Source organism: Schistocerca serialis, unplaced genomic scaffold (assembly GCF_023864345.2).
Source record: "Schistocerca serialis cubense isolate TAMUIC-IGC-003099 unplaced genomic scaffold, iqSchSeri2.2 HiC_scaffold_1417, whole genome shotgun sequence".
Classification (NCBI taxonomy): Eukaryota; Metazoa; Arthropoda; class Insecta; order Orthoptera; family Acrididae; genus Schistocerca; species Schistocerca serialis.
In genome coordinates, this window is record NW_026047644.1 from 17104774 (window position 1) to 17176862 (window position 72089).

Here is a 72089-nt window from a genome sequence, read left to right on the forward strand (position 1 = left end):
AGTAAGAAGAGTCAGTTTTCTTCTACTTAAGTCGGCATTGTGCCTTTTGTTTTTCATTCCGATGCAATTTCTGTGTTTCATCGTCAATAAGAAGGTCAGAGGGATACAGTGAACCTGTAGTGAAGCTTTGGAATCTATAACTAGTGTAACAGGAATGGTTCAAAGCATAGAAAGTAAGAATAGTCAGTTTTCTTGTACTTAAGTCGGCATTGTGAAACTTGTATTTAATTCCGATGCAATTTCTGTGCTTCATCGTCAATAAGAAGGTCAGAGGGATACAGTAAACATAAAGTGAGGCATCGGAATCTAAAACTGGTCTCACAGGAAATGTTGAAATCATAGTCAGCAGGAAGAGTGTCTTCTTGTACTTAAGTCAGCATCGTGCCTTTTGTATTTAATTCTGATGCAGTTTCTGTGTTTCATCGTCAGTAAGAAGGTTCAAGGGATACAGTAAACATATAGTGAAGCATCGGAATCGAACCTGGTCTCACAGGAAATTTTCAAACATAGTCAGTAAGAAGAGCCAGTCTTCTTGTACTTGAGTCGGCAATGTGCCTTTTGTATTTAATTCCGATGCAATTTCTGTGTTTCATCGTCAATAGCAAGGTCGGAGGGATACAGTCAACCTGAAGTGAAGCATCGGAATCTATAACTAGTGTCACAGAAATGGTTCAAAGCATAGAAAGTAAGAATCGTCAGTTTTCTTGTACTTAAGTCGGCATTGTAAAACTTGTATTTAATTCCGATGCAATTTCTGTGTTTCATCGCCAATAAGAAGGTCAGAGGGATAGAGTAAACCTGAAGTAAAGCATCGGAATCTATAACTAGTGTCACATGAATGGTTCAAAACATAGGCAGTAAGAAGAGTCTGTTTTCTTGTACTTAAGTCGGCATTGTGCCTTTTGTATTTAATTCTGATGCAATTTCAGTCTTTCATCATCAATAAGAAGGTCAAAGGGATACAGTAAACCTGAAGTGAAGCATCGGAATCTATAACTAGTGACACAGGAATAGTTCAAAGCATAGACTGTAAGAAGAGTCAGTTTTCTTGTACTTAAGTCGGCATTGTGCCTTTTTTATTTAATTTCGATGCAATTTCAGTGTTTCTTCGTCAATAAGAAGGTCCGAGGGATACAGTAAACTGGAAGTGAAGCATCGGAACCTATAACTAGTGTCACAGGAATGGTTCAAAACATAGACAGTAAGAAGAGTCAGTTTTCTTGTACTTAAGTCGGCAATGTGCCCTTTGTATATAATACCGTTACAATTTCTGTGTTTCATCGGCAATAAGAAGGTCAGAGGGACACAGTAAACCTGAAGTGAAGCATCGGAACCCATAACTAGTGTCACAGGAATGGTTCAAAACATAGACAGTAAGAAGAGTCAGTTTTCTTGTACTTAAGTCGTCGTTGTGCCTTTTGTATTTAATTCCGATGCAATTTCTGTGTTTCATCGTCAATAAGAAGATCAGAGGGATACAGTAAAACTGAAGGGAAACATTGGAATCTATAACTAGTGTCACAGGAATGGTTCAAAACATAGACAGTAAGAAGAGTCAGTTTTCTACTTAAGTCGGCATTGTGCCTTTTGTTTTTCATTCCGATGCAATTTCTGTGTTTCATCGTCAATAAGAAGGTCAGAGGGATACAGTGAACCAGAAGTGAAGCATCGGAATCTATAACTAGTGTCACAGGAATGGTTCAAAGAATAGAAAGTAAGAATAGTCAGTTTTCTTGTACTTAAGTCGGCATTGTGAAACTTGTATTAAATCCGATGCAATTTCTGTGTTTCATCGTCAATAAGAAGGTCAGAGGGATACAGTAAACCTGAAGTAAAGCATCGGAATCTATATCTAGTGTCAGAGAAATGGTTCAAAGCATTGACAGTAAGAAGAGTTAGTTTTCTTGTACTGAAGTCCTCATTGTGCAGTTTGTAATTAATTCCAATGCAATTTCTGTGTTTCATTGTCAATAAGAAGGTCAGAGGGATACAGTAAACCTGAAGTGAAGCATCGGAATCTAAAACCGGTCTCACAGGAAAGTTTCAAATCATAGACAGTAAGAAGATCCAGTCTTCTTGTACTTGAGTCGGCATTGTGCCTTTTGTATTTAATTCCGATGCCATTTCTGTGTTTCATCGTCAATAAGAAGGTCAGAGGGATACAGAAAAACTGAAGTGAAGCATCGGAATCTATAACTAGTGTCACATGAATGGTTCAAAACATAGACAGAAAGAAGAGTCTGTTTTCTTGTACTTAAGTCGGCATTGTGCCTTTTGTAATTAATTACGATGCAATATCTGTGTTTCATCGTCAATAAGAAGGTCAGAGGGATACAGTGAACCCTGAAGTGAAGCATCGGAATCTATAACTAGTGTCACATGAATGGTTCAAATCATAGACAGTAAAAACGGTCAGTTTTCTTGTACTTAAGTCAGAATTGTGCATTTTGTATTTAATTCCGACGCAATTTCTATGATTCATCGTCAATAAGAAGGTCAGAGGGATACAGTAAACCTGTAGTGAAGCATCGGAATCTATAACTAGTGTCACAGGAATGGTTAAAAACATAGACAGTAAGAAGAGTCAGTTTTCTTCTACTTAAGACGGCATTGTGCCTTTTGTATTTCATTCCGATGCAATTTCTGTGTTTCATCGTCAATACGAAAGTCAGAGGGATACAGTAAACCTGAAGTGACGCATCGGAAACTATAACTAGTGTCACAGGAATGGTTCAAACATAGACAGTAAGAAGAGTCAGTTTTCTTCTACTTAAGTCGGCATTGTGCCTTTTGTATTTCATTCCGATGCAATTTCTGTGTTTCATCGTCAATAAGAAGGTCAGAGGGATACAGTAAAACTGAAGGGAAACATCGGAATCTATAACTAGTGTCACAGGAATGGCACAAACATAGACAGTAAGAAGTGTCAGTTTTCTTGTACTTAAGTCGTCATTGTGCATTTTGTATTGAATTCCGATGCAATTTCTGTTTTATTGTCAATAAGAAGGTCAGAGGGATACAGTAAATCTGAAGTGAAGTATCGGAATCTATAACAAGTGTCACAGGAATAGTTCAAATCATAGACAGTAAGAAGATCCAGTCTTCTTGTACTTGAGTCGGCATTGTGCCTTTTGTATTTAATTCCGATGCAATTTCTGTGTTTCATCGTCAATAAGAAGGTCAGAGGGATACAGTAAAACTGAAGTGAAGGATCGGAATCTATAACTAGTGTCACATGAATGGTTCAAAACATAGACAGAAAGAAGAGTCTGTTATCTTGTACTTAAGTCGGCATTGTGCCTTTTGTAATTAATTCCGATGCAATATCTGTGTTTCATCGTCAATAAGAAGGTCAGAGGGATACAGTGAACCCTGAAGTGAAGCATCGGAATCTATAACTAGTGTCACATGAATGGTTCAAATCATAGACAGTAAAAACAGTCAGTTTTCTTGTACTTAAGTCAGAATTGTGCATTTTGTATTTATTTCCGACGCAATTTCTATGATTCATCGTCAATACGAAAGTCAGAGGGATACAGTAAACCTGAAGTGACGCATCGGAAACTATAACTAGTGTCACAGGAATGGTTCAAAACATAGATAGTAAGAACAGTCAGTTTTCTTGTACTTAAGTCGGCATTGTGCCTTATGTATTGAATTCCGATGCAATTTCTGTGTTTCATCGTCAATAAGAAGGTCAGAGGGATACAGTAAACCTAAAGTGAAGCATCGGAATCTATAACTAGTGTCACAGGAATGGTTCAAATCATAGACAGTAAGAAGAGTCAGTTTTCTTCTACTTAAGTCGGCATTGTGCCTTTTGTTTTTCATTCCGATGTAATTTCTGTGTTTCATCGTCAATAAGAAGGTCAGAGGGATACAGTGAACCTGAAGTGAAGCATTGGAATCTATAACTAGTGTAACAGGAATGGTTCAAAGCATAGAAAGTAAGAATAGTCAGTTTTCTTGTACTTAAGTCGGCATTGTGAAACTTGTATTTAATTCCGATGCAATTTCTGTGCTTCATCGTCAATAAGAAGGTCAGAGGGATACAGTAAACATAAAGTGAGGCATCGGAATCTAAAACTGGTCTCACAGGAAATGTTAAAATCATAGTCAGCAGGAAGAGTGTCTTCTTGTACTTAAGTCAGCATCGTGCCTTTTGTATTTAATTCTGATGCAATTTCTGTGTTTCATCGTCAGTAAGAAGGTTCAAGGGATACTGTAAACATATAGTGAAGCATCGGAATCGAAAACTGGTCTCACAGGAAATTTTCAAACATAGTCAGTAAGAAGAGCCAGTCTTCTTGTACTTGAGTCGGCAATGTGCCTTTTGTATTTAATTCCGATGCAATTTCTGTGTTTCATCGTCAATAGCAAGGTCGGAGGGATACAGTCAACCTGAAGTGAAGCATCGGAATCTATAACTAGTGTCACAGAAATGGTTCAAAGCATAGAAAGTAAGAATCGTCAGTTTTCTTGTACTTAAGTCGGCATTGTAAAACTTGTATTTAATTCCGATGCAATTTCTGTGTTTCATCGCCAATAAGAAGGTCAGAGGGATAGAGTAAACCTGAAGTAAAGCATCGGAATCTATAACAAGTGTCACATGAATGGTTCAAAACATAGGCAGTAAGAAGAGTCTGTTTTCTTGTACTTAAGTCGGCATTGTGCCTTTTGTATTTAATTCCGATGCAATTTCAGTCTTTCATCGTCAATAAGAAGGTCAAAAAGATACAGTAAACCTGAAGTGAAGCATCGGAATCTATAACTAGTGTCACAGGAATAGTTCAAAGCATAGACTGTAAGAAGAGTCAGTTTTCTTGTACTTAAGTCGGCATTGTGCCTTTTTTATTTAATTTCGATGCAATTTCAGTGTTTCATCGTCAATAAGAAGGTCCGAGGGATACAGTAAACTGGAAGTGAAGCATCGGAACCTATAACTAGTGTCACAGGAATGGTTCAAAACATAGACAGGAAGAAGAGTCAGTTTTCTTGTACTTAAGTCGGCAATGTGCCCTTTGTATATAATACCGTTACAATTTCTGTGTTTCATCGGCAATAAGAAGGTCAGAGGGACACAGTAAACCTGAAGTGAAGCATCGGAACCCATAACTAGTGTCACAGGAATGGTTCAAAACATAGACAGTAAGAAGAGTCAGTTTTCTTGTACTTAAGTCGTCGTTGTGCCTTTTGTATTTAATTCCGATGCAATTTCTGTGTTTCATCGTCAATAAGAAGATCAGAGGGATACAGTAAAACTGAAGGGAAACATTGGAATCTATAACTAGTGTCACAGGAATGGTTCAAAACATAGACAGTAAGAAGAGTCAGTTTTCTTCTACTTAAGTCGGCATTGTGCCTTTTGTTTTTCATTCCGATGCAATTTCTGTGTTTCATCGTCAATAAGAAGGTCAGAGGGATACAGTGAACCAGAAGTGAAGCATCGGAATCTATAACTAGTGTCACAGGAATGGTTCAAAGAATAGAAAGTAAGAATAGTCAGTTTTCTTGTACTTAAGTCGGCATTGTGAAACTTGTATTAAATCCGATGCAATTTCTGTGTTTCATCGTCAATAAGAAGGTCAGAGGGATACAGTAAACCTGAAGTAAAGCATCGGAATCTATATCTAGTGTCACAGGAATGGTTCAAAACATTGACAGTAAGAAGAGTTAGTTTTCTTGTACTGAAGTCCTCATTGTGCATTTTGTAATTAATTCCAATGCAATTTCTGTGTTTCATTGTCAATAAGAAGGTCAGAGGGATACAGTAAACCTGAAGTGAAGCATCGGAATCTAAAACCGGTCTCACAGGAAAGTTTCAAATCATAGACAGTAAGAAGATCCAGTCTTCTTGTACTTGAGTCGGCATTGTGCCTTTTGTATTTAATTCCGATGCCATTTCTGTGTTTCATCGTCAATAAGAAGGTCAGAGGGATACAGAAAAACTGAAGTGAAGCATCGGAATCTATAACTAGTGTCACATGAATGGTTCAAAACATAGACAGAAAGAAGAGTCTGTTTTCTTGTACTTAAGTCGGCATTGTGCCTTTTGTAATTAATTCCGATGCAATATCTGTGTTTCATCGTCAATAAGAAGGTCAGAGGGATACAGTGAACCCTGAAGTGAAGCATCGGAATCTATAACTAGTGTCACATGAATGGTTCAATTCATAGACAGTAAAAACGGTCAGTTTTCTTGTACTTAAGTCAGAATTGTGCATTTTGTATTTAATTCCGACGCAATTTCTATGATTCATCGTCAATAAGAAGGTCAGAGGGATACGGTAAACCTGTAGTGAAGCATCGGAATCTATAACTAGTGTCACAGGAATGGTTCAAAACATAGACAGTAAGAAGAGTCAGTTTTCTTCTACTTAAGACGGCATTGTGCCTTTTGTATTTCATTCCGATGCAATTTCTGTGTTTCATCGTCAATACGAAAGTCAGAGGGATACAGTAAACCTGAAGTGACGCATCGGAAACTATAACTAGTGTCACAGGAATGGTTCAAACATAGACAGTAAGAAGAGTCAGTTTTCTTCTACTTAAGTCGGCATTGTGCCTTTTGTATTTCATTACGATGCAATTTCTGTGTTTCATCGTCAATAAGAAGGTCAGAGGGATACAGTAAAACTGAAGGGAAACATCGGCATCTATAACTAGTGTCACAGGAATGGCTCAAACATAGACAGTAAGAAGTGTCAGTTTTCTTGTACTTAAGTCGTCATTGTGCATTTTGTATTGAATTCCGATGCAATTTCTGTTTTATTGTCAATAAGAAGGTCAGAGGGATACAGTAAATCTGAAGTGAAGTATCGGAATCTATAACAAGTGTCACAGGAATAGTTCAAATCATAGACAGTAAGAAGAGTCTGTTTTCTTGTACTTAAGTCGGCATTGTGCCTTTTGTATTTAATTCCGATGCAATTTCTGTGTTTCATCGTCAATAAGAAGGTGAGAGGGATACAGTAAACCGGAAGTGATGCATCGGAACCTATAACTAGTGTCACAGGAATCGTGCAAATCATAGACTGTAAGAAGAGTCAGTTTTCTTGTACTTAAGTCGGCATTGTGCCTTTTGTATTGAACTCCGATGCAATTTCTGTGTTTCATCGTCAATAAGAAGGTCACAGGGACACAGTAATCCTGAAGTGAAGCATAGGAATCTAAAACCGGTCTCACAGGAAAGTTTCAAATCATAGACAGTAAGAAGAGCCAGTCTTCTTGTACTTGAGTCGGCATTGTGCCTTTTGTATTTAATTGCGATGCAATTTCTGTGTTTGATCGTCAATAAGAACGTCATAAGGGATACAGTAAACTTGAAGTGAAGCATCGGAATCTATAACTAGTGTCACATGAATGGTTCAAAACATAGACAGAAAGAAGAGTCAGTTTTCTTGTACTTAAGTCGGCATTGTGCTATTTGTATTTAATTCCGATGCAATATCTGTGTTTCATCGTGTATAAGAAGGTCAGAGGGACACAGTAAACCTTAAGTGAAGCATCGGAATCTATAACTAGTGTCACAGGAATGGTTCAAACATAGATAGTAAGAAGAACCATTTTTCTTGTACTTAAGTCGGCATTGTGCCTTTTCTTTTTTATTCAGATGCAATTTCTGTGTTTCATCGTTAATAAGAAGGTCAGAGAGATACAGTAAACCTGAAGTGAAGCATCGGAATCTATAACTAGTGTAACAGGAATGGTTCAAAACATAGACAGGAAGAAGAGCCAGTCTTCTAGTACTTGAGTCGGCATTGTGCCTTTTGTATTTAATTCCGATGCAATTTCTGTGTTTCATCGTCAATAAGAAGGTCAGTGGGATACAGTAAACCTGAAGTGAAGCATCGGAATCTATAACTAGTGTCACATGAATGGTTCAAAACATAGACAGAAAGAAGAGTCAGTTTTCTTGTACTTAAGTCGGAATTGTTCCCTTTGTATTTAATTCCCATGCAATATCTGTGTTTCATCGTCTATAAGAAGGTCAGAGGGATACTGTAAACCTTAAGTGAAGCATCGGAATCTATAACTAGTGTCACATGAATGGTTCAAAACATAGACAGTAAGAAGAGTCAGTTTTCTTGTTCTTAAGTCGGCATTGTGCCCTTTGTATTTAATTCCGATGCAATTTCTCTGCTTCATCGTCAATAAGAAGGTCAGAGGGATCCAGTAATCCCGATGTGAAGCATCGGAATTTAAAACCGGTCTCACACGAAAGTTTCAAAGCATAGACAGTAGGAAAAGAGAGTCTTCTTGTACTTGAGTCGGCATTGTGCCTTTTGTATTTAATTCCGATGCAATTTCTGTGTTTCATCGTCAATAAGCAGGTCAGAGGGATACAGTAAAACTGAAGTGAAGCATCGGAATCTATAACTAGCGTCATATGAATGGTCCACAACATAGAAAGAAAGAAGAGTCAGTTTTCTTGTACTTAAGTCGGCATTGTGCCTTTTGTATTCAATTCCGATGCAATATCTGTGTTTCATCGTCAATAAGAAGGTCAGAGGGATACAGTAAACCTGAAGTGAAGCATGGGAATCTATATCTAGTGTCAAAGGAATGGTTCAAAACATAGATAGTAAGAAGAATCATTTTTCTTGTACTTAAGTCGGCATTGTGCATTTTCTATTTTATTCCGATGCAATTTCTTTGTTTCATCGTCAATAAGAACGTCAGAGGGATACAGTAAACCTGAAGTGAAGCATCGGAATTTATAAATAGTGTCGCATGAATGGTTCAAAACATATACAGTAGAAAAATTCAGTTTTCTTGTACTTAAGTCAAAATTGTGCCTTTTGTATTTAATGCCGATGCAATTTCTGTGATTCATCGTCAGTAAGAAGGTCAGAGGGATACAGTAAACCTGAAGGGAAGCATCGGAATCTATAACTAGTGTCACAGGAATGGTTCAAATCATAGGCACTAAGAAGAGTCAGTTTCCTTGTACTTAAGTCAGCATTGTGCCTTTTGTATTTAATTCCGATGCAAGTCCGGTGTTTCATCGTCAATAAGAATGTCAGAGGGATACTGTAAACCGGAAGTGAAGCATTGGAACCTATAACTAGTGTCACAGGAATGGTTCAAAGCATCACAGTAAGAAGAGTCAGTTTTCTTGTACTTAAGTTGGCATTGTGCCTTTCGTATTTCATTCCGATGCAATTTCTGTGTTTCATCGTCAATAAGAAGGTCAAAGGGATACAGTAAACCTGAAGTGAAGCATCGGAATCTATAACTAGTGTCACATGAATGGTTTAAAACATAGACAGAAAGAAGAGTCAGTTTTGTTGTACTTAAGTCGGCATTGTGCCTTTTGTATTTAATTCCGATGCAATACCTGTGTTTCATCGTCAATAAGAAATTCAGAGGGATACAGTAAACCTGAAGTGAAGCATCGGAATCTATAACTAGTGTCACAGGAATGGTTCAAAGCATAGACAGTAAGAAGAACAATTTTTCTTGTACTTAAGTCGGCATTGTGCCTTTTCGATTTAATTCCGATGCAATTTCTGTTTCGTCGTCAATAAGAAGATCCAAGGGAAACAGTAAACCTGAAGTGAAGCATCGGAATCTAAAACCGGTATCACAGGAAAGTTCCAGAACATAGACAGTAAGATGTGCCAGTCTTCTTGTACTTGAGTTGGCATTGTGCCTTTTGTATTTCATTCCGATGCAATTTCTGTGTTTCATCGTCAATAAGAAGGTCAGAGGGATACAGTAATCCTGAAGTGAAGCATCGGAATCTAAAACCGGTCTCACAGGAAAGTTTCAAAACATAGACGGTAAGAAGAGCCAGTCTTCTTGTACTTGAGTCGGCATTGTGCCTTTTGTATTTAATTGCTATGCAATTTCTGTGTTTGATCGTCAATAAGAACGTCATAAGGGATACAGTAAACTTGAAGTGAAGCATCGGAATCTATAACTAGTGTCACATGAATGGTTCAAAACATAGACAGAAAGAAGAGTCAGTTTTCTTGTACTTAAGTCGACATTGTGCCTTTTGTATTTAATTCCGATGCAATATCTGTGTTTCATCGTCTATAAGAAGGTCAGAGGGACACAGTAAACCTTAAGTGAAGCATCGGAAGCTATAACTAGTGTCACAGGAATGGTTCAAACATAGATAGTAAGAAGAACCATTTTTCTTTCTAAGTCGGCGTTGTGCCTTTTCTTTTTTATTCCGATGCAATTTCTGTGTTTCATCGTTAATAAGAAGGTCAGAGAGATACAGTGAACCTGAAGTGAAGCATCGGAATCTATAACTAGTGTAACAGGAATGGTTCAAAACATAGAGAGTAAGAAGAGCCAGTCTTCTAGTACTTGAGTCGGCATTGTGCCTTTTGTATTTAATTCCGATGCAATTTCTGTGTTTCATCGTCAATAAGAAGGTCAGTGGGATACAGTAAACCTGAAGTGAAGCATCGGAATCTATAACTAGTGTCACATGAATGGTTCAAAACATAGACAGAAAGGAGAGTCTGTTTTCTTGTACTTAAGTCGGCATTGTTCCCTTTGTACTTAATTCCGATGCAATATCTGTGTTTCATCGTCTATAAGAAGGTCAGAGGGATACTGTAAACCTTAAGTGAAGCATCGGAATCTATAACTAGTGTCACAGGAATGGTTCAAAACATAGACAGTAAGAAGAGTCAGTTTTCTTGTTCTAAAGTCGGCATTGTGCCCTTTGTATTTAATTCCGATGCAATTTCTCTGTTTCATCGTCAATAAGAAGGTCAGAGGGATCCAGTAATCCCGATGTGAAGCATCGGAATTTAAAACCGGTCTCACACGAAAGTTTAAAACATAGACAGTAGGAAAAGAGAGTCTTCTTGCAGTTGAGTCGGCATTGTGCCTTTTGTATTTAATTCCGATGCAATTTCCGTGTTTCATCGTCAATAAGCAGGTCAGAGGGATACAGTAAACCTGAAGTGAAGCATCGGAATCTATAACTAGCGTCATATGAATGGTCCACAACATAGAAAGAAAGAAGAGTCAGTTTTCTTGTACTTAAGTCGGCATTGTGCCTTTTGTATTCAATTCCGATGCGATATCTGTGTTTCATCGTCAATAAGAAGGTCAGAGGGATACAGTAAACCTGAAGTGAAGCATGGGAAGCTATATCTAGTGTCACAGGAATGGTTCAAAACATAGATAGTAAGAAGAATCATTTTTCTTGTACTTAAGTCGGCATTGTGCATTTTCTATTTTATTCCGATGCCATTTCTTTGTTTCATCGTCAATAAGAACGTCAGAGGGATACAGTAAACCTGAAGTGAAGCATCGGAATTTATAACTAGTGTCGCATGAATGGTTCAAAACATATACAGTAAAAACAGTCAGTTTTCTTGTACTTAAGTCAGAATTGTGCCTTTTGTATTTAATGCCGATGCAATTTCTGTGATTCATCGTCAGTAAGAAGGTCAGAGGGATACAGTAAACCTGAAGGGAAGCATCGGAATCTATAACTAGTGTCACAGGAATGGTTCAATCATAGACACTAAGAAGAGTCAGTTTTCTTGTACTTAAGTCAGCATTGTGCTTTTTGTATTTAATTCCGATGCAAGTTCTGTGTTTCATCGTCAATAAGAAGGTCAGAGGCATACAGTAAACCTGAAGTGAAGCATCGGAATATATAACTAGTGTCACAGGAATGGTCCAAAACATAGACAGTAAGAAGAGTCAGTTTTCTTGTACTTAAGTCGGCATTGTGCATTTTGTATTTAATTCCGATGCAATTTCTGTGTTTCATTGTCAATAAGAAGGTCAGAGGGATACAGTAAACCTGAAGTGAAGCATCGGAATCTATAAGTAGTGTCACAGGAATAGTTCAAATTTTAGACAGTAAGAAGAGTCAGTTTTCTTGTACTTAAGTCGGCACTGAGCCTTTTGTATTTAACTCCGATGCAATTTCTGTGTTTCATCGTCAATAAGAAGGTCAGAGGGATACAGTGAAACTGAAGGGAAGCATCGGAATCTATAACTAGTGTCACATGAATGGTTCAAAACATAGACAGTAAGAAGAGTCAGTTTTCTTCTACTTAAGTCGGCATTGTGCATTTTGCATTTAATTCCGATGCAATTTCTGTGATTCTTCGTCATTAAGAAGGTCAGAGGGATACAGTAAACTTGAAGTGAAACATCGGAATCTATAACTAGTGTCACAGGAATAGTTCAAAACATAGACAGTAAGAAGAGTCAGTTTTCTTGTACTTAAGTGGGCATTGTGCCTTTTGTATTTAATTCCGATGCAATTTCTGACTTTCATCGTCAATAAGAAGGTCAGAGGGATACAGTAAACCGGAAGTGAAGCATCGGAACCTATAACTAGTGTCACAGGAGTGGTTCAAAGCATAGACCGTAAGAAAAGTCAGTTTTCTTGTATTTAAGTCGGCAATGTGCCTTTTATATTTAATTCCGATACAATTACTGAGTATCAAAGTCAATAAGAAGGTCAGAGGGATACAGTAAACCTGAAGTGAAGCATCGGAACCTATAACTAGTGTCACATGAATGGTTCAAAACATAGACAGTAAGAAGAGTCAGTTTTCTTGTACTTAAGTCGGCATTGTGCCTTTTGTATTTAATTCCGATGCAATTTCTGTGTTTCATTGTCAATAAGAAGGTCAGAGGGATACAGTAAACCTTAAGTGAAGCATCGGAATCTATAACTAGTGTCACAGCAATGGTTCAAAGCATAGATAGTAAGAAGAACCATTTTTCTTGTACTTAATTCGGCATTGTGCCTTTTCTTTTTTATTCCGATGCAATTTCTGTGTTTCATCGGTAATAAGAAGGTCAGAGAGATACAGTAAACCTGAAGTGAAGCATCGGAATCTATAACTAGTGTAACAGGAATGGTTCAAAACATAGACAGTAAGAAGAGCCAGTCTTCTTGTACTTGAGTCGGCGTTGTGCCTTTTGTTTTTAATACAGATGCAATTTCTGTGTTTCATCGTCAATAAGGTCAGTGGGATACAGTAAACCTGAAGTGAAGCATCGGAATCTATAACTAGTGTCACATGAATGGTTCAAAACATAGACAGAAAGAAGAGTCAGATTTCTTGTACTTAAGTCGGCATTGTTCCTTTTGTATTTAATTCCGATGCAATATCTGTGTTTCATCGTCTATAAGAAGGTCAGAGGGATACTGTAAACCTTAAGTGAAGCATCGGAAACTATAACTAGTGTCACAGGAATGGTTCAAAACATAGACAGTAAGAAGAGTCAGTTTTATTGTACTTAAGCCGGCATTGTGCCTTTTGTATTTCATTCCGATGCAATTTCTGTGTTTCATCGTCAATAAGAAGGTCAGAGGGATACAGTAATCCTGAAGTGAAGCATCGGAATCTAAAACCGGTCTCACAGGAAAGTTTCAAAACATAGACAGTAAGAAGAGCCAGTCTTCTTGTACTTGAGTCGGCATTGTGCCTTTTGTATTTAATTGCGATGCAATTTCTGTGTTTGATCGTCAATAAGAACGTCATAAGGGATACAGTAAACTTGAAGTGAAGCATCGGAATCTATAACTAGTGTCACATGAATGGTTCAAAACATAGACAGAAAGAAGAGTCAGTTTTCTTGTACTTAAGTCGGCATTGTGCCTTTTGTATTTAATTCCGATGCAATATCTGTGTTTCATCGTCTATAAGAAGGTCAGAGGGACACAGTAAACCTTAAGTGAAGCATCGGAATCTATAACTAGTGTCACAGGAATGGTTCAAACATAGATAGTAAGAGGAACCATTTTAATTGTACTTCAGTCGGCATTGTGCCTTTTCTTTTTTATTCCGATGCAATTTCTGTGTTTCATCGTTAATAAGAAGGTCAGAGAGATACAGTAAACCTGAAGTGAAGCATCGGAACCTATAACTAGTGTAACAGGAATGGTTCAAAACATAGACAGTAAGAAGAGCCAGTCTTCTAGTACTTGAGTCGGCATTGTGCCTTTTGTATTTAATTCCGATGCAATTTCTGTGTTTCATCGTCAATAAGAAGGTCAGTGGGATACAGTAAACCTGAAGTGAAGCATCGGAATCTATAACTAGTGTCACATGAATGGTTCAAAACATAGACAGGAAGAAGAGTCAGTTTTCTTGTACTTAAGTCGGCATTGTTCCCTTTTTATTTAATTCCGATGCAATATCTGTGTTTCATCGTCTATAAGAAGGTCAGAGGGATACTGTCAACCTTAAGTGAAGCATCGGAAATATATAACTAGTGTCACGGGAATGGTTCAAAACATAGACAGTAAGAAGAGTCAGTTTTCTTGTTCTTAAGTTGGCATTGTGCCCTTTGTATTTAATTCCGATGCAATATCTCTGTTTCATCGTCAATAAGAAGGTCAGAGGGATCCAGTAATCCCGATGTGAAGCATCGGAATTTAAAACCGGTCTCACACGAAAGTTTCAAAGCATAGACAGTAGGAAAAGAGAGTCTTCTTGTACTTGAGTCGGCATTGTGCCTTTTGTATTTAATTCCGATGCAATTTCTGTGTTTCATCGTCAATAAGAAGGTCAGAGGGATACAGTAAACCTGAAGTGAAGCATCGGAATCTATAACTAGCGTCATATGAATGGTCCACAACATAGAAAGAAAGAAGAGTCAGTTTTCTTGTACTTAAGTCGGCATTGTGCCTTTTGTATTCAATTCCGATGCAATATCTGTGTTTCATCGTCAATAAGAAGGTCAGAGGGATACAGTAAACCTGAAGTGAAGCATGGGAATCTATATCTAGTGTCACAGGAATGGTTCAAAACATAGATAGTAAGAAGAATCATTTTTCTTGTACTTAAGTCGGCATTGTGCATTTTCTATTTTATTCCGATGCCATTTCTTTGTTTCATCGTCAATAAGAACGTCAGAGGGATACAGTAAACCTGAAGTGAAGCATCGGAATTTATAACTAGTGTCGCATGAATGGTTCAAAATATATACAGTAAAAACAGTCAGTTTTCTTGTACTTAAGTCAGAATTGTGCCTTTTGTATTTAATGCCGATGCAATTTCTGTGATTCACCGTCAGTAAGAAGGTCAGAGGGATACAGTAAACCTGAAGGGAAGCATCGGAATCTATAACTAGTGTCACAGGAATGGTTCAAATCATAGACACTAAGAAGAGTCAGTTTTCTTGTACTTAAGTCAGCATTGTGCCTTTTGTATTTAATTCCGATGCAAGTTCTGTGTTTCATCGTCAATAAGAAGGTCAGAGGCATACAGTAAACCTGAAGTGAAGCATCGGAATCTATAACTAGTGTCACAGGAATGGTCCAAACCATAGACAGTAAGAAGAGTCAGTTTTCTTGTACTTAAGTCGGCATTGTGCATTTTGTATTTAATTCCGATGCAATTTCTGTGTTTCATTGTCAATAAGAAGGTCAGAGGGATACAGTAAACCTGAAGTGAAGCATCGGAATCAATAAGTAGTGTCACAGGAATAGTTCAAATTTTAGACAGTAAGAAGAGTAAGTTTTCTTGTACCTAAGTCGGCACTGAGCCTTTTGTATTTAATTCCGATGCAATTTCTGTGTTTCATCGTCAATAAGAATGTCAGAGGGATACAGTAAACCGGAAGTGAAGCATTGGAACCTATAACTAGTGTCACAGGAATGGGTCAAAGCATCACAGTAAGAAGAGTCAGTTTTCTTGTACTTAAGTTGGCATTGTGCCTTTTGTATTTCATTCCGATGCCATTTCTGTGTTTCATCGTCAATAAGAAGGTCAAAGGGATACAGTAAACCTGAAGTGAAGCATCGGAATCTATAACTAGTGTCACATGAATGGTTTAAAACATAGACAGAAAGAAGAGTCAGTTTTCTGTACTTAAGTCGGCATTGTGCCTTTTGTATTTCATTCCGATGCAATATCTGTGTTTCATCGTCAATAAGATGGTCAGAGGGATACAGTAAAACTGAAGTGAAGCATCGGAATCTATAACTAGTGTCACATGAATGGTTCAAAACATAGACAGAAAGATGAGTCTGTTTTCTTGTACTTAAGTCGGCATTGTGCCTTTTGTAATTAATTCCGATGCAATATCTGTGTTTCATCGTCAATAAGAAGGTCAGAGGGATACAGTGAACCCTGAAGTGAAGCATCGGAATCTATAACTAGTGTCACATGAATGGTTCAAATCATAGACAGTAAAAACAGTCAGTTTTCTTGTACTTAAGTCAGAATTGTGCCTTTTGTATTTAATTCCGACGCAGTTTCTATGATTCATCGTCAGTAAGAAGGTCAGAGGGATACAGTAAACCTGAAGGGAAGCATCGGAATCTATAACTAGTGACACAGGAATGGTTCAAAACATAGACAGTAAGAAGAGTCAGTTTTATTCTACTTAAGACGGCATTGTGCCTTTTGTATTTCATTCCGATGCAATTTCTGTGTTTCATCGGTAATAAGAAGGTCAGAGAGATACAGTAAACCTGAAGTGAAGCATCGGAATCTATAACTAGTGTAACAGGAATGGTTCAAAACATAGACAGTAAGAAGAGCCAGTCTTCTTGCACTTGAGTCGGCATTGTGCCTTTTGTATTTAATTCCGACGCAATTTCTGTGTGTCATCGTCAATAAGGTCAGTGGGATACAGTAAACCTGAAGTGAAGCATCGGAATCTATAACTAGTGTCACATGAATGGTTCAAAACATAGACAGAAAGAAGAGTCAGTTTTCTTGTACTTAAGGCGGCATTGTTCCTTTTGTATTTAATTCCGATGCAATATCTGTGTTTCATCGTCTATAAGAAGGTCAGACGGATACTGTAAACCTGAAGTGAAGCATGGGAATCTATATCTAGTGTCACAGGAATGGTTCAAAACATAGACAGTAGGAAGAATCATTTTTCTTGTACTTAAGTCGGCATTGTGCATTTTCTATTTTATTCCGATGCAATTTCTTTGTTTCATCGTCAATAAGAACGTCAGAGGGATACAGTAAACATGAAGTGAAGCATCGGAATTTATAACTAGTGTCACATGAATGGTTCAAAACATATACAGTGAAAACAGTCAGTTTTCTTGTACTTAAGTCAGAATTGTGCCTTTTGTATTTAATGCCGATGCAATTTCTGTGATTCATCGTCAATAAGAAGGTCAGAGGGATACAGTTAACCTGAAGTGAAGCATCGGAATCTATAACTAGTGTCACAGGAATGGTTCAAAGCATAGGCAGTAAGAAGAGCCAGTCTTCTTGTACTTGAGTCGGCATTGTGCCTTTTGTATTTAATTCCGATGCAATTTCTGTGTTTCATCGTCAATAAGAAGGTCAGAGGGATACAGTGAACCCGAAGTGAAGCATCGGAATGTATAACTAGTGTCACAGGGGTGGTTCAAAACATAGACAGTAGGAAGAGTCAGTTCTCCTGTACTTAAGTCGGCATTGTGCTTTTGTATTTAATTCCGATGCAATTTCTGTGTTTCATCGTCAATAAGAAGGTCAGAGGGATACAGTAAACCTGAAGTGAAGCATCGGAATCTATAACTAGTGTCACGGGAATGCTTCAAAACATAGGCAGTAAGAAGAGTCAGTTTTCTTGGACTTAAGACGGCATTGTGCCTTTTCTATTTAATTCTGATGCAATTTCTGTGTTTCATTGTCAATAAGAAGGTCAGAGGGATACAGTAAACCTGAAGTGAAGCATCGGAATCTATAACTTGTGTCACAGGAATGGTTCAAAACATAGACAGTAAGAAGAGCCAGTCTTCTTGTACTTGATTTGGCATTGTGCCAATGTATTAAATTCCGATGCAATTTCTGTGTTTCATCGTCAATAAGACGGTCAGAGGGATACAGTATACCTGAAGTGAAGTATCGGAATCTATAACTAGTGTCACAGGAATGGTTCAAAACATAGACAGTAGGAAGAGTCAGTCTTCTTGTACTTGATTCGGCATTGTGCCTTTTGTATTAAATTCCGATGCAATTTCTGTGTTTCATCGTCAATAAGAAGGTCAGAGGGATACAGTAAACCTGAAGTGAAGCATCGGTATCTATAACTAGTCACAGGAATGGTTCAAAACATAGACAGTCAGAAGAGTCAGTTTTCTTGTACTTAAGTCGTCATTGTGCCTTTTGTATTTAATTCCGATGCAATTTCTGAGTTTGATCGTCAATAAGAAGGTCAGAGGGATACAGTAAACCTAAAGTGAAGCATCGGAATCTATAACTAGTGTCACAGGAATGGTTCAAAACATAGAAAGAAAGAAGAATCAGTTTTCTTGTACTTAAGTCGGCATTGTGCCATTTCTATTTAATTCCGATGCAACTTCTGTGTTTCGTCGTCAATAAGAAGGTCCAAGGGATACAGTAAACCTGAAGTGAAGCATAGTAATCTATAACTAGTGTCACAGGAATGGTTCAAAACATAGACAGTAAGAACAGTCGGTCTTCTTGTACTTAAGTTGGCATTGTGCCTTTTGTATTTAATTCCGATGCAATTTCTGGGTTTAATCGTCAATAAGAAGGTCAGAGGGATACATTTAACCTGAAGTGAAGCATCGGAATCTATAACTAGTGTCACAGGAATGGTTCAAAACATAGACAGTTGGAAAAGTCAGTCTTCTTGAACTTAAGTCGGCATTGTGCATTTTCTATTTAATTCCGATGCAGTTTCTGTGTTTCGTCGTCAATAAGAAGGTCCAAGGGATACAGTAAACCTGAAGTGAAGCATCAGTGTTACAGGAGTGGTTCAAAACATAGACAGTAAGAAGAGTCAGTCTTCTTGTACTTAACTCGGCATTGTGCCTTTTGTATTTAATTCCGATGCAATTTCTGGGTTTCATCGTCAATAAGAGGGTCAGAGGGATACAGTTAACCTGAAGTGTAGCATCGGAATCTATAACTAGTGTCACAGGAATGGTTCAAATCATAGACAGTAAGAAGAGCCAGTCTTCTAGAACTTGAGTCGGAATTGTGCCTTTTCTATTTAATTCCGATGCAATTTCTGTGTTTCATCGTCAATAAGAAGGTCAGAGGGATACAGTAAACCTGGAGTGTAGCACCGGAATCTATAACTAGTGTCACAGGAATGATTCAAAACATAGACAGTAAGAAGAGCCAGTCTTCTTGTACTTAAGTCGGCATTGTGCCTTTTGTATTTAATTCCGATGCAATTTCTGTGTTTCATCGTCAATAAGAAGGTCAGAGGGATACAGTAAACATGAAGTGAAGCATCGGAATCTATAACTAGTGTCACAGGAATGGTGCAAAACATAGACAGTAAGTAGAGTCAGTTTTCTTGTACTTAATTGGGCATTGTGCCTTTTGTATTTAATTCTGATGCAATTTCTGTGTTTCATCGTCAATAAGAAGGTCAGAGCGATACAGTAAAGTTGAAGTGAAGCATCGGAATCGATAACTAGTGTCACAGGAATGGTTCAAAACACAGACATTAAGAAGAGTCAGATTTCTTGTACTTAAGTCGGCATTGTGCCTTTTGTATTTAATTCCGATGCAATTTCTGCGTTTCATCGTCAATAAGAAGGTCAGAGGGATACAGTAAACCTGAAGTGAACAATCGATATCCATAACTAGTGTCACAGGAATAGTTCAAAACAAAGACATTAAGAAGAGTCAGTTTTTTTGTACTTAAGTCGGCATTTTGCCTTTTGTATTTAATTCTGATGCAATTTCTGTGTTTCATCGTCAATAAGAAGGTCAGAGGGATTCAGTAAACCTGAAGTGAAGCATCGGAATCTATAACTAGTGTCACAGGAATGGTCCAAACCATAGACAGTAAGAAGAGTCAGTTTTCTTGTACTTAAGTCGGCATTGTGCATTTTGTATTTAATTCCGATGCAATTTCTGTGTTTCATTGTCAATAAGAAGGTCAGAGGGATACAGTAAACCTGAAGTGAAGCATCGGAATCAATAAGTAGTGTCACAGGAATAGTTCAAATTTTAGACAGTAAGAAGAGTAAGTTTTCTTGTACCTAAGTCGGCACTGAGCCTTTTGTATTTAATTCCGATGCAATTTCTGTGTTTCATCGTCAATAAGAATGTCAGAGGGATACAGTAAACCGGAAGTGAAGCATTGGAACCTATAACTAGTGTCACAGGAATGGGTCAAAGCATCACAGTAAGAAGAGTCAGTTTTCTTGTACTTAAGTTGGCATTGTGCCTTTTGTATTTCATTCCGATGCCATTTCTGTGTTTCATCGTCAATAAGAAGGTCAAAGGGATACAGTAAACCTGAAGTGAAGCATCGGAATCTATAACTAGTGTCACATGAATGGTTTAAAACATAGACAGAAAGAAGAGTCAGTTTTCTGTACTTAAGTCGGCATTGTGCCTTTTGTATTTCATTCCGATGCAATATCTGTGTTTCATCGTCAATAAGATGGTCAGAGGGATACAGTAAAACTGAAGTGAAGCATCGGAATCTATAACTAGTGTCACATGAATGGTTCAAAACATAGACAGAAAGATGAGTCTGTTTTCTTGTACTTAAGTCGGCATTGTGCCTTTTGTAATTAATTCCGATGCAATATCTGTGTTTCATCGTCAATAAGAAGGTCAGAGGGATACAGTGAACCCTGAAGTGAAGCATCGGAATCTATAACTAGTGTCACATGAATGGTTCAAATCATAGACAGTAAAAACAGTCAGTTTTCTTGTACTTAAGTCAGAATTGTGCCTTTTGTATTTAATTCCGACGCAGTTTCTATGATTCATCGTCAGTAAGAAGGTCAGAGGGATACAGTAAACCTGAAGGGAAGCATCGGAATCTATAACTAGTGACACAGGAATGGTTCAAAACATAGACAGTAAGAAGAGTCAGTTTTATTCTACTTAAGACGGCATTGTGCCTTTTGTATTTCATTCCGATGCAATTTCTGTGTTTCATCGGTAATAAGAAGGTCAGAGAGATACAGTAAACCTGAAGTGAAGCATCGGAATCTATAACTAGTGTAACAGGAATGGTTCAAAACATAGACAGTAAGAAGAGCCAGTCTTCTTGCACTTGAGTCGGCATTGTGCCTTTTGTATTTAATTCCGACGCAATTTCTGTGTGTCATCGTCAATAAGGTCAGTGGGATACAGTAAACCTGAAGTGAAGCATCGGAATCTATAACTAGTGTCACATGAATGGTTCAAAACATAGACAGAAAGAAGAGTCAGTTTTCTTGTACTTAAGGCGGCATTGTTCCTTTTGTATTTAATTCCGATGCAATATCTGTGTTTCATCGTCTATAAGAAGGTCAGACGGATACTGTAAACCTGAAGTGAAGCATGGGAATCTATATCTAGTGTCACAGGAATGGTTCAAAACATAGACAGTAGGAAGAATCATTTTTCTTGTACTTAAGTCGGCATTGTGCATTTTCTATTTTATTCCGATGCAATTTCTTTGTTTCATCGTCAATAAGAACGTCAGAGGGATACAGTAAACATGAAGTGAAGCATCGGAATTTATAACTAGTGTCACATGAATGGTTCAAAACATATACAGTGAAAACAGTCAGTTTTCTTGTACTTAAGTCAGAATTGTGCCTTTTGTATTTAATGCCGATGCAATTTCTGTGATTCATCGTCAATAAGAAGGTCAGAGGGATACAGTTAACCTGAAGTGAAGCATCGGAATCTATAACTAGTGTCACAGGAATGGTTCAAAGCATAGGCAGTAAGAAGAGCCAGTCTTCTTGTACTTGAGTCGGCATTGTGCCTTTTGTATTTAATTCCGATGCAATTTCTGTGTTTCATCGTCAATAAGAAGGTCAGAGGGATACAGTGAACCCGAAGTGAAGCATCGGAATGTATAACTAGTGTCACAGGGGTGGTTCAAAACATAGACAGTAGGAAGAGTCAGTTCTCCTGTACTTAAGTCGGCATTGTGCTTTTGTATTTAATTCCGATGCAATTTCTGTGTTTCATCGTCAATAAGAAGGTCAGAGGGATACAGTAAACCTGAAGTGAAGCATCGGAATCTATAACTAGTGTCACGGGAATGCTTCAAAACATAGGCAGTAAGAAGAGTCAGTTTTCTTGGACTTAAGACGGCATTGTGCCTTTTCTATTTAATTCTGATGCAATTTCTGTGTTTCATTGTCAATAAGAAGGTCAGAGGGATACAGTAAACCTGAAGTGAAGCATCGGAATCTATAACTTGTGTCACAGGAATGGTTCAAAACATAGACAGTAAGAAGAGCCAGTCTTCTTGTACTTGATTTGGCATTGTGCCAATGTATTAAATTCCGATGCAATTTCTGTGTTTCATCGTCAATAAGACGGTCAGAGGGATACAGTATACCTGAAGTGAAGTATCGGAATCTATAACTAGTGTCACAGGAATGGTTCAAAACATAGACAGTAGGAAGAGTCAGTCTTCTTGTACTTGATTCGGCATTGTGCCTTTTGTATTAAATTCCGATGCAATTTCTGTGTTTCATCGTCAATAAGAAGGTCAGAGGGATACAGTAAACCTGAAGTGAAGCATCGGTATCTATAACTAGTCACAGGAATGGTTCAAAACATAGACAGTCAGAAGAGTCAGTTTTCTTGTACTTAAGTCGTCATTGTGCCTTTTGTATTTAATTCCGATGCAATTTCTGAGTTTGATCGTCAATAAGAAGGTCAGAGGGATACAGTAAACCTAAAGTGAAGCATCGGAATCTATAACTAGTGTCACAGGAATGGTTCAAAACATAGAAAGAAAGAAGAATCAGTTTTCTTGTACTTAAGTCGGCATTGTGCCATTTCTATTTAATTCCGATGCAACTTCTGTGTTTCGTCGTCAATAAGAAGGTCCAAGGGATACAGTAAACCTGAAGTGAAGCATAGTAATCTATAACTAGTGTCACAGGAATGGTTCAAAACATAGACAGTAAGAACAGTCGGTCTTCTTGTACTTAAGTTGGCATTGTGCCTTTTGTATTTAATTCCGATGCAATTTCTGGGTTTAATCGTCAATAAGAAGGTCAGAGGGATACATTTAACCTGAAGTGAAGCATCGGAATCTATAACTAGTGTCACAGGAATGGTTCAAAACATAGACAGTTGGAAAAGTCAGTCTTCTTGAACTTAAGTCGGCATTGTGCATTTTCTATTTAATTCCGATGCAGTTTCTGTGTTTCGTCGTCAATAAGAAGGTCCAAGGGATACAGTAAACCTGAAGTGAAGCATCAGTGTTACAGGAGTGGTTCAAAACATAGACAGTAAGAAGAGTCAGTCTTCTTGTACTTAACTCGGCATTGTGCCTTTTGTATTTAATTCCGATGCAATTTCTGGGTTTCATCGTCAATAAGAGGGTCAGAGGGATACAGTTAACCTGAAGTGTAGCATCGGAATCTATAACTAGTGTCACAGGAATGGTTCAAATCATAGACAGTAAGAAGAGCCAGTCTTCTAGAACTTGAGTCGGAATTGTGCCTTTTCTATTTAATTCCGATGCAATTTCTGTGTTTCATCGTCAATAAGAAGGTCAGAGGGATACAGTAAACCTGGAGTGTAGCACCGGAATCTATAACTAGTGTCACAGGAATGATTCAAAACATAGACAGTAAGAAGAGCCAGTCTTCTTGTACTTAAGTCGGCATTGTGCCTTTTGTATTTAATTCCGATGCAATTTCTGTGTTTCATCGTCAATAAGAAGGTCAGAGGGATACAGTAAACATGAAGTGAAGCATCGGAATCTATAACTAGTGTCACAGGAATGGTGCAAAACATAGACAGTAAGTAGAGTCAGTTTTCTTGTACTTAATTGGGCATTGTGCCTTTTGTATTTAATTCTGATGCAATTTCTGTGTTTCATCGTCAATAAGAAGGTCAGAGCGATACAGTAAAGTTGAAGTGAAGCATCGGAATCGATAACTAGTGTCACAGGAATGGTTCAAAACACAGACATTAAGAAGAGTCAGATTTCTTGTACTTAAGTCGGCATTGTGCCTTTTGTATTTAATTCCGATGCAATTTCTGCGTTTCATCGTCAATAAGAAGGTCAGAGGGATACAGTAAACCTGAAGTGAACAATCGATATCCATAACTAGTGTCACAGGAATAGTTCAAAACAAAGACATTAAGAAGAGTCAGTTTTTTTGTACTTAAGTCGGCATTTTGCCTTTTGTATTTAATTCTGATGCAATTTCTGTGTTTCATCGTCAATAAGAAGGTCAGAGGGATTCAGTAAACCTGAAGTGAAGCATCGGAATGTGTAACTAGTGTCACAGGAATGGTTCAAAACATAGACAGTAAGAAGAGTCAGTTTTCTTGTACTTAAGTCGGCATTGTGCCTTTTCTATTTAATTCCGATACAATTTCTGTGCTTCGTCGTCAATAAGAAGGTCCAAGGGATAAAGTAAACCAGAAGTGAAGCATCAGAATCTAAAATCGATCTCACAGGAAAGTTTCAAAACATAGACAGTAAGAAGAGCCAGTCTTCTTGTACTTGAGTCGGCATTGTGCCTCTTCTATTTATTTCCGATGCAATTTCTGTGTTTCATCGTCAATACTAAGGTCAGAGAGATACAGTATACCTGAAGTGAAGCATCGGAATATATAACTAGTGTCACAGGAATGGTTAAAAACATAGACAGTAAGAAGAGTCAGTTTTCTTGTACTTAAGTCGGCATTGTGCATTTTCTATTTAATCCGATGCAATTTCTGTGTTTCGACGTCAATTAGATGGTCCATGGGATACATTAATCCTGAAGTGAAGCATCGAAATCTAATAACGGCCTCACAGGAAAGGTTCAAAGCACAGGCTGTAAGACGAGCCAGTCTTCTTGTACTTGAGTCGGCATTGTGCCATTTGTATTTAATTCCGATGCCATTCCTGGGTTTAATCGTCAATAATAAGGTCAAAGGGATACAGTAAACATTTAGTGAAGCACCGGAATCTAAAACTGGTCTTACAGGAAATGTTCAAAACATAGTCAATAAGAAGGGTCAGTCTTCTTTTACTTAAGTCGCCAATGTGACTTTTATATTTAATACCGATGCAATTTCCGTGTTTCATCGTCAATAAGAAGGTCCAAGGGATACAGTAAACCCGAAGTAAAGCATCGGAATCTATAACCTGTGTCACAGGAATGGTTCAAGGCATAGACTGTAGGAAGAGTCAGTGATCTTGTACTTAAGTCGGCATTGTGCCTTTTGTATTTAATTCCGATACAATTTCTGTGTTTCCTCGTCAATAAGAAGGTCCAAGGGATACAGTAAACCTGAAGTGAAGCATCGGAATCTATAACAAGTGTCACAGGAATGGTTCAAAACATAGACAGTAAGAAGAGTCAGTTTTCTTGTACTTAAGTCGGCATTGTGCCTTTTCTATTTAATTCCGATACAATTTCTGTATTTCGTCGTCAATAAGAAGGTCCAAGGGATACAGTAAACCTGAAGTGAAGCATCGGAATCTAAACCCGATCTCACAGGATAGTTTCAAAACATAGACAGTTAGAAGAGCCAGTCTTCTTGTACTTGAGTCGGCATTGTGCCTTTTGTATTTATTTCCGATGCAATTTCTGTGTTTCATCGTCAATACGATGGTCAGAGAGATACAGTATACCTGAAGTGAAGCATCGGAATCTATAACTAGTGTCACAGGAATGGTTAAAAACATAGACAGTTAGAAGAGTCAGTTTGCTTGTACTTAAGTTGGCATTGTGCCATTTCTATTTTATTCCGATGCAATTTCTGTGTTTCATCGTCAATAAGAAGGTCCAAGGGATACAGTAAACATATAGTGAAGCATCGGAATCTAAAACTGGTCTCACAGGAAATGTTCAAAACATAGTCAGTAAGAAGAGTCAGTCTTCTTGTGCTTAAAATGGTATTGTGCCTTTTGTATTTAATTCCGATGCAATTTCTGTGTTTCATCGTCAATAAGAAGGTCCAAGGGATACAGTAAACCTGAAGTAAAGCATCGGAATCTAAAACTAGTGTCACAGGAATGGTTCAAAACATAGACAGTAAGAAGAGCCAGTCTACTCGTACTTGAGTCGGCATTGCGCCTTTTGTGTTTCATTCCGATGCAATTTCTGTGTTTCATCGTCAATAAGAAGGTCAGAGGGATACAGTAAACTTGAAGTGAAGCATCGGAATCTGTAACTAGTGTCACAGGAATGGTTCAAAACATAGACAGTAAGAAGTGTCAGTTTTCTTGTACTTAAGTCGGCATTGTGCCTTTTCTATTTAATTCCGATGCAATTTCAGTGTTTCGACGTCAATAAGAAGGTCCATGGGATACCATAAACCTGAAGTGAAACATCGGAATCTAATACCGGTCTCACAGGAAAGGTTCAAAACACCGGCAGTAAGAAGAGCCAGTCTTGTTGTGTTTGAGTCGGCATTGTGCCTTTTGTATTTAATTCCGATGCAATTTCAGGATTTAATCGTCAATAAGAAGGTGAGAGGGATACAGTAAACATATAGTGAAGCACCGGAATTTAAATTGGTCTCACAGGAAATGTTCAAAACATAGTCAGTAAGAAGAGTCAGTCTTCTTGTACTAAGTCGGCAATGTTATTTTTATATTTAATACCGATGCAATTTCCGTGTTTCATCGTCAATAAGAAGGTCCAAGGGATACAGTAAACCCGAAGTGAAGCATCGGAATGTATAACTAGTGACACAGGAATGGTTCAAGGCATAGACAGTAGGAAGTGTCAGTGTTCTTGTACATAAGTCGGCATTGTGCCTTTTGTATTTAATTCCGATACAATTTCTGTGCTTCGTCGTCAATAAGAAGGTCCAAGGGATAAAGTAAACCAGAAGTGAAGCATCAGAATCTAAAACCGATCTCACAGGAAAGTTTCAAAACATAGACAGTAAGAAGAGCCAGTCTTCTTGTACTTGAGTCGGCATTGTGCCTCTTCTATTTATTTCCGATGCAATTTCTGTGTTTCATCGTCAATACTAAGGTCAGAGAGATACAGTATACCTGAAGTGAAGCATCGGAATATATAACTAGTGTCACAGGAATGGTTAAAAACATAGACAGTAAGAAGAGTCAGTTTTCTTGTACTTAAGTCGGCATTGTGCATTTTCTATTTAATCCGATGCAATTTCTGTGTTTCGACGTCAATTAGATGGTCCATGGGATACATTAATCCTGAAGTGAAGCATCGAAATCTAATAACGGCCTCACAGGAAAGGTTCAAAGCACAGGCTGTAAGACGAGCCAGTCTTCTTGTACTTGAGTCGGCATTGTGCCATTTGTATTTAATTCCGATGCCATTCCTGGGTTTAATCGTCAATAATAAGGTCAAAGGGATACAGTAAACATATAGTGAAGCACCGGAATCTAAAACTGGTCTTACAGGAAATGTTCAAAACATAGTCAATAAGAAGAGGCAGTCTTCTTTTACTTAAGTCGCCAATGTGACTTTTATATTTAATACCGATGCAATTTCCGTGTTTCATCGTCAATAAGAAGGTCCAAGGGATACAGTAAACCCGAAGTAAAGCATCGGAATCTATAACCTGTGTCACAGGAATGGTTCAAGGCATAGACTGTAGGAAGAGTCAGTGTTCTTGTACTTAAGTCGGCATTGTGCCTTTTGTATTTAATTCCGATACAATTTCTGTGTTTCCTCGTCAATAAGAAGGTCCAAGGGATACAGTAAACCTGAAGTGAAGCATCGGAATCTATAACAAGTGTCACAGGAATGGTTCAAAACATAGACAGTAAGAAGAGTCAGTTTTCTTGTACTTAAATCGGCATTGTGCCTTTTCTATTTAATTCCGATACAATTTCTGTATTTCGTCGTCAATAAGAAGGTCCAAGGGATACAGTAAACCTGAAGTGAAGCATCGGAATCTAAACCCGATCTCACAGGATAGTTTCAAAACATAGACAGTAAGAAGAGCCAGTCTTCTTGTACTTGAGTCGGCATTGTGCCTTTTGTATTTATTTCCGATGCAATTTCTGTGTTTCATCGTCAATACGATGGTCAGAGAGATACAGTATACCTGAAGTGAAGCATCGGAATCTATAACTAGTGTCACAGGAATGGTTAAAAACATAGACAGTAAGAAGAGTCAGTCTTCTTGTACTAAGTCGGCAATGTTATTTTTATATTTAATACCGATGCAATTTCCGTGTTTCATCGTCAATAAGAAGGTCCAAGGGCTACAGTAAACCCGAAGTGAAGCATCGGAATGTATAACTAGTGTCACAGGAAAGGTTCAAGGCATAGACAGTAGGAAGAGTCAGTGTTCTTGTACATAAGTCGGCATTGTACCTTTTGTATTTAAATCCGATGCAATTTCTGTGTTTCATCGTCAATAAGAACGTCCAAGGGATGCAGTAAACCAGAAGTGAAGCATCGGAATCTATAACTAGTGTCACAGGAATGGTTCAAAACGTCGACAGTTGGAAGAGTCAGTCTTCTTGTACTTAAGTCGGCATTGTGCCATTTCTATTTAATTCCGATGCAACTTCTGTGTTTCGTCGTCAATAAGAAGGTCCAAGGGATACAGTAAACCTGAAGTGAAGCATAGTAATCTATAACTAGTGTCACAGGAATGGTTCAAAACATAGACAGTAAGAACAGTCGGTCTTCTTGTACTTAAGTTGGCATTGTGCCTTTTGTATTTAATTCCGATGCATTTTCTGGGTTTAATCGTCAATAAGAAGGTCAGAGGGATACATTTAACCTGAAGTGAAGCATCGGAATCTATAACTAGTGTCACAGGAATGGTTCAAAACATAGACAGTTGGAAAAGTCAGTCTTCTTGAACTTAAGTCGGCATTGTGCATTTTCTATTTAATTCCGATACAATTTCTGTGTTTCGTCGTCAATAAGAAGGTCCAAGGGATACAGTAAACCTGAAGTGAAGCATCAGAATCTATAACTAGTGTTACAGGAGTGGTTCAAAACATAGACAGTAAGAAGAGTCAGTCTTCTTGTACTCAACTCGGCATTGTGCCTTTTGTATTTAATTCCGATGCAATTTCTGGGTTTCATCGTCAATAAGAGGGTCAGAGGGATACAGTTAACCTGAAGCGTAGCATCGGAATCTATAACTAGTGTCACAGGAATGGTTCAAATCATAGACAGTAAGAAGAGCCAGTCTTCTAGAACTTGAGTCGGAATTGTGCCTTTTCTATTTAATTCCGATGCAATTTCTGTGTTTCATCGTCAATAAGAAGGTCAGAGGGATACAGTAAACCTGGAGTGTAGCACCGGAATCTATAACTAGTGTCACAGGAATGATTCAAAACATAGACAGTAAGAAGAGCCAGTCTTCTTGTACTTAAGTCGGCATTGTGCCTTTTGTATTTAATTCCGATGCAATTTCTGTGTTTCATCGTCAATAAGAAGGTCAGAGGGATACAGTAAACATGAAGTGAAGCATCGGAATCTATAACTAGTGTCACAGGAATGGTTCAAAACATAGACAGTAAGTAGAGTCAGTTTTCTTGTACTTAATTGGGCATTGTGCCTTTTGTATTTAATTCTGATGCAATTTCTGTGTTTCATCGTCAATAAGAAGGTCAGAGCGATACAGTAAAGTTGAAGTGAAGCATCGGAATCGATAACTAGTGTCACGGGAATGGTTCAAAACACAGACATTAAGAAGAGTCAGATTTCTTGTACTTAAGTCGGCATTGTGCCTTTTGTATTTAATTCCGATGCAATTTCTGCGTTTCATCGTCAATAAGAAGGTCAGAGGGATACAGTAAACCTGAAGTGAATAATCGAAATCCATAACTAGTGTCACAGGAATGGTTCAAAACATAGACAGTAAGAAGTGTCAGTTTTCTTGTACTTAAGTCGGCATTGTGCCTTTTCTATTTAATTCCGATGCAATTTCAGTGTTTCGACGTCAATAAGAGGGCCATGGGATACCATAAACCTGAAGTGAAACATCGGAATCTAATACCGGTCTCACAGGAAAGGTTCAAAACACCGGCAGTAAGAAGAGCCAGTCTTGTTGTGTTTGAGTCGGCATTGTGCCTTTTGTATTTAATTCCGATGCAATTTCAGGATTTAATCGTCAATAAGAAGGTGAGAGGGATACAGTAAACATATAGTGAAGCACCGGAATTTAAATTGGTCTCACAGGAAATGTTCAAAACATAGTCAGTAAGAAGAGTCAGTCTTCTTGTGCTTAAAATGGTATTGTGCCTTTTGTATTTAATTCCGATGCAATTTCTGTGTTTCATCGTCAATAAGAAGGTCCAAGGGATACAGTAAACCTGAAGTAAAGCATCGGAATCTAAAACTAGTGTCACAGGAATGGTTCAAAACATAGACAGTAAGAAGAGCCAGTCTACTCGTACTTGAGTCGGCATTGCGCCTTTTGTGTTTCATTCCGATGCAATTTCTGTGTTTCATCGTCAATAAGAAGGTCAGAGGGATACAGTAAACTTAAAGTGAAGCATCGGAATCTGTAACTAGTGTCACAGGAATGGTTCAAAACATAGACAGTAAGAAGTGTCAGTTTTCTTGTACTTAAGTCGGCATTGTGCCTTTTCTATTTAATTCCGATGCAATTTCAGTGTTTCGACGTCAATAAGAAGGTCCATGGGATACCATAAACCTGAAGTGAAACATCGGAATCTAATACCGGTCTCACAGGAAAGGTTCAAAACACCGGCAGTAAGAAGAGCCAGTCTTGTTGTGTTTGAGTCGGCATTGTGCCTTTTGTATTTAATTCCGATGCAATTTCAGGATTTAATCGTCAATAAGAAGGTGAGAGGGATACAGTAAACATATAGTGAAGCACCGGAATTTAAATTGGTCTCACAGGAAATGTTCAAAACATAGTCAGTAAGAAGAGTCAGTCTTCTTGTACTAAGTCGGCAATGTTATTTTTATATTTAATACCGATGCAATTTCCGTGTTTCATCGTCAATAAGAAGGTCCAAGGGATACAGTAAACCCGAAGTGAAGCATCGGAATGTATAACTAGTGTCACAGGAATGGTTCAAGGCATAGACAGTAGGAAGTGTCAGTGTTCTTGTACATAAGTCGGCATTGTGCCTTTTGTATTTAATTCCGATACAATTTCTGTGCTTCGTCGTCAATAAGAAGGTCCAAGGGATAAAGTAAACCAGAAGTGAAGCATCAGAATCTAAAACCGATCTCACAGGAAAGTTTCAAAACATAGACAGTAAGAAGAGCCAGTCTTCTTGTACTTGAGTCGGCATTGTGCCTCTTCTATTTATTTCCGATGCAATTTCTGTGTTTCATCGTCAATACTAAGGTCAGAGAGATACAGTATACCTGAAGTGAAGCATCGGAATATATAACGAGTGTCACAGGAATGGTTAAAAACATAGACAGTAAGAAGAGTCAGTTTTCTTGTACTTAAGTCGGCATTGTGCATTTACTATTTAATCCGATGCAATTTCTGTGTTTCGACGTCAATTAGATGGTCCATGGGATACATTAATCCTGAAGTGAAGCATCGAAATCTAATAACGGCCTCACAGGAAAGGTTCAAAGCACAGGCTGTAAGACGAGCCAGTCTTCTTGTACTTGAGTCGGCATTGTGCCATTTGTATTTAATTCCGATGCCATTCCTGGGTTTTATCGTCAATAATAAGGTCAAAGGGATACAGTAAACAAATAGTGAAGCACCGGAATCTAAAACTGGTCTTACAGGAAATGTTCAAAACATAGTCAATAAGAAGAGGCAGTCTTCTTTTACTTAAGTCGCCAATGTGACTTTTATATTTAATACCGATGCAATTTCCGTGTTTCATCGTCAATAAGAAGGTCCAAGGGATACAGTAAACCCGAAGTAAAGCATCGGAATCTATAACCTGTGTCACAGGAATGGTTCAAGGCATAGACTGTAGGAAGAGTCAGTGTTCTTGTACTTAAGTCGGCATTGTGCCTTTTGTATTTAATTCCGATACAATTTCTGTGTTTCCTCGTCAATAAGAAGGTCCAAGGGATACAGTAAACCTGAAGTGAAGCATCGGAATCTATAACAAGTGTCACAGGAATGGTTCAAAACATAGAAAGTAAGAAGAGTCAGTTTTCTTGTACTTAAGTCGGCATTTTGCCTTTTCTATTTAATTCCGATACAATTTCTGTATTTCGTCGTCAATAAGAAGGTCCAAGGGATACAGTAAACCTGAAGTGAAGCATCGGAATCTAAACCCGATCTCACAGGATAGTTTCAAAAGCATAGACAGTAAGAAGAGCCAGTCTTCTTGTACTTGAGTCGGCATTGTGCCTTTTGTATTTATTTCCGATGCAATTTCTGTGTTTCATCGTCAATACGATGGTCAGAGAGATACAGTATACCTGAAGTGAAGCATCGGAATCTATAACTAGTGTCACAGGAATGGTTAAAAACATAGACAGTAAGAAGAGTCAGTCTTCTTGTACTAAGTCGGCAATGTTATTTTTATATTTAATACCAATGCAATTTCCGTGTTTCATCGTCAATAAGAAGGTCCAAGGGCTACAGTAAACCCGAAGTGAAGCATCGGAATGTATAACTAGTGTCACAGGAATGGTTCAAGGCATAGACAGTAGGAAGAGTCAGTGTTCTTGTACATAAGTCGGCATTGTGCCTTTTGTATTTAAATCCGATGCAATTTCTGAGTTTCATCGTCAATAAGAACGTCCAAGGGATGCAGTAAACCAGAAGTGAAGCATCGGAATCTATAACTAGTGTCACAGGAATGGTTCAAAACGTCGACAGTTGGAAGAGTCAGTCTTCTTGTACTTAAGTCGGCATTGTGCCATTTCTATTTAATTCCGATGCAACTTCTGTGTTTCGTCGTCAATAAGAAGGTCCAAGGGATACAGTAAACCTGAAGTGAAGCATAGTAATCTATAACAAGTGTCACAGGAATGGTTCAAAACATAGACAGTAAGAATTGTCAGTCTTCTTGTACTTAACTCGGCATTGTGCCTTTTGTATTTAATTCCGATGCAATTTCTGGGTTTCATCGTCAATAAGAGGGTCAGAGGGATACAGTTAACCTGAAGCGTAGCATCGGAATCTATAACTAGTGTCACAGGAATGGTTCAAATCATAGACAGTAAGAAGAGCCAGTCTTCTAGAACTTGAGTCGGAATTGTGCCTTTTCTATTTAATTCCGATGCAATTTCTGTGTTTCATCGTCAATAAGAAGGTCAGAGGGATACAGTAAACCTGGAGTGTAGCACCGGAATCTATAACTAGTGTCACAGGAATGATTCAAAACATAGACAGTAAGAAGAGCCAGTCTTCTTGTACTTAAGTCGGCATTGTGCCTTTTGTATTTAATTCCGATGCAATTTCTGTGTTTCATCGTCAATAAGAAGGTCAGAGGGATACAGTAAACATGAAGTGAAGCATCGGAATCTATAACTAGTGTCACAGGAATGGTTCAAAACATAGACAGTAAGTAGAGTCAGTTTTCTTGTACTTAATTGGGCATTGTGCCTTTTGTATTTAATTCTGATGCAATTTCTGTGTTTCATCGTCAATAAAAAGGTCGGAGCGATACAGTAAAGTTGAAGTGAAGCATCGGAATCGATAACTAGTGTCACAGGAATGGTTCAAAACACAGACATTAAGAAGAGTCAGATTTCTTGTACTTAAGTCGGCATTGTGCCTTTTGTATTTAATTCCGATGCAATTTCAGCGTTTCATCGTCAATAAGAAGGTCAGAGGGATACAGTAAACCTGAAGTGAATAATCGAAATCCATAACTAGTGTCACAGGAATGGTTCAAAACAAAGACATTAAGAAGAGTCAGTTTTTTTGTACTTTAGTCGGCATTTTGCCTTTTGTATTTAATTCTGATGCAATTTCTGTGTTTCATCGTCAATAAGAAGGTCAGAGGGATTCAGTAAACCTGAAGTGAAGCATCGGAATGTGTAACTAGTGTCACAGGAATGGTTCAAAACATAGACAGTAAGAAGAGTCAGTTTTCTTGTACTTAAGTCGGCATTGTGCCTTTTCTATTTAATTCCGATACAATTTCTGTGCTTCGTCGTCAATAAGAAGGTCCAAGGGATAAAGTAAACCAGAAGTGAAGCATCAGAATCTAAAACCGATCTCACAGGAAAGTTTCAAAACATAGACAGTAAGAAGAGCCAGTCTTCTTGTACTTGAGTCGGCATTGTGCCACTTCTATTTATTTCCGATGCAATTTCTGTGTTTCATCGTCAATACTAAGGTCAGAGAGATACAGTATACCTGAAGTGAAGCATCGGAATATATAACTAGTGTCACAGGAATGGTTAAAAACATAGACAGTAAGAAGAGTCAGTTTTCTTGTACTTAAGTCGGCATTGTGCATTTTCTATTTAATCCGATGCAATTTCTGTGTTTCGACGTCAATTAGATGGTCCATGGGATACATTAATCCTGAAGTGAAGCATCGAAATCTAATAACGGCCTCACAGGAAAGGTTCAAAGCACAGGCTGTAAGACGAGGCAGTCTTCTTGTACTTGAGTCGGCATTGTGCCATTTGTATTTAATTCCGATGCCATTCCTGGGTTTAATCGTCAATAATAAGGTCAAAGGGATACAGTAAACATATAGTGAAGCACCGGAATCTAAAACTGGTCTTACAGGAAATGTTCAAAACATAGTCAATAAGAAGAGGCAGTCTTCTTTTACTTAAGTCGCCAATGTGACTTTTATATTTAATACCGATGCAATTTCCGTGTTTCATCGTCAATAAGAAGGTCCAAGGGATACAGTAAACCCGAAGTAAAGCATCGGAATCTATAACCTGTGTCACAGGAATGGTTCAAGGCATAGACTGTAGGAAGAGTCAGTGTTCTTGTACTTAAGTCGGCATTGTGCCTTTTGTATTTAATTCCGATACAATTTCTGTGTTTCCTCGTCAATAAGAAGGTCCAAGGGATACAGTAAACCTGAAGTGAAGCATCGGAATCTATAACAAGTGTCACAGGAATGGTTCAAAACATAGACAGTAAGAAGAGTCAGTTTTCTTGTACTTAAGTCGGCATTGTGCCTTTTCTATTTAATTCCGATACAATTTCTGTATTTCGTCGTCAATAAGAAGGTCCAAGGGATACAGTAAACCTGAAGTGAAGCATCGGAATCTAAACCCGATCTCACAGGATAGTTTCAAAACATAGACAGTAAGAAGAGCCAGTCTTCTTGTACTTGAGTCGGCATTGTGCCTTTTGTATTTATTTCCGATGCAATTTCTGTGTTTCATCGTCAATACGATGGTCAGAGAGATACAGTATACCTGAAGTGAAGCATCGGAATCTATAACTAGTGTCACAGGAATGGTTAAAAACATAGACAGTAAGAAGAGTCAGTTTGCTTGTACTTAAGTTGGCATTGTGCCTTTTCTATTTAATTCCGATGCAATTTCTGTGTTTCATCGTCAATAAGAAGGTCCAAGGGATACAGTAAACATATAGTGAAGCATCGGAATCTAAAACTGGTCTCACAGGAAATGTTCAAAACATAGTCAGTAAGAAGAGTCAGTCTTCTTGTGCTTAAAATGGTATTGTGCCTTTTGTATTTAATTCCGATGCAATTTCTGTGTTTCATCGTCAATAAGAAGGTCCAAGGGATACAGTAAACCTGAAGTAAAGCATCGGAATCTATAACTAGTGTCACAGGAATGGTTCAAAACATAGACAGTAAGAAGGGCCAGTCTACTCGTACTTGAGTCGGCATTGCGCCTTTTGTGTTTCATTCCGATGCAATTTCTGTGTTTCATCGTCAATAAGAAGGTCAGAGGGATACAGTAAACTTGAAGTGAAGCATCGGAATCTGTAACTAGTGTCACAGGAATGGTTCAAAACATAGACAGTAAGAAGTGTCAGTTTTCTTGTACTTAAGTCGGCATTGTGCCTTTTCTATTTAATTCCGATGCAATTTCAGTGTTTCGACGTCAATAAGAAGGTCCATGGGATACCATAAACCTGAAGTGAAACATCGGAATCTAGTACCGGTCTCACAGGAAAGGTTCAAAACACCGGCAGTAAGAAGAGCCAGTCTTGTTGTGTTTGAGTCGGCATTGTGCCTTTTGTATTTAATTCCGATGCAATTTCAGGATTTAATCGTCAATAAGAAGGTGAGAGGGATACAGTAAACATATAGTGAAGCACCGGAATTTAAATTGGTCTCACAGGAAATGTTCAAAACATAGTCAGTAAGAAGAGTCAGTCTTCCTGTACTAAGTCGGCAATGTTATTTTTATATTTAATACCGATGCAATTTCCGTGTTTCATCGTCAATAAGAAGGTCCAAGGGATACAGTAAACCCGAAGTGAAGCATCGGAATGTATAACTAGTGTCACAGGAATGGTTCAAGGCATAGACAGTAGGAAGTGTCAGTGTTCTTGTACATAAGTCGGCATTGTGCCTTTTGTATTTAATTCCGATACAATTTCTGTGCTTCGTCGTCAATAAGAAGGTCCAAGGGATAAAGTAAACCAGAAGTGAAGCATCAGAATCTAAAACCGATCTCACAGGAAAGTTTCAAAACATAGACAGTAAGAAGAGCCAGTCTTCTTGTACTTGAGTCGGCATTGTGCCTCTTCTATTTATTTCCGATGCAATTTCTGTGTTTCATCGTCAATACTAAGGTCAGAGAGATACAGTATACCTGAAGTGAAGCATCGGAATATATAACTAGTGTCACAGGAATGGTTAAAAACATAGACAGTAAGAAGAGTCAGTTTTCTTGTACTTAAGTCGGCATTGTGCATTTTCTATTTAATCCGATGCAATTTCTGTGTTTCGACGTCAATTAGATGGTCCATGGGATACATTAATCCTGAAGTGAAGCATCGAAATCTAATAACGGCCTCACAGGAAAGGTTCAAAGCACAGGCTGTAAGACGAGCCAGTCTTCTTGTACTTGAGTCGGCATTGTGCCATTTGTATTTAATTCCGATGCCATTCCTGGGTTTTATCGTCAATAATAAGGTCAAAGGGATACAGTAAACATATAGTGAAGCACCGGAATCTAAAACTGGTCTTACAGGAAATGTTCAAAACATAGTCAACAAGAAGAGGCAGTCTTCTTTTACTTAAGTCGCCAATGTGACTTTTATATTTAATACCGATGCAATTTCCGTGTTTCATCGTCAATAAGAAGGTCCAAGGGATACAGTAAACCCGAAGTAAAGCATCGGAATCTATAACCTGTGTCGCAGGAATGGTTCAAGTCATAGACTGTAGGAAGAGTCAGTGTTCTTGTACTTAAGTCGGCATTGTGCCTTTTGTATTTAATTCCGATACAATTTCTGTGTTTCCTCGTCAATAAGAAGGTCCAAGGGATACAGTAAACCTGAAGTGAAGCATCGGAATCTATAACAAGTGTCACAGGAATGGTTCAAAACATAGACAGTAAGAAGAGTCAGTTTTCTTGTACTTAAGTCGGCATTGTGCCTTTTCTATTTAATTCCGATGCAATTTCAGTGTTTCGACGTCAATAAGAAGGTCCATGGGATACCATAAGCCTGAAGTGAAACATCGGAATCTAATACCGGTCTCACAGGAAAGGTTCAAAACACCGGCAGTAAGAAGAGCCAGTCTTGTTGTGTTTGAGTCGGCATTGTGCCTTTTGTATTTAATTCCGATGCAATTTCAGGATTTAATCGTCAATAAGAAGGTGAGAGGGATACAGTAAACATATAGTGAAGCACCGGAATTTAAATTGGTCTCACAGGAAATGTTCAAAACATAGTCAGTAAGAAGAGTCAGTCTTCTTGTACTAAGTCGGCAATGTTATTTTTATATTTAATACCGATGCAATTTCCGTGTTTCATCGTCAATAAGAAGGTCCAAGGGATACAGTAAACCCGAAGTGAAGCATCGGAATGTATAACTAGTGTCACAGGAATGGTTCAAGGCATAGACAGTAGGAAGTGTCAGTGTTCTTGTACATAAGTCGGCATTGTGCCTTTTGTATTTAATTCCGATACAATTTCTGTGCTTCGTCGTCAATAAGAAGGTCCAAGGGATAAAGTAAACCAGAAGTGAAGCATCAGAATCTAAAACCGATCTCACAGGAAAGTTTCAAAACATAGACAGTAAGAAGAGCCAGTCTTCTTGTACTTGAGTCGGCATTGTGCCTCTTCTATTTATTTCCGATGCAATTTCTGTGTTTCATCGTCAATACTAAGGTCAGAGAGATACAGTATACCTGAAGTGAAGCATCGGAATATATAACTAGTGTCACAGGAATGGTTAAAAACATAGACAGTAAGAAGAGTCAGTTTTCTTGTACTTAAGTCGGCATTGTGCATTTTCTATTTAATCCGATGCAATTTCTGTGTTTCGACGTCAATTAGATGGTCCATGGGATACATTAATCCTGAAGTGAAGCATCGAAATCTAATAACGGCCTCACAGGAAAGGTTCAAAGCACAGGCTGTAAGACGAGCCAGTCTTCTTGTACTTGAGTCGGCATTGTGCCATTTGTATTTAATTCCGATGCCATTCCTGGGTTTAATCGTCAATAATAAGGTCAAAGGGATACAGTAAACATATAGTGAAGCACCGGAATCTAAAACTGGTCTTACAGGAAATGTTCAAAAAATAGTCAACAAGAAGAGGCAGTCTTCTTTTACTTAAGTCGCCAATGTGACTTTTATATTTAATACCGATGCAATTTCCGTGTTTCATCGTCAATAAGAAGGTCCAAGGGATACAGTGAACCCGAAGTAAAGCATCGGAATCTATAACCTGTGTCACAGGAATGGTTCAAGGCATAGACTGTAGGAAGAGTCAGTGTTCTTGTACTTAAGTCGGCATTGTGCCTTTTGTATTTAATTCCGATACAATTTCTGTGTTTCCTCGTCAATAAGAAGGTCCAAGGGATACAGTAAACCTGAAGTGAAGCATCGGAATCTATAACAAGTGTCACAGGAATGGTTCAAAACATAGACAGTAAGAAGAGTCAGTTTTCTTGTACTTAAGTCGGCATTGAGCCTTTTCTATTTAATTCCGATACAATTTCTGTATTTCGTCGTCAATAAGAAGGTCCAAGGGATACAGTAAACCTGAAGTGAAGCATCGGAATCTAAACCCGATCTCACAGGATAGTTTCAAAACATAGACAGTAAGAAGAGCCAGTCTTCTTGTACTTGAGTCGGCATTGTGCCTTTTGTATTTATTTCCGATGCAATTTCTGTGTTTCATCGTCAATACGATGGTCAGAGAGATACAGTATACCTGAAGTGAAGCATCGGAATCTATAACTAGTGTCACAGGAATGGTTAAAAACATAGACAGTAAGAAGAGTCAGTTTGCTTGTACTTAAGTTGGCATTGTGCCTTTTCTATTTAATTCCGATGCAATTTCTGTGTTTCATCGTCAATAAGAAGGTCCAAGGGATACAGTAAACATATAGTGAAGCATCGGAATCTAAAACTGGTCTCACAGGAAATGTTCAAAAGATAGTCAGTAAGAAGAGTCAGTCTTCTTGTGCTTAAAATGGTATTGTGCCTTTTGTATTTAATTCCGATGCAATTTCTGTGTTTCATCGTCAATAAGAAGGTCCAAGGGATACAGTAAACCTGAAGTAAAGCAGCGGAATCTATAACTAGTGTCACAGGAATGGTTCAAAACATAGACAGTAAGAAGAGCCAGTCTACTCGTACTTGAGTCGGCATTGCGCCTTTTGTGTTTCATTCCGATGCAATTTCTGTGTTTCATCGTCAATAAGAAGGTCAGAGGGATACAGTAAACTTGAAGTGAAGCATCGGAATCTGTAACTAGTGTCACAGGAATGGTTCAAAACATAGACAGTAAGAAGTGTCAGTTTTCTTGTACTTAAGTCGGCATTGTGCCTTTTCTATTTAATTCCGATGCAATTTCAGTGTTTCGACGTCAGTAAGAAGGTCCATGGGATACCATAAACCTGAAGTGAAACATCGGAATCTAATACCTTTCTCACAGGAATGGTTCAAAACACCGGCAGTAAGAAGAGCCAGTCTTGTTGTGTTTGAGTCGGCATTGTGCCTTTTGTATTTAATTCCGATGCAATTTCAGGATTTAATCGTCAATAAGAAGGTGAGAGGGATACAGTAAACATATAGTGAAGCACCGGAATTTAAATTGGTCTCACAGGAAATGTTCAAAACATAGTCAGTAAGAAGAGTCAGTCTTCTTGTACTAAGTCGGCAATGTTATTTTTATATTTAATACCGATGCAATTTCCGTGTTTCATCGTCAATAAGAAGGTCCAAGGGATACAGTAAACCCGAAGTGAAGCATCGGAATGTATAACTAGTGTCACAGGAATGGTTCAAGGCATAGACAGTAGGAAGTGTCAGTGTTCTTGTACATAAGTCGGCATTGTGCCTTTTGTATTTAATTCCGATGCAATTTCTGTGTTTCATCGTCAATAAGAACGTCCAAGGGATACAGTAAACCTGAAGTGAAGCATAGGAATCTATAACTAGTGTCACAGGAATGGTTCAAAACGTCGACAGGTGGAAGAGTCAGTGTTCTTGTACTTAAGTCGTCATTGTGCCATTTCTATTTAAGTCCGATGCAACTTCTGTGTTTCGTCGTCAATAAGAAGGTCCAAGGGATACAGTAAACCTGAAGTGAAGCAATGTAATCTACAACTAGTGTCACAGGAATAGTTCAAAACATAGACAGTAAGAACAGTCGGTCTTCTTGTACTTAAGTTGGCATTGTGCCTTTTGTATTTAATTCCGATTCAATTTCTGTGTTTCATCGACTATAAGAAAGTCCAACGGATACAGTAAAAATATAGTGAAGCACCGGAATTTAAATTGGTCTCACAGGAAATGCTCAAAACATAGTCAGTAAGAAGAGTCAGTCTTCTTGTGCTTAAGTTGGTATTGTGCCTTTTGTATTTGATTCCGATGCAATTTCTGTGTTTCATCGTCAATAAGAAGGTCCAAGGGATACAGTAAACCTGAAGTAAAGCATCGGAATCTAAAACCGGTCTCACAGCAAAGCTTCAAAACATAGTCAGTAAGAAGAGTCAGTCTTCTTGTACTTATGTCGGCATTGTGCCTTTTCTATTTAATTCCGATGCACGTCTGTGTTTCGTCGTCAATAAGAAGGTCCAAGGGATACAGTAAACCTGAAGTGAAGCATAGTAATATATAACTAGTGTCACAGGAATGGTTCAAAACATAGACAGTAAGAACAGTCGGTCTTCTTGTACTTAAGCCGGCATTGTGCCTTTTGTATTTAATTCCGATGCAATTTCTGTGTTTCATCGTCAATAAGAAGGTCAGAGGGGTACAGTAAACCTGAAGTGAAGCATCGGTATCTATAACTAGTGTCACAGAAATGGTTCAAAGCATAGACAGTAGGAAGAGTCAGTTTTCTTGTACTTAAGTCGGCATTGTGCCTTTTCTATTTTATTCCGATGCAATTTCTGTGTTTCGTCGTCAATAAGAAGGTCCAAGGGATACAGTAAACCTGAAGTGAAGTATAGGAATCTATAACTAGTGTCACAGGAATTGTTCAAAACATAGACAGTAAGAAGAGTCAGTCTTCTTGTATGTAAGTCGTCATTGTGCCTTTTCTATTTAATTCCGATGCAATATCTGTGTTTCATTGTCAATAAGAATGTCAGAGTGATACAGTAAACCTGAAGTGAAGCGTCGGAATCTTATGTACGAGAAGACTGACTCTTCTTACTGACTGTGTTTTGAACCATTTCTGTGACACCTGTTACAGATTCCGATGCTTCACTTTAGGTTTACTGTATCCCTCTGACCTTCTTATTGACGATGTAACACAGAAATTTCATCGGAATTAAATACAAAAGGCACAATGGCGACTTAGGTACAAGAAGACTGACTCTTCTTACTGTCTATGGTTTGAACCTTTCCTGTGACACTAGTTATAGAAACCTATGCTTCACTTCAAGTTTACTGTATCCCTTGGACCTTCTTATTGACGACGAAAAACAGAAATTGCATCGGAATCAAATAGAAAAGGCAGAATGCCAACTTAAGTACAAGAAGTCTGACTCTTCTTACTGACTATGTTTTGAACATTTCCTGAGAGACCAGTTTTAGATTCCGATGCTTCACTATATGTTTACTGTATCCCTTGGACCTTCTTACTGACGACGAAACACAGAAATTGCATCGGATCTGAATAGAAGAGGCACAATGCCGACTTAAGTTTAAGAAGACTGACTCTTCCTACTGTCTATGTTTTGAACCATTCCTGTGACACTAGTTATAGATTCCGATGCTTCACTTCAGGTTTACTGTATCCCTTGGACCTTCTTATTGACGACGAAACACAAAAATTGCATCGGAATTAAATAGAAAAGGCGCAATGCCGACTTATGTACAAGAAGACTGACTCTTCCTACTGTCTATGTTTTGAACCATTCCTGTGACACTAGTTATAGATTCCGATGCTTCACTTCAGGTTTGCTGTATCCCTCTGACCTTCTTATTTACGATGAAACACAGAAATTGCATCGGAATTAAATACAAAAGGCACAATGACAACTTAAGTACAAGAAGACTGACTTTTCTTACTGTCTATGTTTTGAACCATTCCTGTGACACTAGTTGAAGATTCCGATGCTTCACCTCATGTTTACTGTAACCTTCTGACCTTCTTATTGATAATGAAACACAGATACTGCATCGGAATTAAATACAAAAGGCATAATGCCGACTTAAGTACAACAAGACTGACTCTTCGTACTGTCTATGTTCATACCATTCCTGTGACACAGTCTTCTTGTACGTAAGTCGGCATTGTGCCTTTTCTATTTAATTCCGATGCAATTTGTGTGTTTCATCATGAATAAGATTGTAGAGGGATACAGTAAACCTGAAGTGAAGCATCGGAATCTATAACTAGTGTCACACTAATGGTTCAATACATAGACACTAGGAAGAGTCAGTCTTATTGTACTTAAGTCGGCATTGTGCCTTTTCTATTTAATTCCGACGGAATTTCTGTGTATCGTCGTCAATAAGAAGGTCCAAGGGATACAGTAAACCTGAAGTGAAGCATGGGATTCTATAACTAGTGTCACAGAAAAGGGCCAAAGCATAGACAGTAAGAAGAGTCTGTCTTCTTGCACTTAAGTCGGCTTTGTGCTTTTGTATTTAATTCCGATGCAATTTCTTTGCTTCATCGTCAATAAGAAGGTCAGAGGGATACAGTAAACCTGAAGGGAAGCATCGGAATCTATAACTAGTGTCACAGGAATGGTTCAAATCATAGACAGTTGGAAGAGTCAGTCTTCTTGTACTTAAGTCGGCATTGTGCCTTTTCTAATTCATTCCGATGCAATTTCTGTGTTTCGTCATCAATAAGAAGGTCAGAGGGATACAGTAAACCTGAGGTGAAGCATCGGAATCTATAACTAGTGTCACAGGAATAATTCAAAACATACACAGCAAGAAGAGTCTGTCTTCCTGTACTTAAGTCGACATTGTGCCTTTTGTATTTAATTCCAATGCAATTTCTGTGTTTCATCGTCAGTAAGAAGGTCCAAGGGATACAGTAAACCTGAAGTGAAGCATCGGAATCTATAACTAGTGTCCCAGGAATCGTTCAAAACATAGACAGTAAGAAGAGTCAGTCTTCTTGTACTTAAGTCGGCATTGTGCTTTTTGTATTTAGTTCCGATGCAATTTCTGTGTTTCATCGTCAATAAGAAGGTACAAGGGATACAGTAAACGCATAGTGAAGCATCGGAATCTAAAATTGGTCTCACGGGAGACGTTCACAACATAGTCAGTAAGATGAGTCAGTCTTCTTGTACTTAAGTCGGCTTTGTGCATTTTGTATTTAATTCCGATGCAATATCTGTGTTTGATCATTAATAAGAAGGTCAGAGGGATACAGTAAACCTGAAGTGAAGCATCGGAATCTATAACTAGTGTCACAGGAACGGTACAAAACATAGACAGTAGGAAGAGTCAGTCTTCTTGTACTTAAGTCGGCATTGTGCGTTTTCTATTTAATTCCGATGCAATTTCTGTGTTTCGTCGTCAATAAGAAGGTCCAAGGGATACAGCGAACCTGAAGTGAAGCACCGGAATCTAAAACCGGTCTCTCAGGAAAGGTTCAAAACATAGAGAGTCAGAAGAGCCAGTCATCTTGTATTTGAGTCGGCATTGAGCCTTTTGTATTTAATTCCGATGCCGTTTCTGTATTTCATCGTCAATAAGAAGGTCAGAGGGAATCAGTAAACCTGAAGTGAAGCATCGTAATCTCTAACTAGTGTCACAGGAATGGTTAAAACATAGACAGTAGTAAGAGTCAGTCTTCTTGTACTTAAGTAGACATTGTGCCTTTTGTATTTAATTCCGATGCAATTACTTTGTTTCATCGTCAATAAGAAGGTCCTAGGGATACAGTAAAGATATAGTGAAGCATCGGAATCTAAAACTGGTCTCATAGGAAATGTTCACAACATAGTCAGTAAGAAGAGTCAGTCTTCTTGTACTTAAGTCGGCATTGTGAATTTTGTATTTTATTCTGATGCAATTTCTGTGCTTCATCATCAATAAGAAGGTCAGAGGGATACAGTAAACCTGAACTGAAGCATCGGAATCCATAGCTAGTGTCACAGGAATGGTTCAAAACATAGACAGTAGGAAAAGTCAGTCTTCTTGTATTTAAGTCGGCATTGTGCCCTTTCTATTTAATTCCGATGCAATTTCTGTGTTTCGTCGTCAATACGATGGTCCAAGGGATACAGTAAACCTGAAGTGAAGCATCGGAATCTATAACTAGTGTCACAGGAAAGGTTCAAAACATAGACACTAGGGAGAGTCAGACTTCTTGTACTTAAGTCGGCATTGTGCATTTTCCATTTAATTTCGATGCAATTTCTGTGTTTCGTCGTCAATAAGAAGGTCCAAGGGATACAGTAAACCTGAAGTGAAGCATCGGAATCCATAACTAGTGTCACAGAAAAGGTACAAAACATAGACAGTAAGAAGAGTCAGTCTTCATGTACTTAAGCCGGCATTGTTCATTTTGTATTTAATTCCAATGCAATTTCTGTGTTTCATCGACAATAACAAGGTCAGAGGGATACAGTAAATATGAAGTGAAGCATCGGAATCTATAACTACAGTCACAGGAATGGTTCAAATCATAGACAGTAGGAAGAGTCAGTCTTCTTGTACTTAAGTCGGCAATGTACCTTTTCTATTTAATTCCGATGCAATTTCTGTGTTTCGTCGTCAATAAGAAGGTCAGAAGGATACAGTAAACCTGAAGTGATGCATGGGAATCTATAACTAGTGTCACAGGAATGGTTCAAAGCATACACAGCAAGAAGGGTCAGTCTTCTTGTACTTAAGTCGGCATTGTACCTTTTGTATTTATTTCCGATGCAATTTCTGTGTTTCAGCGTCAATACGAAGGTCCAAGGGATACAGTAAACCTGAAGTGATGCATCGGAATCTATAACTTGTGTTACAGGAATGGTTCAAAGCATAGACAGTAGGAAGAGTCAGCCTTCTTGTACATACGTCGGCATTATGCCTTTTGTATTTAATTCCGATGCAATTTCTGTGTTTCATCGTAAATAAAAAGGTCAGAGGGATACAGTAAACCTGAAGTGAAGCTTCGGAATCTATAACTAGTGTCACAGGAATGGTTCTAAACATAGACAGTAAGAAGAGTCAGTCTTCTTGTACTTAGGTCGGCATTGTGCCTTTTGTATTTAATTCCGATGCAATTTCTGTGTTTCATCGTCAATAAGAAGGTCCAAGGGATACAATAAACATATAGTGAAGCATCGGAAACTAAAACTGGTCTCACAGGAAATGTTTACAACATAGTCAGAGAGAAGAGTCAGTCTTCTTGTACTTAAGTCGGCATTGTGCCTTTTGTATATAATTCCGATGCAATTTCTGTTTTTCATCGTCAATAAGAAGGTCAGAGGGATACAGTAAACCTGAAGTGAAGCATCGGAATCTATAACTAGTGTCACAGGAATGATTCAAAACATAGACACTAATAAGAGTCAGTCTTCTTGTACTTGAGTAGGCATTGCGCCTTTTGTATTTAATTCCGATGCAATTTCTGTGTTTCATCGTCAATAAGAAGGTCCAAGGGATACAGTAAACCTGAATTGAAGCATCGGAATCTATAACTAGTGTCCCAGGAATGGTTCAAAGCATAGACAGTAAGAAGAGTGAGTCTTCTTGTACTTAAGTCGGCATTGTGGCTTTTGTATTTATTTCCGATGCTATTTTTGTGTTTCATCGTCAATAAGAAGCTCCAAGGGATACAGTAAACGGATAGTGATGCATCGGAATGTAAAACTGGTCTCACAGGAAATGTTCAAATCATTGTCAGTAAGAATAGTCAGTGTTCTTGTACTTAAGTCGGCATTGTGCCCTTTCTAATTAATTCCGATGCAATTTCTGTGTTTCGTCGTCAATACGATGGTCCAAGGGATACAGTAAACATATAGTGAAGCATCGGAATCTATAACTAGTGTCACAGGAACGGTTCAAAACATAGACAGTAGTAAGAGTCAGTCTTCTTGTACTTAAGTAGACATTGTGCCTTTTGTATTTAATTCCGATGCAATTACTTTGTTTCATCGTCAATAAGAAGGTCCTAGGGATACAGTAAAGATATAGTGAAGCATCGGAATCTAAAACTGGTCTCATAGGAAATGTTCACAACATAGTCAGTAAGAAGAGTCAGTCTTCTTGTACTTAAGTCGGCATTGTGAATTTTGTATTTTATTCTGATGCAATTTCTGTATTTCATCGTCAATAAGAAGGTCAGAGGGAATCAGTAAACCTGAAGTGAAGCATCGTAATCTCTAACTAGTGTCACAGGAATGGTTAAAACATAGACAGTAGTAAGAGTCAGTCTTCTTGTACTTAAGTAGACATTGTGCCTTTTGTATTTAATTCCGATGCAATTACTTTGTTTCATCGTCAATAAGAAGGTCCTAGGGATACAGTAAAGATATAGTGAAGCATCGGAATCTAAAACTGGTCTCATAGGAAATGTTCACAACATAGTCAGTAAGAAGAGTCAGTCTTCTTGTATTTAAGTCGGCATTGTGCATTTTCCATTTAATTTCGATGCAATTTCTGTGTTTCGTCGTCAATAAGAAGGTCCAAGGGATACAGTAAACCTGAAGTGAAGCATCGGAATCCATAACTAGTGTCACAGAAAAGGTACAAAACATAGACAGTAAGAATAGTCAGTCTTCATGTACTTAAGACGGCATTGTTCATTTTCTATTTAATTCCAATGCAATTTCTGTGTTCCATCGTCAATAACAATGTCAGAGGGATACAGTAAATATGAAGTGAAGCATCGGAATCCATAACTACAGTCACAGGAATGGTTCAAATCATAGACAGTAGGAAGAGTCAGTCTTCTTGTACTTAAGTCGGCATTGTACCTTTTCTATTTAATTCCGATGCAATTTCTGTGTTTCGTCGTCAATAAGAAGGTCAGAAGGATACAGTAAACCTGAAGTGATGCATCGGTATCTATAACTAGTGTCACAGGAATGGTTCAAAGCATACACAGCAAGAAGGGTCAGTCTTCTTGTACTTAAGTCGGCATTGTACCTTTTGTATTTATTTCCGATGCAATTTCTGTGTTTCATCGTCAATAAGAAGGTCCAAGGGATACAGTAAACCTGAAGTGATGCATCGGAATCTATAACTTGTGTTACAGGAATGGTTCAAAGCATAGACAGTAGGAAGAGTCAGTCTTCTTGTACTTAAGTTGGCATTGTGCCTTTTCCATTTAATTCCGATGCAAATTCTGTGTTTCGTCGTCAATAAGGAGGTCCAAGGGATACAGTAAACCTGAAGTGAAGCTTCGGAATCTATAACTAGTGTCACAGGAATGGTTCAAGACATAGACAGTAAGAAGAGTCAGTCGTCTTGTACTTAAGTCGGCATTGTGCCTTTTCTATTAAATTCCGATGCAATTTCTGTGTTTCATCGTCAATAAGACGTTCAGAGGGATACAGTAAACCTGAAGTAAAGCATCGGAATCTATAACTAGTGTCACTGGAATGGTTATAAACATAGACAGTAAGAAGAGTCAGTCTTCTTGTACTTAAGTCGGCATTGTGCCTTTTGTATTTAATTCCGATGCAATTTCTGTGTTTCATCGTCAATAAGAAGTTCACAGGGATACAGTAAACCTGAAGTGAAGCATCGGAATCTATAACTAGTGTCACAGGAATGGTTCAAATCGTAGACAGTAGGAAGAGTCAGTCTTCTTGTACTTAAGTCGGCATTGTGCCTTTCCTACTTAATTCCGATGCAATTTCTGTGTTTCATCGTCAATAAGAAGTTCAGAGGGATACAGTATACCTGAAGTGAAGCATCGGAATCTATAACTATTGTCACAGGAATGGTTCAAAACATAGACAATAGGAAGAGTCAGTCTTCTTGTACTTAAGTCGGCATTGTGCCTTTCCTACCTAATTCCGATTCAATTTCTGGGTTTCGTCGTCAATATAAAAGTCTAAGGGATGCAGTAAACCTGAAGTGAAGCATCGGAATCTATAACTAGTGTCACAGGAATGGTTCAAAACATAGACTGTAAGAAGAGTAAGTCCTCTTGTACTTAAGTCGGCATTGTGCCTTTTCTATTTAATTCCGATGCAAATTCTGTGTTTCGTCGTCAATAAGAAGGTCCAAGGGATACAGTAAACCTGAAGTGAAACATCGGAATCTATAACTAGTGTCACAGGAATGGTTCAAAACATAGACAGTAAGAAGAGTCAGTCTTCTTGTACTTAAGTCGGCATTGTGCCTTTTCTATTTAATTCCGATGCAATTTCTGTGTTTCATCGTCAATAAGAAGTTCAGAGGGATACAGTATACCTGAAGTGAAGCATCGGAATCTATAACTAGTGTCACAGGAATGGTTCAAAACATAGACAATAGGAAGAGTCAGTCTTCTTGTACTTAAGTCGGCATTGTGCCTTTCCTACTTAATTCCGATTCAATTTCTGGGTTTCGTCGTCAATATAAAGGTCTAAGGGATGCAGTAAACCTGAAGTGAAGCATCGGAATCTATAACTAGTGTCACAGGAATGGTTCAAAACATAGACTGTAAGAAGAGTAAGTCCTCTTGTACTTAAGTCGGCATTGTGCCTTTTCTATTTAATTCCGATGCAATTTTTTTGTTTCGTCGTCAATAAGAGGGTCAAAGGGATACAGTAAACCTGAAGTGAAGCATCGGAATCTGTAACTAGTGTCACAGAAATGGTTCAAAACATAGACAGTTAGATGAGTCAGTCTTCTTGTACGTAAGTCGGAATTGCGCCTTTTGTATTTAATTCCGATGCAATTTCTGTGTTTCGTCGTCAATAAGAAGGTCCGAGGGATACAGTAAACCTGAAGTGAAGCATCGGAATCTATAACTAGTGTCACAGGAACGGTTCAAAACATAGACAGTAGGAAGAGTCAGTCTTCTTGTACTTAAATCGGCATTGTACGTTTTCTATATAATTCCGATGCAATTTCTGTGTTTCATCGTCAATAAGACGTTCAGAGGGATACAGTAAACCTGAAGTAAAGCATCGGAATCTATAACTAGTGTCACTGGAATGGTTATAAACATAGACAGTAAGAAGAGTTAGTCTTCTTGTACTTAAGTCGACATTGTGCCTCTTGTACTTAATTCCGATGCAATTTCTGTTTTCATCGTCGATAAGAAGGTCCAAGGGATACAGTAGACCTGAAGTGAAGCATCGGAATCTATAACTAGTGTCACAGGAATTGTTCAAAACATAGACAGTAAGAAGAGTCACTCTTCTTGTACTTACGTCGGCATTGTGCCTTTTGTATGTAATTCCGATGCAATTTTTTTGTTTCATCGTCAATAAGAAGCTCCAAGGGATACAGTAAACGCATAGTGATACATCGGAATCTAAAACTGGTCTCACAGGAAATGTTCACAACATAGTCAGAAAGTAGAGTCAGTCTTCTTGTACTTAAGTCGGCATTGTGCCTTTTGTATTTAATTCCGATGCAATTTCTGTGTTTCATCGACAATAAGAAGGTCAGAGGGATACAGTAAACCTGAAGTGAAGCATCGGAATCTATAACTAGTGACACAGGACTGGTTCAAAACATAGACACTGATAAGAGTCAGTCTTCTTGTACTTAAGTCGGCATTGTGCCTTTTGTATGTAATTCCGATGCAATTTTTGTGTTTCATCGTCAATAAGAAGCTCCAAGGGATACAGTAAACGCATAGTGATGCATCGGAATCTAAAACTGGTCACACAGGAAATGTTCACAACATAGACAGAAAGTAGAGTCAGTCTTCTTGTACTTAAGTCGGCATTGTGCCTTTTGTATTTAATTCCGATGCAATTTCTGTGTTTCATCGACAATAAGAAGGTCAGAGGGATACAGTAAACCTGAAGTGAAGCATCGGAATCTATAACTAGTGACACAGGAATGGTTCAAAACATAGACACTGATAAGAGTCAGTCTTCTTGTACTTAAGTCGGCATTGTGCCTTTTGTATGTAATTCCGATGCAATTTCTGTGTTTCGTCGTCAATAAGAAGGTCCAAGTGATACAGTAAACCTGAAGTGAAGCACCGGAATCTAAAACCGGTCTCTCAGGAAAGGTTCCAAACAGAGAGTAAGAGGAGCCAGTCATCTTCTATTTGAGTCGGCATTGCGCCTTTTGTATTTAATTCCGATGCAGTTTCTGTGTTTCTTCGTCAATAAGAAGGTCAGAGGGAATCAGTAAACCTGAAGTGAAGCATCGGAATCTATAACTAGTGTCACAGGAATGGTTAAAACATAGACAGTAGGAAGAGTCAGTCTTCTTGTACTTAAGTAGCCATTCTGCCTTTTGTATTTAATTCCGATGCAATAACTGTGTGTCATCGTCAATGAGAAGGTCCAAGAGATACAGTAAAGATATAGTGAAGCATCTGAATCCTTCACTGGTCTCATAGGAAATGTTCACAACATAGTCAGTAAGAAGAGTCAGTCTTCTTGTACTTAAGTCGGCATTGTGAATTTTGTATTTAATTCTGATGCAATTTCTGTGTTTCATCATCAATAAGAAGGTCAGAGGGATACAGTAAACCTGAAGTGAAGCATCGGAATCCATAACTAGTGTCACAGGAATGGTTCAAAACATAGACAGTAGGAAGAGTCAGTCTTCTTATACTTAAGTTGGCATTGTGCCTTTTCTATTTAATTCCGATGCAATTTCTGTGTTTCGTCGTCAATACGATGGTCCAAGGGATACAGTAAACCTGTAATGAAGCATCGGAATCTAGAACTAGTGTCACAGGAATGGTTCAAAACATAGACAGTAAGAAGAGTTAGTCTTCTTGTACTTAAGTCGGCATTGTGCCTCTTGTATTTAATTCCGATGCAATTTCTGTTTTCATCGTCGATAAGAAGGTCCAAGGGATACAGTAGACCTGAAGTGAAGCATCGGAATCCATAACTAGTGTCACAGGAATTGTTCAAAACATAGACAGTAAGAAGAGTCACACTTCTTGTACTTACGTCGGCATTGTACCTTTTGTATTTAATTCCGATGCAATTTCTGTGTTTAATCGTAAATAAGAAGGTCAGAGTGGTACAGTAATCCTGAAGTGAAGCATCGGAATCTATAATTAGTGTCACATGAATGTTTCAAAACATAGACACTAGGGAGAGTCAGTCTTCTTGTACTTAAGTCGGCATTGTGCATTTTCAATTTAATTCCGATGCAATTTCTGTGTTTCGACGTCAATAAGAATGTCCAAGGGATACAGTAAACCTGAAGTGAAGCATCGGAATCCATAACTAGTGTCACAGAAAAGGTACAAAACATAGACAGTTAGAAGAGTCAGTCTTGTTGTACTTAAGTCGGCACTGTTCCTTTTGTATTTAATTCCGAAGCAATTTCTGTGTTTCATCGTCAATAACAAGGTCAGAGGGATACAGTAAATATGAAGTGAAGCATCGGAATCTATAACTAGAGTCACAGGAATGGTTCAAAACATTGACAGTAGGAAGAGTCAGTCTTCTTGTACTTAAGTCGGCATTGTACCTTTTCTGTTTAATTCCGATGCAATTTCTGTGTTTCGTCGTCAATAAGAAGGTCAGAGGAATACAGTAAACCTGAAGTGAAGAATCGGAATCTATAACTAGTGTCACAGGAATGGTTCAAAGCATACACAGCAACAAGAGTCAGTCTTCTTGTACTTAAGTCGGCATTGTACCATTTGTATTTAATTCCGGTGCAATTTCTGTGTTTCATCGTCAATAACAAGGTCCAAGGGATACAGTAAACCTGAAGTGAAGCATCGGAATCTATAACTAGTGTCACAGGAATGGTTCAAAACAATGACAGTAGGAAGAGTCAGTCTCCTTGTACTTAAGTCGGCATTGTGCCTTTTCCATTTAATTCCGATGCAATTTCTGTGTTTCGTCGTCAATAAGAAGGTCCAAGGGATACAGTGAACCTGAAGTGAAGCATCGGAATCTATATCTAGTGTAACAGGAAAGGTTCAAAACAGAGACAGTAAGAAGAGTCAGTCTTCTTTTACTTAAGTCGGCATTGTGCCTTTTGTATTTAATTCCGATGCAATTACTGTGTTTCATCGTCAATAGGAAGGTCAGAGGGATACAGTAAACCTGAAGTGAAGCATCGGAATCTATAACTAGTGTTACAGGAATGGTTCAAAACATAGGCGTTAAAAAGAGACAGTTTCATGCACTAAAATCGGCATTGTGCCTTTTCTATTTAATTCCGATGCATTTCTGTGATTCATCGTCAATAAGAGTGTCAGAGGGATACAGTAAATATCAAGTGAAGCATCGGAATCTATAACTAGTGTCACAGGAATGGTTCAAAACATAGACTGTAAGAAGAGTAAGTCCTCTTGTACTTAAGTCGGCATTGTGCAGTTTGTATTTAATTCCGATGCAATTTCTGTGTTTCATCGTCAATACGAAGGTCAGAGGGATACAGTAAACCTGAAGTGAAGCATCGGAATCTATAACTAGTGTCACAGGAACGGTTCAAAACATAGACAGTAGGAAGAGTCAGTCTTCTTGTGATTAAGTCGGCATTGTGTGTTTTCTATTTAATTCCGATGCAATTTCTGTGTATCGTCGTCAATAAGAACGTTCAAGGGATACAGTAAACCTGAAATGAAGCATCGGAATCCATAACTAGTGTCACAGAAAAGGTACAAAACTTAGACAGTAAGAAGAGTCAGTCTTCTTGTACATAATTCGGCATTGTTGCTTTTGTATTTAATTCCGATGCAATTTCTGTATTTCATCGTCAATAACAAGGTCAGAGGGATACAGTAAACCTGAAAACCTGAAGTGATGCATCGGAATCTATAACTAGTGTCACAGGAATGGTTCAAAGCATAGACAGTAGGATGAGTCAGTATTTTTGTACTTAAGTCGGCATTGTGCTTTTTGTATTTAATTCCGATGCAATTTCTGTGTTTCATCGTCAATAGCAAGGTCCAAGGGATACAGTAAGCCTGAATTGAAGCATCGGAATCTATAATTAGTGTCACAGGAATGGTTCAAAACAGAGACAGTAGGAAGAGTCAGTCTTCTTATACTTAAGTCGGCATTGTGCCTTTTCCATTTAATTCCGATGCAAATTCTGTGTTTCGTCGTCAATAAGAAGGTCCAATGGATACAGTAAACCTGAAGTGAAGCATCGGTATCTATAACTAGTGTCACAGGAATGGTTTAAAACATAGACAGTAAGAAGAGTCAGTCTTCTTGTACTTAAGTCGGCATTGTGCCTTTTCTATTTAATTCCGATGCAATTTCTGTGTTTCATCGTCAACGATTAGTTCAGAGGTATACAGTAAACCTGAAGTGAAGCATCGGAATCTATAACTAGTGCCACAGGAATGATTGAAAACATAGACAATAGGAAGAGTCAGTCTTCTTGTACTTAAGTCGGCAATGTGCCTTTCCTATTTAATTCCGATGCAATTTCTGCGTTTCGTCGTCAATAAGAAGGTCCAAGGGATGCAGTAAACCTGAAGTGAAGCTTCGGAATCTCTAACTAGTGTCACAGGAATGGTTCAAAACATAGACTGTAAGAAGAGTAAGTCCTCCTGTACTTAAGTCGGCATTGTGCAGTTTGTATTTAATTCCGATGCAATTACTGTGTTTCATCGTCAATAAGAAGGTCAGAGGGATACAGTAAACCTGAAGTAAAGCATCGGAATCTATAACTAGTGTCATGGGAATGGTTCAAAACTTAGACAGTAGGAAGAGTCAGTCTTCTTGTACTTAAGTCGGCATTGTGCTTTTTCTATTTAATTCCGATGCAATTTCTGTGTTTCATCGTCAATAAGAAGGTCCAAGGGATACAATAAACATATAGTAAAGCATCGGAATCTAAAACTGGTCTCACAGGAAATGTTCATAACATAGTCAGAAAGAAGAGTCAGTCTTCTTGTACTTAAGTCGGCATTGTGCCTTTTGTATTTAATTCGGATGCAATTTCTGTGTTTCATCGTCAATAAGAAGGTCAGAGGGATACAGTAAACCTGAAGTGAAGCATCGGAATCTATAATTAGTGTCACAGGAATGGTTAAAACATAGACAGTAGGAAGAGTCAGTCTACTTGTACTTAAGTAGCCATTGTGCCTTTTGTATTTAATTCCGATGCAATTACTGTGTTTCATCGTCAATAAGAAGGTCCAAGGTATACAGTAAAGATATAGTGAAGCATCGGAATCTAAAACTGGTCTCACAGGAAATGTTCATAACATAGTCAGAAAGCAGAGTCAGTCTTCTTGTACTTAAGTCGGCATTGTGCCTTATCTATTTAATTCCGATGCAATTTCTGTGTTTCGTCGTCAATACGATGGTCCAAGGGATACAGTAAACCTTAAGTGAAGCATCGGAATCTATAACTAGTGTCACAAGAATGGTTCAAAATATAGACACTATGGAGAGTCAGTCTTCTTGTACTTAAGTCGGCATTGTGCATTTTCAATTTAATTTCGATGCAATTTCTGTGTTTCGTCGTCAATAAGAATGTCCAAGGGATACAGTAAACCTGAAGTGAAGCATCGGAATCCATAACTAGTGTCACAGAAAAGGTACAAAACTTAGACAGTAAGAAGAGTCAGTCTTCTTGTACTTAAGTCGGCATTGTTCCTTTTGTATTTAATTCCGATGCAATTTCTGTGTTTTATCGTGAATAACAAGGTCAGAAGGATACAGTAAACCTAAAGTGATGCATCGGAATCTATAACTAGTGTCACAGGAATGGTTCAAAGCATAGACAGTAGGATGAGTCAGTACTCTTGTACTTATGTCGGCATTGTGCCTTTTGTATTTAATTCCGATGTCATTTCTGTGTTTCATCGTCAATAACAACGTCCAAGGGATACAGTAAACCTGAAGTGAAGCATCGGAATCTATAACTAGTGTCACAGGAATGGTTCAAAACATAGACTGTAGGAAGAGTCAGTCTTATTGTCCTTATTCGGCATTGTGCCTTTTCTATTTAATTCCGATGCAATTTCTGTGTTTCATCGTCAATGAGAAGTTCAGAGGGATACAGTAAACCTGAAGTGAAGCATCGGAATCTATACCTAGTGCCACAGGAATGGTTCAAAACATAGACAATAGGAAGAGTCAGTCTTCTTGTACTTAAGTCGGCAATGTGCCTTTCCTATTTAATTCCGATGCAATTTCTGCGTTTCGTCGTCAATAAGAACGTCCAAGGGATGCAGTAAACCTGAAGTGAAGCATCGGAATCTCTAACTAGTGTCACAGGAATTGTTCAAAACATAGACTGTAAGAAGAGTAAGTCCTCTTGTACTTAAGTCGGCATTGTGCCGTTTGTATTTAATTCCGATGCAATTTCTGTGTTTCATCGTCAATAAGAAGGTCAGAGGGATACAGTAAACCAGAAGTGAAGCATCGGAATCTATAACTAGTGTCATGGGAATGGTTCGAAACATAGACAGTAGGAGGAGTAAGTCTTCTTGCACTTAAGTCGGCATTGTGCGTTTTCTATTTAATTCCGATGCAATTTCTGTGTTTCGTCGTCAATAAGAAGGTCCAAGGGATACAGTGAACCTGAAGTGAAGCATCGGAATCTAAAACTAGTGTCACAGGAAAGGTTCAAAACATAGACAGTAAGAAGAGTCAGTCTTCTTTTACTTAAGTCGGCATTGTGCCTTTTCTATTTAATTCCGATGCAATTTCTGTGTTTCGTCGTGAATAAGAAGGTCCAAGGGATACAGTAAACCTGAAGTGAAGTATCGGAATCTATAACTAGTGTCACAGGAAATGTTCAGAACATAGACAGTAAGAAGAGTCAGACTTCTTCTACTTAAGTCGGCATTGTGCCTTTTGTATTTAATTCCGATGCAATTTCTGTGTCTCATCGTCAATAAGAAGGTCCAAAGGATACAGTAAACCTGAAGTGAAGCCTCGGAATCTGAAACCGGTCTCACAGGAAAGGTTCAAAACGTAGAGAGTAAGAAGAACCAGTCATCTTGTACTTAAGTCGGCATTGTGCCTTTTGTATTTAATTCCGATGCAAATTATGTGTTTCATCGTCAATAAGAAGGTCCAAGGGATACAGTAAACCTGAAGTGAAGCATTTGAATCTATAACTAGTGTCACAGGAATGGTTCATAACATAGACAGTAAGAAGAGTCAGTCTTCTTGTACTTAAGTCGGCATTGTGCCTTTTGTATTTAATTCCAATGCAATTTCTGTGTTTAATCGTCAATAAGAGTGTCAGAGGGATACAGTAAACCTGAAGTGAAGCATCGGAATCTATAACTAGTGTCACAGGAATGGTTCAAAACATAGACAGTTGGAAGAGTCAGTCTTCATGTACTTAAGTCGGCATTGTGCCTTTTCTATTTTATTCCGATGCAATTTCTGTGTTTCGTCGTCAATAAGGAGGTCCAAGGGATACAGTAAACCTGAAGTGAAGCATCGGAATCTATAACTAGTGTTACAGGAATGGTTCAACACATAGATTGTAAGAAGAGTCAGTCTTCCTGTACTTAAATCTGCATTGTGCCTTTTCTATTTAATTCCGATGCAATTTCTGTGTTTCATCGTCAATAAGAATGTCAGAGGGATACAGTAAACCTGAGGTGAAGCATCGTAATCTATAACTAGTGTTACAGGAATGGTTTAAAACTTAGACTCTAGGGAGAGTCAGTCCTCTTGTACTTAAGTCGGCATTGTGCATTTTCTGTTTATTCCGATGCAATTTCTGTATATCGTCGCCAATAAGAAGGTCCAAGGGATACAGTAAACCTGAAGTGAAGCATCGGAATCCATAACTAGTGTCACAGAAAAGGTTCAAAACATGGACAGTAAGAAGAGTCAGTCTTCTTGTATATAAGTCGGCATTGTGCCTTTTGTATTTAATTCCGATGCAATTTCTGTGTTTTTTCGTCAATAAGAAGGTCAGAGGGATACAGTAAACCTGAAGTGAAGCATCGGACTCCTTAACTAGAGTCACAGGAATGGTTCAAAACATAGACAGTAGGAAGAGTCAGTCTTCTTGTACTTAAGTCGGCATTATGCTTTTTCTATTTAATTCCAATGCAATTTCTGTGCTTCGTCTTCAATAAGAAGGTCAGAGGGATACAGTAAACCTGAAGTGAAGCATCGGAATCTATAACTAGTGTCACAGGAATGGTTCAAAGCATACACAGCAAGAAAAGTCAATCTTCTTGTACTTAAGTCGGCATTGTGCCTTTTGTATTTAATTCCGATTCAAATTTCTGTGTTTCATCGTCAATAAGAAGGTCCAAGGGATACAGTAAACCTGAAGTAATGCATCGGAATCTATAACTAGTGTCACAGGAATGGTACAAATCATAGACAGTAGGAAGAGTCAGTCTTCTTGTACTTAAGTCGGCATTGTGCCTTTTGTATTTAATTCCGATGCAATTTCTGTGTTTCATCGTAAATAAGAAGGTCCAAGGGATTCACTAAACATATAGTGAAGCATCGGAATCTAAAACTGGTATCACAGGATATGTTCAAATCATAGTCAGTAAGAAGGGTCAGTCTTCTTATACTTAAGTCGGCATTGTGCCTTTTCTATTTAATTCCGATGCAATTTCTGTGTTTCGTCGTCAATAAGAAGGTCCAAAGGATACAGTAAACCTGAAGTCAAGCCTCCGAATCTAAAACCGGTCTCACAGGAAAGGTTCAAAACGTAGAGAATAAGAAGAGCTAGTCATCTTGTACTTGAGTCGGCATTGTGCCTTTTGTATTTAATTCCGATGCAATTTCTGTGTTTCATCGTCAATAAAAACGTCCAAGGGATACACTAAACATATAGTGAAGCATCGGAATCTAAAACTGGTCTCACAGGAAACGTTCAAATCATAGACAGTAAGAATAGTCAGTCTTCTTGTACTTAAGTCGGCATTGTGCCTATTGTATTAAAATCCGATGCAATTTCTGTGTTTCACATCAATAAGAAGGTCCCAAGGATACAGTAAAGCTGAAGTGAAGCATCGGAAACTATAACTAGAGTCACAAGAATGGTTCAAATCATAGACAGTAGGAAGAGTCAGTCTTCTTGTACTTAAGTCGGCATTGTGCCTTTTCTATTTAATTCCGATGCAATTTCTGTGTTTCATCGTCAATAAGAAGGTCCAAGGGATACAGTAAACCTGAAATGAAGCATCGGAATTTATAACTAGTGTCACAGGAATGGTTCAAAGCATACACAGCAAGAAGAGTCAGTCTTCTTGTACTTAAGTCGGCACTGTGCCTTTGGATTTAATTCCAATGCAATTTCTGTGTTTAATCGTCAATAAGAAGGTCCAAGGGATACACTAAACATATAGTGAAGCATCGGAATCTAAAACTGGTCTCACAGGAAATGTTCAAATCATAGACAGTAAGAAGAGTCAGTCTTCTTGTACTTAAGTCGGCATTGCGCTTTTGAATTTAATTCCGAAGCAATTACTGTGTTTCATCGTCAATAAAAAGGTCAGAGGCATACAGTAAACCTGAAGTGAAGCATCGGAATCTATAACTAGTGTCACAGGAATGGTTCAAAACATAGACACTAGGAAGAGTCAGTCTTCTTGTACTTAAGTCGGCATTGTGCCTTTTCTATTTAATTCCGATGCAATTTCTGTGTTTCGTCGTCAATAAGAATGTCCCAGGGATACAGTAAACCTGAAGTGAAGCATCGGAATCTATAACTAGTGTCAGAGAAAAGGTTCAAAACATAGACACTAAGAAGAGTCTGTCTTCTTGTACTTAAGTCGGCATTGTGCCTTTGGTATTTAATTCCGATGCAATATCTGTGTTTCATCGTCAATAAGAAGGTTAGAGGCATACAGTAAACCTGAAGTGAAGCATCGGAATCTATAACTAGTGTCACAGGAATGGTTCAAATCATAGACAGTAGGAAGAGTCAGTCTTCTTTTAGTTAAGTCGGCATTGTGCCTTTTCTATTTAATTCCGATGCAACTTCTGTGTTTCATCGCCAATAAGAAGGTCCAAGGGATACAGTAAACCGGAAGTGATGCATCGGAATCTATAACTAGTGTCACAGGAATGGTTCAAAACATAGGCAGTAGGAAGAGTCAGTCTTCTTGCACTTAAGTCGGCATTGCCCATTTTGCATTTAATTCCGATGCAATTTCTGTGTTTCGTCGTCAATAAGAAGGTCCAAGGGATACAGTAAAGCTGAAGTGAAGCACCGGAATCTATAACTAGTGTCACAGGAATGGTTCAAAACATAGACAGTAAGAAGAGTCAGTCTTCCTGCACTTAAGTCGGCATTGTGCCTTTTGTATTTAATTCCGATGCAATTTTTTGTGTTTCATCGTCAATAAGAACGTCCAAGGGATTCAGTAAACCGCAAGTGATGCAAGGGAATCTATAACTAGTGTCACAGGAATGGTTCAAAGCATAGACAGTAGGAAGAGTCAGTCTTCTTGTAGTTAAGTCGGCATTGTGCCTTTTCTATTTAATTCCGATGCAATTTCTGTGTTTCATCGTCAATAAGAAGGTCCAAGGGATACAGTAAACCGGAAGTGATGCATCGGAATCTATAACTAGTGTCACAGGAATGGTTCAAAACATAGGCAGTAGGAAGAGTCAGTCTTCTTGTTCTTAAGTCGGTATTGTGCCTTTTCTATTTAATTCCGATGCAATTTCTGTGTTTCGTCGTCAATAAGAAGGTCAGAGGGATCCAATAAACCTGAAGTGAGCATCCGAACCTATAACTAGTGTCACAGGAATGGTTCAAAGCATAGACAGTAGGAAGAGTCAGTCTTCTTGTAGTTAAGTCGGCATTGTGCCTTTTCTATTTAATTCCGATGCAATTTCTGTGTTTCATCGTCAATAAGAAGGTCCAAGGGATACAGTAAACCGGAAGTGATGCATCGGAATCTATAACTAGCGTCACTGGAATGGTTCAAAGCATAGACAGTAGGAAGAGTCAGTCTTCTTGTACTTAAGTCGGCATTCTGCCTTTTCTATTTAATTCCGATGCATTTTCTGGGTTTCATCGTCAATAAGAAGTTCAGAGGGATACAGTGAACTTGAAGTGAAGCATCGGAATCTATAACTAGTGTCACAGGAATGGTTCAAAAATTAAACAATAGGAAGAGTCAGTCTTCTTGTACTTAAGTCATCATTGTGCCTTTCCTATTTCATTCTGATGCAAATTCTGCTATTCGCCGTCAAAAAGATGGTCCAAGGGATGCAGTAAACCTGAAGTGAAGCATTGGAATCTAAAACTAGTGTCATGGGAATGGTTCAAAACATAGACAGTAGGAAGAGTCAGTCTTCTTGTACTTAAGTCGGCATTGTGCCTTTTCTATTTAATTCCGATGCAATTTCAGTGTTTCGTCGTCAATAAGAAGGTCCAAGGGACACAGTGAACCTGAAGTGAAGCATCGGAATCTATATCTAGTGTCACAGGAAAGGTTCAAAACATAGATACTAAGAAGAGTCAGTCTTCTTCTACTTAAGTCGGCATTGTGCCTTTTGTATATAATTCCGATGCAATTACTGTGTTTCATCGTCAATAGGAAGGTCAGAGGGATACAGTAAACCTGAAGTGAAGCATCGGAATCTATAACTAGTCTTTCAGGAATGGTTCAAAACATAGACATTAAGAAGAGTCAGTCATCATGCACTAAAATCGGCATTGTGCCTTTTCTATTTTATTCCGATGCAATTTCTGTGTTTCATCGTCAATAAGAGTATCAGAGGGATACAATAAACCTGAAGTGAAGCATCGGAATCTATAAGTAGTGTCACAGGAATGGTTCCAAACATAGACACAAGGGTGAGTCAGTCTTCTTGTACTTAAGTCGGTATTGTGCATTTTCTGTTTAATTCGGATGCAATTTCTGTTTTTCGTCGTCAATAAGAAGGTCCAAGGGATACAGTAAACCTGAAGTGAAGCATCGGAATCTATAACTAGTGTCACAGGAAAGGTTCAAAACATAGACATTAAGAAAAGTCAGTCTTCTTCTACCTAAGTCGGCATTGTGCCTTTTGTACTTAATTCCGATGCAATTTCTGTGTTTCATCGTCAATAAGAAGGTCAGAGGGATACAGTAAACCTGAAGTCAAGCATCGGAAACTATAACTAGTGTCAAGGAATGGTTCAAAGGATAGACAGTAGAAAGAGTCAGTCTTCTTGTACTTAAGTCGGCATTGTGCATTTTCTATTTAATTCCGATGCAATATTTTGTCGTCAATAGGAATGTCAGAGGGATACAGTAAACCTGAAGTGAAGCATCGGAATCTATAACTAGTGTCACAGGATTGGTTCAAAACATACACAGCAAGAAGAGTCAGTCTTCTTGTACTTAAGTCGGCATTGTGCCTTTTCTATTTAATTCCGATGCAATTTCTGTGTTTCATCGTCAGTAAGAAAGTCCAAGGGATACAGTTAACCGGAAGTGAAGCACCGGAATCTATAACTAGTGTCACATGAATGGTTCAAAACATAGACAGTAAGAAGAGTCAGTCTTCTTGTACTTAAGTCGGCATTGTGCCTTTTGTATTTAATCCCGATGCAATTTCTGTGTTTCATCGTCATTAAGAAGGTCCAAGGGATACAGTAAACTTATAGTGAAGCATCTGAATCTGAAACTGGTCTCACAGGTAATGTTCAAATCATAGTCAGTAAGAAGAGTCAGTCTTCTTGTACTTAAGTCGGCATAGTGCATTTTCTATTTAATTCCGATGCAATTTCTGTGTTTCGTCGTCAATAAGAAGGTCCAAGGGATACAGTAAACCTGAAGTGAAGCATCGGAATCTAAAACCGGTCTTACAGGAAATGTTCAAAACATAGAGAGTAAGAAGAGCCAGTCATCTTGAATTTGAGGCGGCATTGTGCCTTTTGAATTTAATTCCTATGCAATTTCTGTGTTTCAACGTCAGGGAGAAGGTCAGAAGGATACAGTAAAACGGAAGAGAAGCATCGGAATCTATAAGTAGTGTCACAGGAATGGTTCACAGCATAGACAGTCAGAAGAGTCAGTCTTCTTGTACTTAAGTCGGCATTGTGCCTTTTGTATTTAATCCCGATGCAATTTCTGTGTTTCATCGTCGATTAGAAGGTCCAAGGGATACAGTAATCCTGAAGTGATGCATCGGAATCTATAACTAGTGTCACAGGAATGGTTCAAACACACACAGCAAGAACAGTCAGCCTTCTTGTACTTAAGTCGCCATTGTGCCTTTTGTATTTTTTTCCGATGCAATTTCTGTGTTTCATCGTCAATAAGAAGGTCCAAGGGATACAGTAAACCTGAAGTGATGCATCGGAATCAATAACTAGTGTCACAGGAATGGTTCAAAGCATACACAGCAAGAAGAGTCAGTCTTCTTGTACTTAGGTCGGCATTGTGCCTTTTGTATTTAATTCCGATGCAATTTCTGTGTTTCATCGTCGATAAGAAGGTCCATGGGTTACACTAATCCGGAAGTGAAGCATCGGAATCTATAACTAGTGTCACAGGAATTGCTCAAAACATAGGCAGTAAGTAGAGTCAGTCTTCTTGTACTTAAGTCGGCATTGTGCCTTTTAGTATTTAATTCCGATGCAAATTCTGTGTTTCATCGTCAATAAGATGGTCCAAGGGATACAGTGAACCTGAAGTGAAGCATCGGAATCTATATCTAGTGTCACAGGAAAGGTTCAAAACATAGATACTAAGTAGAGTCAGTCTTCTTCTACTTAAGTCGGCATTGTGCCTTTTGTATATAATTCCGATGCAATTACTGTGTTTCATCGTCAATAGGAAGGTCAGAGGGATACCGTAAACCTGAAGTGAAGCATCGGAATCTATAACTAGTCTTACAGGAATGGTTCAGAACATAGACATTAAGAAGAGTCAGTCATCATGCACTAAAATCGGCATTGTGCCTTTTCTATTTTATTCCGATGCAATTTCTGTGCTTCATCGTCAATAAGAGTATCAGAGGGATACAGTAAACCTGAAGTGAAGCATCGGAATCTATAAGTAGTGTCACAGGAATGGTTCCAAACATAGACACAAGGGTGAGTCAGTCTTTTTGTACTTTAGTCGGTATTGTGCATTTTCTGATAAATTCGGATGCAATTTCTGTTTTTCGTCGTCAATAAGAAGGTCCAAGGGATACAGTAAACCTGAAGTGAAGCATTGGAATCTATAACTAGTGTCACAGGAAAGGTTCAAAACATAGATATTAAGAAAAGTCAGTCTTCTTCTACCTAAGTCGGCATTGTGCCTTTTGTACTTAATTCCGATGCAATTTCTGTGTCTCATCGTGAATAAGAAGGTCAGAGGGATACAGTAAACCTGAAGTAAAGCATCGGGAACTATAACTAGTGTCAAGGAATGGTTCAAAGCATAGACAGTAGGAAGAGTCAGTCTTCTTGTACTTAAGTCGGCATTGTGCATTTTCTATTTAATTCCGATGCAATTTCTGTATTTTGTCGTCAATAGGAATGTCAGAGGGATACAGTAAACCTGAAGTGAAGCATCGGAATCTATAACTAGTGTCACAGGAATGGTTCAAAACATACACAGCAAGAAGAGTCAGTCTTCTTGTACTTAAGTCGGCATTGTGCCTTTTCTATTTAATTCCGATGCAATTTCTGTGTTTCATCGTCAATAAGAAGGTCCAAGGGATACAGTTAACCGGAAGTGAAGCACCGGAATCTATAACTAGTGTCACAGGAATGGTTCAAAACATAGACAGTAAGAAGAGTCAGTCTTCTTGTACTTAAGTCGGCATTGTGCCTTTTGTATTTAATCCCGATGCAATTTCTGTGTTTCATCGTCATTAAGAAGATCCAAGGGATACAGTACACTTATAGTGAAGCATCGGAATCTAAAACTGGTCTCACAGGAAATATTCAAATCATAGTCAGTAAGAAGAGTCAGTCTTCTTGTACTCAAGTCGGCATAGTGCCTTTTCTATTTAATTCCGATGCAATTTCTGTGTATCGTCGTCAATAAGAAGGTCCAAGGGATACAGTAAACCTGAAGTGAAGCATCATAATCTAAAACCGGTCTTACAGGAAATGTTCAAATCATAGAGAGTAAGAAGAGCCAGGCAACTTGAATTTGAGTCTGCATTGTGCCTTTTGAATTTAATTCCTATGCAATATCTGTGTTTCAACGTCAATGAGAAGGTCAGAAGGATACAGTAATCCTGAAGTGAAGCATCGGAATCTATAACTAGTGTCACAGGAATTGCTCAAAACATAGACAGTAAGAAGAGTCAGTCTTCTTGTACGTAAGTCGGCATTGTGCATTTTCTATTTAATTCCGATGCAATTTCTGTATTTCGTCGTCAATAAGAAGGTCCAAGGGATACAGTAAACCTGAAGTGAAGCATCGGAATCTATAACTAATGTCACAGAAAAGGTTCAAAACATAGACAATAAGAAGAGTCAGTCTTCTTGTACTTAAGTCGGCATTGTGAATTTTTTATTTGATTCCGATGCAATTTCTGTGTTTTTTCGTCAATAAGAAGTTCAGAGGGATACAGTAAACCTGAAGTGAAGCATCGGAATCTATAACTAGAGTCACAGGAATGGTTCAAAACATAGACACTAGGAAGAGTCAGTCTTCTTGTACTTAAGTCGGCATAGTGCCTTTTCTATTTTATTCCGATGCAATTTCTGTGTTTCGTCGTCAACAAGAAGGTCAGAGGGATACAGTAAACCTGAAGTGAAGCATCGGAATCTATAACTAGTGTCACAGGAATGGTTCAAAGCATTCACACCAAGAAGAGTCAGTCTTCTTGTACTTAAGTCGGCATTGTGCCTTTTGTATTTAATTCCGATGCAATTTCTGTGTTTCATCGTCAATAAGAAGGTCCAAGGGATACAGTAAACCTGAAGTGATGCATCGGAATCTCTAACTAGTGTCACAGGAATGGTTCAAAACATAGACAGTAGGAAGAGTCAGTCTTCTTGTACTTAAGTCGGCATTGTGCCTTTTGTATTTAATTCCGATGCAATTTCTGCGTTTCATCGTCAATAAGAAGGTCCTAGGGATACACTAAACATATAGTGAAGCATCGGAATCTAAAACAGGTCTCACAGCAAATGTTCAAATCATAGTCAGTAAGAGGAGTCAGTCTTCTTATACTTAAGTCGCCTTTGTGCCTTTTCTATTTAATTCCGATGCAATTTCTGTGTTTCGTCGTCAATAAGAATGTCCAAGGGATACAGTAAACCTGAAGTGAAGCCTCGAAATCTAAAACCGGTCTTACAGGAAATGTTCAAAATGTGGAGAGTAAGAAGAGCCAGTGATCTTGTATTTGAGTCGGCATTGTGCCTTTTGTATTTAATTCCGATGCAATTTCTGTGATTCATCGTCAATAAGAAGGTCCAAGGGATACACTAAACATATAGTGAAGCATAGGAATCTAAAACTGGTCTCACAGGTAATGTTCAAATCATAGACAGTAAGAAGAGTCAGTCTTCTTGTACTTAAGTCGGCATTGTGCCTTTTGTATTTAATTCCGATGCAATTTCTGTGTTTCATCGTCAATATGAAGGTCAGAGTGATACAGTAAACCTGAAGTGAAGCATCGGATTCTATAACTAGTGGCACAGGAATGGGTCAAATCATAGACAGTAAGAAGAGTCAGTTATCTTGTACTTAAGACGGCATTGTGAATTTTGTATTCAATTCCGATGCAATATCTGTGTTTCATCATCAATAAGAAGGTCAGAGGGATACAGTAACCTTGAAGTGAAGCATCGGAATCTATAACTGGTGGCACAGGAATGGTTCAAAACATAGGCAGTAAGGAGAGTCAGTTATCTTGTACTTAAGTCGGCATTGTGCATTTGTATTAAATTCCGATGCAATTTCTATGTTTCATCTTCAATAAGAAGGTCAGAGGGATATAGTAAACCTGAAGTGAAGCATCGGAAACTATAACTAGTGTCACAGGAGTGGTTTTGATCATTGACAGTAAGAAGAGTGAGTTTTCTTGTACTTAAGTCGGCATTGTGCCTTTTGTATTTAATTCCGATGCAATTTCAGTGTTTCATCATCAATAAGAAGGTCAGAGGGATACAGGAAGCTTGAAGTGAAGCATCTGAATATATAACTAGTGTCACAGGAATGGTTCAAAACATAGACAGTAAGAAGAGTAAGTTTTCTTGTACTTAAGTCGGCAGTGTGCCTTTTGTATTTAATTCCGATGCAATTTCTGTGTTTCATCGTCAATACGAAGGTCAGAGGGGTACAGTAAACCTGAAGTGAAGCATCGGAATCTATAACTAGTGTCACAGGAATGGTTCAAAGCATATACAGTAAGAAGATTCAGTTTTCTTGTACTTTAGTCGGCATTGTGCCTTTTCTATTTAATTCCGTTGCAATTTCTGTGTTTAGTCGTCAATAAGGGGGTCCACGGGATACAGTAAACCTGAATAGAAGCATCACAATCTAAAACCGGTCTCACTGGAAAGTTTCATAACATAGACACTAACAAGAGCCAGTCTTCTTGTATTTGAGTCGGCGTTGTGCCTTTTGCATTTAATTCCGAAGCAATTTCTGTGTTTCATCATCAATAAGAAGGTCAGCGGGATTCAGTAAACCTGAAGGGAAGAATCGGAATCTATAACTAGTGTCACAGGAATGGTCCAAAACATAGACAGTAAGAAGAGTCAGTCTTCTTGTACTTAAGACGGCATTGTGCCTTTTGTATGTATTTCCGATGCAATTTCTGTGTTTCATCGTCAATGAGAAGGTCAGAGGGATACAGTAAACCTGAAGTGATGCATCGAAATCTATAACTAGTGTCACACGAATGGTTCAAAACATAGACAGTAAGAAGTGTCAGTTTTCTTGTACTTAAGTCGGCATTGTGAGTTTTGTATTCAATTCCGATGCAATTTCTGCTTTTCGTCTTCAATAAGAAGGTCCACGGGATACTGTAAACCCGAAATGAAGCATCGGAATCTAAAACCGGTCTCACAGGAAAGGTTCAAGACATAGACTGTAAGAAGAGCCAGTCTACTTGTACTTGTGTCGGCGTTGTGCCTTTTGTATTTAATTCCGATGCAATTTCTGTGTTTCATCGTCAACAAGAAGGTCAGCGGGATTCAGTAAACCTGAAGTGAGGAATCGGAATCTATAACTAGTGTCACAGGAATGGTTCAAAACATAGACAGTAAGAAGATTCAGTCTTCTTGTACTTAAGACGGCATTGTGCCTTTTGTATTTAATACCGATGCAATATCTGTGTTTCATCGTCAATAAGAAGGTCAGAGGGATTCAGTAAACCTGAAGTGAAGCATCGGAATCTACAACTAGCGGCACAGGAATGGTTCAAATCATAGACAGTAAGAAGAGTCAGTTATCTCGTACTTAACTAGGCATTGTGCCTTTTGTATTTAATTCCGATGCAATTTCTGTGTTTCATCGTCAATATGAAGGTCAGAGGGATACAGTAAACCTGAAGTGAAGCATCGGATTCTATAACTAGTGACACAGGAATGGGTCAAATCATAGACAGTAAGTAGAGTCAGTTATCTTGTACTTAAGACGGCATTGTGAATTTTGTATTCAATTCCGATGCAATATCTGTGTTTCATCGTCAATAAGAAGGTCAGAGGGATACAGTAACCTTGAAGTGAAGCATCGGAATCTATAACTCGTGGCACAGGAATGGTTCAAAACATAGGCAGTAAGGAGAGTCAGTTATCTTGTACTTAAGTCGGCATTGTGCCTTTTGTATTAAATTCCGATGCAATTTCTATGTTTCATGTTCAATAAGAAGGTCAGAGGGATATAGTAAAACCTGAAGTGAAGCATCGGAAACTATAACTAGTGTCACAGGAGTAGTTTTGATCATTGACAGTAAGAAGAGTGAGTTTTCTTGTACTTAAGTCGGCATTGTGCCTTTTGTATTTAATTCCGATGCTATTTAGGTGTTTCATCATCAATAAGAAGGTCAGAGGGATACAGGAAGCTTGAAGTGAAGCATCTGAATATATAACTAGTGTCACAGGAATGGTTCAAAACATAGACAGTAAGAAGAGTACGTTTTCTTGTACTTAAGTCGGCAGTGTGCCTTTTGTATTTAATTCCGATGCAATTTCTGTGTTTCATCGTCAATACGAAGGTCAGAGGGGTACAGTAAACCTGAAGTGAAGCATCGGAATCTATAACTAGTGTCACAGGAATGGTTCAAAACATATACAGTAAGAAGAGTCAGTTTTCTTGTACTTTAGTCGGCATTGTGCCTTTTCTATTTAATTCCGATGCAATTTCTGTGTTTCGTCGTCAATAAGAGGGTCCACGGGATACAGTAAACCTAAATAGAAGCATCGCAATCTAAAACCGGTCTCACTGGAAAGTTTTATAACATAGACACTAAGAAGAGCCAGTCTTCTTGTATTTGAGTCGGCGTTGTGCCTTTTGTATTTAATTCCGATGCAATTTCTGTGTTTCATCGTCAATAAGAAGGTCAGCGGGATTCAGTAAACCTGAAGGGAAGAATCGGAATCTATAACTAGTGTCACAGGAATGGTCCAAAACGTAGACAGTAAGAAGAGTCAGTCTTCTTGTACTTAAGACGGCATTGTGCCTTTTGTATGTATTTCCGATGCAATTTCTGTGTTTCAACGTCAATGAGAAGGTCAGAGGGATACAGTAAACCTGAAGTGAAGCATCGGAATCTACAACTAGTGTCACAGGAATGGTTCAAAACATAGACACTAAGAAGAGTCAGTTTTCTTGTACTTAAGTCGGTATTGTGCCTTTTCTATTTAATTCCGATGCAATTTCTGTGTTTCATCGTCAACAAGAAGGTCAGCGGGATTCAGTAAACCTGAAGTGAGGAATCGGAATCTATAACTAGTGTCACAGGAATGGTTCAAAACATAGACAGTAAGAAGATTCAGTCTTCTTGTACTTAAGACGGCATTGTGCCTTTTGTATTTAATACCGATGCAATATCTGTGTTTCATCGTCAATAAGAAGGTCAGAGGGATTCAGTAAACCTGAAGTGAGGAATCGGAATCTATAACTAGTGTCACAGGAATGGTTCAAAACATAGACAGTAAGAAGATTCAGTCTTCTTGTACTTAAGACGGCATTGTGCCTTTTGTATTTAATACCGATGCAATATCTGTGTTTCATCGTCAATATGAAGGTCAGAGGGATACAGTAAACCTGAAGTGAAGCATCGGAATCTATATCTAGTGTCACAGGACTGATTCAAAATATAGACAGTAAGAAGAGTCCGTTTTCTTGTAATTAAGTCGGCATTGTGCCTTTTGAGTTTCATTCCGATGCACTTACAGTGTTTCATCATCAATAAGAAGGTCAGAGGGATACAGTAAACCTGAAGAGAAGCATCGGAATGTATAACTAGTGTCACAGGAATGGTTCAGAACATAGACAGTAAGAAGAGTCCGTTTTCTTGTACTTAAGTCGGCATTGTGCCTTTTGTATTTAATCCCGATGCAATTTCTATGTTTCATCGTCAATAAGAACGTCAGAGGGATACAGTAAACCTGAAGTGAAGCATCGGAATCTAAAACCGGTCTCACAGGAAAGGTTCAAAACATAGACAGCAAGAAGAGTCAGTCTTCTTGTACTTGAGTCGACATTGTGCCGTTTGTATTTAATTCCGATGCAATTTCTGTGTTTTATCGTCAATAAGAACGTCGGAGGGATACAGTAAAACTGAAGTGAAGCATCGGAACCTATAACTAGTGTCACAGGAATGGTTCAAATCATAGACAGTAAGAAGAGTCAGTTTTCTTGTACTTAAGTCGGCATTGTGCCTTTTGTATTTAATTCCGATGGAATTTCTGTGTTACATCGTCAATAAGAATGTGCAAGCGATACACTAAACCTGAAGTGAAGCATCGGAATCTAAAACCGGGCTCACAGGAAAGGTTCAAATCATAGACAGTAAGAAGAGCCAGTCTTCTTGTACTTGAGTCGGCTTTGTGCCGTTTGTATATATTTCCGATGCAATTTCTGTGTTTCATCGTCAATAAGAAGGTCAGAGGGATACAGTAAACCTGAAGTGAAGCATCGGAATCTATAACCAGTGTCACAGGAGTGGTTCAAAACATAGACAGTAAGAAGAGTCAGTTTCCTTGTACTTAAGTCGGCATTGAGTCTTTTGTATTTACTTCCGATGCAATTTCTGTGTTTCATCGTCACTAAGAAGATCAGAGGGATACAGTAAACCTGAAGTGAAGCATCGGAATGTATAACTAGTGTCACAGGAATGGTTCAAAACATAGACAGTAAGAACTGTCAAATTTCTTGTACTTAAGTCGGCATTGTGCCTTTTGTATTCATTTCCGATGCAATTTCTGCGTTTCGTCGTCAATAAGAAGGTCCACCGTATACACTAAACCTGAATTGAAGCATCGGAATCTCAAACCGGTCTCACAGGAAAGGTTCAATACATAGACAGTAAGAAGAGCCAGTCTTCTTGTACTAGAGTCGGCATTGTGCCTTTTGTATTTAATTCCGATGCAATTTCTGTGTTTTATCGTCAATAAGAAGGTCAGAGGGATACAGTAAAACTGAAGTGAAGCATCGGAATCTATAACTAGTGTCACAGGAATGGTTTAAATCATAGACAGTTAGAAGAGTCAGTTTTCTTGTACTTTAGTCGGCATTGTGCCTTTTGTATTTAATTCCGATGGAATTTCTGTGTTGCATCGTCAATAAGAATGTGCAAGCGATACACTAAACCTGAAGTGAAGCATCGGAATCCAAAACCGGGCTCACAGGAAAGGTTCAAATCATAGACAGTAAGAAGAGACAGTCTTCTTAGACTTGTGTCGGCTTTGTGCCGTTTGTATATATTTCCGATGCAATTTCTGTGTTTCATCGTCAATATGAAGGTCAGAGGGATACAGTAAACCTGAAGTGAAGCATCGGATTCTATAACTAGTGGCACAGGAATGGGTCAAATCATAGACAGTAAGAAGAGTCAGTTATCTTGTACTTAAGACGGCATTGTGAATTTTGTATTCAATTCCGATGCAATATCTGTGTTTCATCGTCAATAAGAAGGTCAGAGGGATACAGTAACCTTGAAGTGAAGCATCGGAATCTATAACTGGTGGCACAGGAATGGTTCAAAACATATACAGTAAGAAGATTCAGTTTTCTTGTACTTTAGTCGGCATTGTGCCTTTTCTTTTTATTCCGATGCAATTTCTGTGTTTCGTCGTCAATAAGAAGGTCAGAGGGATTCAGTAAACCTGAAGTGAAGCATCGGAATCTATAACTAATGTCACATGAATGGTTCAAATCATAGACAGTAAGAAGAGTCAGTTTTCTTGTACTTAAGTCGGTATTGTGCCTTTTGTATTTAATTCCGATGCAATTTCTGTGTTTCGTCGTCAATAAGAAGGTCCATGGGATACAGTAAACCGGAAGTGAAGCAACGGAATCTAAAACCTGTCTCACAGGAAAGGTTCAAAATATAGACAGTAAGAAGAGCCAGTCTTCTTGTACTTGAGTCGGCATTGTGCCGTTTGTATTTAATTCCGATGCAATTTCTGTGTTTCATCGTCCATAAGAAGGTCAGAGGGATACAGTAAACCTGAAGTGAAGCATCGGAATCTATATCTAGTGTCACAGGACTGATTCAAAATATAGACAGTAAGAAGAGTCCGTTTTCTTGTAATTAAGTCGGCATTGTGCCTTTTGAGTTTAATTCCGATGCACTTACAGTGTTTCATCGTCAATAAGAAGGTCAGAGGGATACAGTAAACCTGAAG